The sequence below is a fragment of the Sceloporus undulatus genome, chromosome 1 (genome assembly GCF_019175285.1).
Source record: "Sceloporus undulatus isolate JIND9_A2432 ecotype Alabama chromosome 1, SceUnd_v1.1, whole genome shotgun sequence".
NCBI lineage: Eukaryota > Metazoa > Chordata > Lepidosauria > Squamata > Phrynosomatidae > Sceloporus > Sceloporus undulatus.
Window position 1 is genome coordinate 124,542,185 of NC_056522.1, and position 72,089 is coordinate 124,614,273.

The following is a 72,089-nucleotide window of genomic DNA, read 5'->3' on the forward strand; positions in this document are numbered from 1 at the left end:
TAAAAAACCCTACCTTTCTGCCATGTAGGCTCAAGGATTTGGACTTTTCTTGGTACATAATGAGCATCAAATATGTTTTAAAAGATGTCCTTGTTTAGCTGGTTATTGTTTATTAAAACCTTTTTGATGTTTAATGCGTAGGGCAGCTGAACTGAAAGCTTTGAATTTAAATTGGTCAGTAAGTTGTCCAGTCTTGGAATTTCTTTTGCTGAAATGAAGAACAAGGCCTGATACAGACTGGCGCAAAGCGCCATGCTGGGGCCAATTTTAGGGCTCAGTAGGGCTGGGCATCCATATGCGCCCAGCCCTACTAGCAGCACCCGTGCACCATCTTGCTGCAACCTGCCCACATGGGGTGCGTGATGATGATGTGCGGGCATCCACATGCCCAAATGGCACTTGCCAGAAGCGGCATCATCAAGGTGCGCAAGTGCCATTATGGTGGTCCTAAAAAGAGAGGGCGTCAGTGCTGTGGGGTGTGGTTGGTGCAGCACCGACGAGGGGTAAAGATGGGTGGCATGGAGCCACCTGTCTGTATCCCCCCCAAGTCTCCATTCTATGCTGCCATAACCTGTCCCCCCCCCTTTGGATCCATTGAAGTGAACAGCATTAAGGTTGTAGAAGTAAAATCAGCTCTCTGTATCCATAGATTCTACATCCACAGATTCAACCTTCCATGGTTTGAAGATATATTTTTCTAAAAATCCAAAAAGCAAACCTTGATTTTGCCATTTTATATAAGGGACACCACTGTACTATCCCACTCTATATAATGGGACTTGAGCATCTACACATTTTGGTATCCATGGAGGGTCCTGGAACCAAACCGCAACAGATACCAAGGGCCCACTGTATGAAATATAATACCCACTGAATTCAGGAGTGGTAACGTAACGTTGTTATTTAGACAACCTCATAAATATGTTTAGGCATTCAGAGTAAGTGTGGGGTCCAAAATGGCTTTAAAACTGCTACAGTCAGGGTAACTGAGAGGGGTACCTTATGTACTTTGAAAACTGTTCTGGACTGCTAGAAGCCCTCTGACCAGATTTTGGGTAATGTGGACAGCTGCAGTAGATAGAGGAAGTGAAGAAAGTCCTCCCAAGTGGGTACAACATTAGATTAAATCTACTTTCTCCAGCTCAGGATGACTGTGCATATGGTGCTGCAACTCAGTCCTGGCAAAATGCAATGCTTTGAATTATGACAAAATATTGGCACTCCTGGGTGAAACTGCTACACTAGTGTCTGGAAGTCATTTGTACACATAGTGCTGGAAATTTGCTCTATCACTCAGCCCTGATACGGCACGGAAGGTGAAAGGTGTCCTTGCTATTGTTGCAAACCAACTTGTAGTAGCAGTAGAATCTGTTGCATGAAAGTGCTTGAGTTTCAAGTTTCAAACACAAAATCTGTGATCATTCAAGTTGATACCAGAAGTTGGAAAAGTTACCTTTTTTGAACCGCAAGCCTAAAATGCTTGCTATGTATGTCTGGGAGCTTAATAGACCCTCATTTTCCACTGGTATTATGCAAAGGTTATATGAATAACTTCCAAGATGTGCTACAGAACTTCCAAGATGTTGTGCTGCAGAAGAAGTGGTTATTAGGATTAGATTAGCCTACTTTACTGCCACTATAAATGGGAGGGGGTTAGTGAGGGAATGATCACAAAGTTTGTTATGCCACCATATGCTTCAATACTCTTGAAAAAGTTGTTTTTTTCAAGGATTGATGTTATGTACATGTATTTGTGACTTATACCCTGGAAATAATATAGTTAAAATAAATTAATATGTGTACCAGCTCCAAACGTATAAAGCTTAAATGAACAAGGAGCTGGAAGCCCAAATCTCCCATATGTTCTGTAACTCAGGCCCGTTCCGGACGGGCATAAAGTATGCGCTCTGCGCATACTAGGGTTAGGAAGGGGCGTCACTTCCTGATGCCCCTAACCCTAGTACGCGCAGAGCGCACACAAAATGGCAGCGCCTGTTCCACATGGTGCTGCCATGTTGACGTCACGCCTGCATAGCGTCCAGACATCGCGCCCGCATAGCATCCGGACGTCGCGCCCCGGACGTGACGCCATGAGTGCACGACTAGCGCCTCGCGGCACCACTTCCAGGGCACAAAAAGAAGCACCATTTTGGCGCTTCTTTCTTGCTGCATCTGGGAACCGCGCGGTTTGGCCGCTGCGGTTCCTGGATGCAGCAACCGGCGGTGCCGGCAGACTGCCGCTTTCAGGCGGTCTGTAACGCGCCTCAATCTCTTTCTTTGGGTAGACAATTTAAGCCAGGTGTCAGTAATGGTACAACACAGAGTCAAAACCTGAGCCTGTAAGGAGGACTAGCTCCACACTCAGCTGTTTATCTAGAATCAAAGAGATGCTTGGAAAAAGTAGTATGTATGAAAATGGAACTTGGTGTGTATGTGTTTATATGGGGGGGGGATCATTTGGCACCACTGCCATCCTTCCAACCCCCAAAGTAGCCCTTTGTAAAACTAAATTAATATCCAGGTGATTAGGTATTTAAAGAGAAGGCATGGGGAAAGTCTATACAGTGTGGCAACTGAAGGTATTAGATGTAAGTAAGGATACAGTTCACTGTTTATCACCTAGGTGTCCTTAAAATGGGATACAACTGTACACTCAGTGGGTCACAAGGAGTCCAGTGAATCCCTAAGATCCCAGCTTATTAAGCCAAACCCCCACTCCCTTCTGCAGAAAAACAGCTTTCAAGAGGCTGCTTTTCAGGGGAGGGCAAAGCAGCCAGAAAACACACCAACAAAGGCCTTAGAGGCAACCAGGAATGAAATGATAACCAGTTGTCCATAATAAGGAACATTATATGATAATTTTATTATAAATCATGAACAATAACATTGATTTTGGGGAAATAATGCATTCCACATATGCTGTTTCTTTCTCTCAGAAAAAGGAATGGCCCTAAATTCTACTATTAGTCCAGACTAGAACAAAGCCACTTAGTCAACTGAATGTATCTACATGCTGACATCATTCAACAATTGATTCAATGAGTCTACTCTAGGTGGGACTCACCAACAGGATTCCAACCACTTTGTTTTAAAAGACACAAAGGGCTGATACAGACCAGCACAATACACCGGCTTCCTGGCAACGGTATGGACGACACATGCCCCGACAACGCCCCAAAGCTGGTCTTGTGCCACTCTGATGCCCACATGGGGGCAGCTTTTGGTGCTCTGGCAGCATGGTGTTTAAATGCCGCACACTGCAAGAGCACCAAAAAGCCACAGTGGAGGTGGCAGAAAGGGTGGCTTTTTCTGGCCCAAAAAGGTGTGGCTTCCTGCTGCTTCTTTTTAGGCCAGAAAAATGCTGGATTGGGGCTACGGCATGTGGTTGCCACTGTCCCAATCTGGCAATCAAAGGAGTGATGTCAAGTTGCCCCTTCAGAGCTGTCCGTTTCAGCCCAAAATCTTGATATCCTTATTACAAGATGGTGTAAAAACATTTGCTTATGTCTATTAGTTACCAAAATGAACTGCTGAAGTGAGCCAATCTTGCAGTCTGAGTGTCACAATTGTTTATTTCCTTACCCTACAGAACTGAAAATGCACTGGCTAATCTCAGACAATGCTGCTGGAAAAGACTGGTTTCTGAGGTCACAAGAGAGAAGGCAGAAGGTCAGTTGCTCTAAAGGTAGTACAGGTCAAGAATAGTGTGGTCTGTAATCAAAGAGAAGTCTCTTAAGGGAACTTGCATTAAAGTAACTGGGAGTGAAGCAGCAGACATGGCAAAGAACAGGCTGCAGGAAGAAGGGCTTTATTCAGAAGTCTGGAGGAAACTTTCACAGAAAAAGCAGTTGGCAAAATATTATTTTTTCTGCCATCCTCTCCCCATTTAATTTTTAATGTTTCAACAGGCAGAGAGCACACTAAACTACATCTTGAAATCTTGACTTTCAGCATTTGGCATAGTTAAGTAGGCTCAGCATTAATTTTTTGGGTCTGTGTGACATTTTTAGGAAACCACGGTGCATTTTATCAGCCTGATAACAAACAAAAATGAAAATGAAAATGAAGGACACCTTACCTAAGTGAAAATGTGCACTGGAGCATCATGTATTGATCTTTTTAACTGGCAAGTCCTCTCACAGTTTCAACCAAGAAAGAAGAGAGCATTCCTGTGTTATTTGCTTAGTCATCTGAATAGACCCCACAATATAACTGTCTTCATAAAACTTGATGAAACTGGATGCAAGCACTTTTAGTTATTTATCTTTATTCATATGCTAAATAACCTCTCCATTATACAATGTGAAATGCCAAATAACCTCTCAATCAGAATAAAACAACATTTTAGGACCTTCTGTAAAGCAAACCCTGAAGGTCACTTTCTTCCTTACTAAGAAGATTTTGCTGTAGTCCTTGCTCCAATCTGATGTATGAACATGCAATATAGGATTCATAAGGCTACACTTGTATTTCACTGGAACACTTTTCTAAACTTAGAGCAATTCTGCACATTACTCAAAATGCAATGCAAGACTGAAGTGAGAGAGGGCTATACAACATTATGTAGTAAACAGAGTTGGGTCATATTTTTAGGAGGCGTCGCAGATGTAGACTACTCACACATAGTTAGAAGGAGTGTGTGGCCTGTTACAGACTGCCAAAATAAAGCTGCTTCGGGTCTCTTTGGAGGTATGCTGTTTAAATGATGCACACATCCTAAGAATCCGGAAGCTGCACCAAAGCTGCACTCCAGTGCTTAGGAATGGAGTGTGGCTTTGGCGCGACCTCTGGACTCTTAGGACCCATGCATCATTTAAATAGCATACCTCCAAAGAGACCCAAAGCAGCTTTATTTTGGCAGTCTGTAACAGGCCTGTGAAACTTTTTGCCCAGATGTGTTAATTCACTATATACTAATGAGAATACTGACAGTCAGCATGGTTTAGTGGCTTAAGCATTGGACTAGGATGCTAGAAGACCTGGGTTCAAAACCCTGCTCAGACATGAAATCCCAGTTGGTTACATTCTCTCAGACTCAGAGGAAGGCCAAAGGAAACCTCCTCTGAAGAAAGCTTAACAAGAAAACTCTGTGGTAGGTTCACCTTAGGGTTGCCATAAGTTGTGAACTACTTGGAGGCATAGAACAACAAATAAAATACAGACTACAGCAAGGATATTTTGTTGTGTGTTGTTATTTTCACATAAAAAAAAATTCTGTTCACACCTGCAGTCTGGTCCAGTCTAGAATTCTACCTTCTTTGTGTATCCTGCACAACATGTAGAACAGTTTGGAGGGTTCCTTGACTTTAGGAGGAAAGAGTAGCCTGCAATTGGTCCACTCTGTCCTTGGACCTATATTACTTCTAGACTATGGCTCCTGAGTCTTACATCTGCAGCACAAAGAGATTAGTAGATAATGCCACCCAAATAATGTTTTCTCACCCTGTAGAAAAATTGAATATTATCTAATACAGTCATCCCAACCTGGTCTCCTTTGGCTGTATAGAACTACAATCCCATCATCTCCAACCAGCATAGACATGTTGGCTGAAGAAGATGGAATTTGGAGCCCAAGATATCTGGAAGGCAGCATTTTAAATACAGAATTAAAACATATATTGAAAGAAATCAAAATATCAGAAAGCTGCATTTATATCTGATTTTTTTTTTAAAAAAAAATCTATTTACAATATTTACAATATTTCAAAATCCCTGTTTAATAAAGTGGTGGTGGTGGTGAAATATGTATAAAATAAACCCAAGTAAAACAGTCCAAAGCAGTAATTTAGAAAAGTACACACACACAAAAATACAATTATCCAGCTTTCCTCGTTGAGGGAAGAAATCTTTACTTGTCTCCCAAAAAAGAGAGCACAAGAAAAAAAGAGCTTTTCCTATGTGACATGAACATATGCAGACAATAAATCTTTAAAGGTCACTTATATCCCATCATAGTGGAATAATGGACCGTGTGCTCTATGGATTAAATAAAACCTTTAGTTCTCTTTAGTCTGCTTTGCTCAGCAAAATCCTCACACTAAAAATCAAAATCGTTCCATGTCTTCCAGCAGCTAAAAAGGCCAATGCTATTTTAGGCTGCATCAATAGAAGTATAGTGTCTAGATCAAGAGAAGTAATAGTGCCACTGTATTCTGCTCTGGTCAGGCCCCACCTAGAATATTGTGTCCAGTTCTGGGCGCCACAATTCAGAAAGGACATTGAGAAACTGGAGCGTGTCCAAAGGAGGGCGACAAAAATGGTGAAGGGTCTGGAAACCATGCCCTATGAGGAACGACTTAGGGAGCTGGGGATGTTTAGCCTGGAGAAAAGAAGGTTAAGAGGTGATATGATAGCCCTGTTTAAATATTTGAAAGGATGTCATGTTGAAGAGGGAGCAAGCTTGTTTTCTGCTGCTCTAGAAAACAGGACCCGGAGCAATGGATGCAAGCTGCAGGAAAAGAGATTCCACCTGAACATTAGGAGGAACTTCCTGACAGTTAGGGCTGTTCGACAGTGGAATGCACTCCCTCGGAGGGTGATAGAGTCTCCTTCCTTGGAGGTCTTTAAACAGAGGCTGGATGGCCATCTGTCAGGGATGCTTTGATTTGGATTTCCTGCATGGCAGGGGGTTGGACTGGATGGCCCTAGTGGTCTCTTCCAACTCTACGATTCTATGATTCTATGATTCTATGATTAACAAGAGTTTGGGTGGAGAACTGAGAGCAAATAAAATGATTCTGCTGCTGCCATCATTTTAAATAACATAATCCTGTTCTTCTGAGAAAATTATCTCTTAATCCAAAAGTAAGAGTTGTACTCTTCTTACAGTTGATGAATCTGTTATATAGTTTAAATAAACTGCTATATTGTAAGCAATGCGGGGAAGAAAGATAAAGAACAAGTTGCGAATCTTGCAAAATGCTGTTATTCATCCTTATAATTAAAAGTCTGTGAAAGTAATGCATTTTTTATATTTAGAGCATAGTTAGAAATCTCCATTGTAACAGCAATTACTTTGTTCTTCCCAACACCTGTAATTATGAAATTGTGATTTTCACTGCTAAAAACAGCTGAACTTTGCACATGGAAGAAAAGTGAAACAATATGGAGCAAATGCATTGTACTGATCACTTACAATTTTTACTTCTGTGGTTTACAGTACCATCACAGGAGTATTTAGGAAGGAGGAAGCAATGTCACATCTGCAAACATGGCACTACATGCACATTGCAAAGAGGTCATGCCAGCCCTGCAAGCAAGCACCCCAGTGAAAATGTAAAATGAGTGATGTTTATCTCATTCAGGCATCTGGACAGGTGTCATGTACATCTTTCTAATGTCTTTATATTTGCTAAGTAGTACATGCCATGCACATATTTGCAGCATTTCAATACTTATCTGAAATCCCACTGAAATGGCTAGTTGCATTTTTAGTATGAAATATGCTGTGCTCCTGCACCTTGGGTCACTAGATATACATGGCTCCTTGTCCACAGCTATAGCTGGATGAGGAAGCCATTAACCTTTGGCGCTGGCCTTCAGTTCCTCCAGAGGCTGTCCATATTCACTTCTTAAGCACTGACCACCTTATGTCATGAAGGCTAAGGTCTGGATGCATTTAAGAGCTGAAGTAATGACAATGGGATGAAGAGTTGAACACTTTTCCCAGTATATAACAGCCTGAAAAGGGGGGCACTTTTAGGAGGAACCTGAATACCTTCCTAATCCACCTGAGAATTAAATCTAACTGGGGTATATGTGTGTTTGTGTGTGTGCTTGTATCCATGCATGCATATGACAGATGGGAGAGGGAACTATTGCTACTACTGCTACCACTACTCCTTCTTCTGTATTGTTTTGGGCTACTTATAGTCAAAGTCAAAACCACCCCCAGCTGTCCCAAATAATTAAATTTCAGTAACTCAGACTCGGTGTTTTTATGTTGACTGGTGACTTAAAATGCTGACATTTAAACAGCTTCAGCTTTATTTCAAAATTAGCATTAGCGAACTTCATATATACACTGGAGTTTTTCTTCTGGCAAACCCAACAAAATACCAGTGCATTGATTTACATAGTGAAAGTTATCCATGCGAACTTGGAATTTCATTACCAAGAATGCAAAAGTCACACTGGCACAAGGGCACATGATTCTTAAAACTAAGTTGGAACTTTGTAAACTTTATCTCATGGGAAAGTCTAGGGAAGCAGCTACTTCAGTATGACTCAGCATATGACCAAAAACTTGGTGGCATTTGCAAGACTAACAGATTTAATGTGGCATAAATTTTGATAGGCAAAAGCCAACCACAGCAGGCCTTATTGGGGAAGATGGACCAGGTGAGCTGAACTGATACTAGACCAGCTGAAGCTGTGCTGAATCCTAAACCATCCTAGCACATGGGTAGTGGGAATTATAGAGGAGTTCCCACAACCTAGACTAACTTTTTTAGCCACCAGACTCATTCTACCAGGAGATTGCTCCACCTAAACATTGGTGAAATCAAACAGCAGAAGAGGGATTTCCTGGGAGAAATACATTTCTGCTAGAAGAAGAAGTATAATCCTAAACATACCCCCTACCACCATCAGATCTTTGAGTTAAGATTGTATAAGGGGTGTATGTTTTCATACATTTAATTTTCATAGGCTAAAATATGTTTTAACATTTTTCTCCCCACTGTGACAAAATTTCCCCCAAATAAAATAAAAACAGTCTTCAAAAACAACACTTTTCAAGGACTATTTATGGTTAATGATTTAATATTCTATTCTGTCTTTTTACAAATAATGCTTGTTGTCTGGCACAAAATGCCATTTTTAATGCAATAGAACCATATAGATTTTTATTATTTCGGTCTGAAGAGTCAGAGCAGTCCAGGTTTCTCTTCATCAGATTGAAAAAATTTGGGGGGGGGGGGGGGATAATCAGAAAAAACATTTTTCAAAGCCAGTGTGGTGTAGTGGCTTGACTGTTGGACAACAACTCTGGAGACCGAGATTTGATTTCCTTTTAAGCCATGAACCTACTGTGCTTCCTTGAGCAAGTTACAGCTTCTCAGCCTGAAGGCAATGGCAAAACTACTCTGAACAAATCCTGCCAAGAAAACCCCATGATAGGTTCACTTTGGGGTTGCCACAAGTCAGAAATGTCTTGAAGGCACACAGCAGCAGCAACAACATTCAAATATTGATGAATATTTTTTCTCTCTCCACAGATTGCACTACATTTTATCTAATGCAATTTGGCACCACTTTAACTGTCATGGCTTTATTCTATGGAATTCTGGGATTTGTAGTTTTGTAAGTTATTTAGCCTTCTCTGTCAGAGAGCTCTGGTGCCACAACAAAGTACAGGTCCTAGGATTCCATAGGATGAAGCCATTTCAAACTGCATTAATTTTGAAATGTGGCAGTAGCCTAAGAATGAATTTAAGGCTTGAGAGGAGCAAAACCATAGACCAGAATAGGTTCAGTGAGATAGGATAAGGAGGCAGGATCTTGTATGGGCTCTTAGTTAAAACAATTAATGGATGCACTAGAAGATATATTTCCAACAGCCTCATGTAAAGATGAGGAGGGCAACTACCTGAGGTTTGGGGGATGCATATGCCTTTAACAGAACCTCAGAACGTGGCATCCCCTTCTTGCCTCTCAGTGTTCCCCTATATACCCCAGCAGTGCTGGGGATACTTTGTCATGCTTTACTTCCTTTTTTTTAAACACCAAAAATAGTTGTGGGTGGGGACAAAAACATGGTAAATTTGGGGCTGTGCAGACCGCCCCTAAGGGGCAGCTTGCAGCCGCCCTCAAGTGCACCAGATCGGGACCACAGTAACCACACGCCACGGACCCAATCTGGCCTTTCCAAAAAGCAGCTCTTTTTTGTGCCCTGGAAAGGGTGTGATAGCCAAGGCACGGTGGCTTGAAGGAGCTCCTTTGGCACTGCATCATGTGGATGCAGCACCGGAGGAGTGCCGTTATACTGTGTGCCATGTCAAACAGCGTGTGGCATCATGGCACCTTGGGGGCGGAGTCAGGGCTGTATCATGTGGATGTGACACCCCAACTCTGCCCCAGGCCAACTTTAATGGCCAGTCTGCACAGGGCCTCTGTCTCTCATGCCCTGTAGACAACAAAGAGGCACTTTAAGCAATATAAATTCTCTCTCTCTCTCTCTCTCTCTCTCTCTCTCTCTGTGTGTGTTTAGGAAAATGGGGATAGGCAGCCATTAGGGGCCTGAAACATGGGCTTGGGAGCAGGATGAGGTTCACAACCTCCACCTTCCCCAGCCCTGCATAAGGAGGTCACCTTAAGCAAGTGCTTCCTCATGATTCCCTATCAAGGCATCTGCCTGTTGTGCTCCCAGTCTCAGGCACAATTCACCCAGCCACTTGGATGACCACCTCCATCTTCAGCAATCACATGGACTTACAAAAAACAAACAACAGAACCTTGACCTCCACCAGCTTTTGACAGGATTCTGGCCCACATATGAAAGTACTGCAGACAAGTAATTTCCAAGAAATTCCAGGGGCTCCTTTGTCTTCTGTGAGTTGTTGTTTTTTTTTTAAAAAAATGTGGGTGTGTTCACAGGGTCACTAAAAGTCAATAAGTGACTTGAATGCACATACACACATACATATAAAGAAAGTCAGTGTAATGTAGTGGTTTGAGTGCAGGACTATGACTCTGGAGACCAGGGTTCAATCTCCAGCTTGGCCATGACACACACTGGGTGACCTTGGACAAATCCCATGCTCTCAGCCTCAGGGGAAGGCAAGGATAAACCTCCTCTGAACAACTCTTACCAAGAAAACTACATAATAGGTTCACCTTAGGGTTGCCACAAGTCAGAAATTACTTAAAGGCACACAACAAGAATAACAAACATTCATGCATACAGTTATGATTCCATATCTCAAGGTCGGATTCTGAATTTGTAGATTCAAAGAAACCTCCTGTTATGAACCCATATTCAAATAGGTAATCAAATCATATTCAAGGTATTTATTGTACAGTGATGTCCCCCCCCCCCCCGAGATATCTGCAGTGCTCTGTTTTCCAGATTATATTGTTTGAATGGCCAAATGAAAGCATATTGGTATCCCAGGGATGGAGGTAATTATGAGAAATTTATTAAACAATCTAATGCTCCAACCCAGTTCACAGCCTGTGGGTGGCACATAAACCAGATTTAAAAGAAGGAATAAAACATGACACAGCAAATGATTTGGAATAGACCTTGAAGAGGGATTCCATAAATCCAGCAACTAAACACTACCCTGCCATTGCACAAAAACACATTGTTCTGGGGATGCTCAGTGTGAAGGTCTTGCTTATATCCAAAAGCTTTACATAACTTCCTGGGCAAAATATGAGTTAGGCACCAATGGGTGATACTGTTGTGCTGAACTGAAAATATTGGGACAGTGTGAGAGAATCACTCTGAAAGAACCATTCCAGAAGGTAATAATGGGAAACTGCTCTTCAAGTATGCACAATGGTATCATTTAAAGCTTTATAGGTCAGAAACAGGCAGGCAGCACACTTTCTGTGGGATCAGCTAAATGTAGTCACACTTCCCATTTCCAATTAGGAGACAGAATCAGGTGTTTTTTTCTACTGAAGTTTCCATGCACTTTTTGGAAGTAGCCCTGAGCAGAGTGCACAGCAGTAATCCATTCTAGAGGTGACAGTGTAGCATAGGCAAATTTCCAAACCAGCCTTCCCAGAAGGCCCTTGAAGACAGAGACTGAAACATTTGACTGCTCACAACAGGCAGCATTTCCCACTGCTGCTTGTTCTCACATCATTCCCTTACCACTATGGTTGCTAAGACCTTTTTGTTTCTCCAACTGCCGCAGCCACACTGCTATCACCAGCACAATGCATAAACAACAGGATTCCAGCAAAACAAATCACCTCCCCCCATTCTGTCATGATTCCACCAGAGAGGTCAAGGTTTAATGCCCTTACCAGAGGCATTATTAAGGGGTATGGGAGTGTGGCCCACACTGGGTGAAACATCAGAAGGGGTGACACCCAGTTGGGCCCTCTTCCCAGTCCCCTAATGCGTACCATCCCCACACTCTCCCTTGCATGTTGTCCCATCCTTTTCCTCATCAGGACAATGATGGGGTGCCACAGAGGATGGAAAGTGTGTCCCCCCAAAAGCCCCATCCCCAGAATCCCTGCCTCCCACACCAAGTGCCATCTGGTACAGGGATGCCATTGTTCCTCTCCTTTATTCTTACTCTATCCCTATGGAATAAGTTAGGCTGAAGGGTAGGGGCCACAACTCATTCACTAGTGCTCACAGAAGGCATGGAGAAGGTCTCAAGCTCAATAGCCCGTAACTGTAGGCAGTACTATTGGTGTGTGTAGTAGGTGTGCTGTCTGGAATGCTATAGTGTTTTTGCCAGTTAGTGTAGAAGACACTGGGCTAGAAAATGTAATGGAGTAACTTGATGTAAGGCAATGTCAGGTGTTTCTAAATGGAAGATGTGAGCTTCATGGATGAGTGGAAATTTAAACCTCCCAGATCTAACATACTGTCTTCAGCAGGGAGGACACTCAATAGTGTTGTGCCTGCAACTGCATGGTCAGTGTTGAAGGCCAATGGGAATTGTAGTCCAGCAACAGCTGAAGAGAAACCCTAAGCCTGTCCCTGTTCTTTATGCTATTATATATTAACACACAACATGGGTGGTATCAGAGAGTGGAAAAATTATTTTGGACTATTAATTTCAGAATCCTCAGCCAACATGGTCAGGGCTGGGACTCCCAAAAGTAACTTTTCCAAGCTGTGGATGGCTCAGCAATAGTTTAGCAGCAAATTTACTAAATGTATATAACCAGCTAAAATGCCTTAAGATGTCTCACTAATTTCCAAAGCAAAAGGTAAATTTCTGAAATGGGGTGAATGCTGTTCTCAAAATTTCTTGTCCTCTGGTGTATTTAGAAATCTGTGCTTTTAAAAAACATATCCAAATTATCTATATTCATTGTTTGACAGTGTTATTTATTACGACTTGGGGGAATAATTACTGAGACCAAATAAATTCATCATGTGTTCCAGGAAGAGTTGGTGAAGATGTACCAGTTACAGTAACCCATCACTTACCCTTCCTGACTGTATTTTGCAATAAAAAAAAAAGGGGGGGGGAGGAGAAGTGTATTCCCCAAAGAGCTAAAATAGAAGGCAAATGCAAGATTGTTATTGATAGACAAGCTCCATAATTTTAGAGAGTTAAAGAGACTGCAGGAGAGAAAGAACATTTTGGATGCTATACGATTGCAGCAAAAAATTTGCTATGCAAAAAAATTCCAAGCGGAAGGAACCAGCTGCTGATGTTGCTGCTGCCTTATATAACCTAGGCTTGTTAGAGCAAGATGAGCACAATGCAAAGGTCTCTTTCAAAATCCAAAACAAAATTATTATTTCACTAAAGGCTTCCCAAGACAACAGAACAAACTGTATTTGTTTCTCATCTTTCCTCTCAACTCTCCCAAGCCAGTGTATGGAGGGTTATCCCTTTTCATCATACATAGCAACTCTGAGGTGAGTTAGCTCAAAGCATGCTAGCTCAAGGTCGCCAAGTGACACACCATTCTGGTTTCAGCCCTAGGAGCTCCATATCCTGTCCCCCACAAAACGATAGAGGAAGGAAACAAGCTTTGCTGCAAGGCCATATAATCATTGGGGGCAGCACGGCTATTCTCCTTGCAGCAAACTTTCTTTCTTTTTAAATTAAGCAGACAAGAGACATGCAGTGCAGTGTGGGAGAGAAAGAAGCAGCCAGGCGATAGATAGATAGATAGATAGATAGATAGATAGATAGATAGATAGATGGTGCCATTTTAAAAGGAATGTTGTGAGGTGGTGGGCTATTCTTTCAAAGAGAAAACAATAGTTCTGCAGGCAGTGGCTATATCTATCTATCTATCTATCTATCTATCTATCTATCTATCTATCTATCTATCTATCTATCTATCTATCTATCATCTATTCTACTCCATTCCAATCTATTCTGTTATATCTAGTGAGTCCACAGACTTCTGCATTTGAACTTGAATGGTACAGAATTTTGTGAAAGTGTATAAAATTGCATGATTTGGTTGCGGAGAGTCATGCTATTGTTATCATTCTGTGCCTGCAAGTCGTTTCTGATTTATGGCTATGCTAAGGCAACCCTAGCACAGAGGTTTCTTGGTAAGTGTCTTTGAGGGGGTTTGCCATTGCCATCCTCTGAGACTGAGAGAGTGTGACTTGCCCAAGATCATCCAGTGGGTTTACATGGCCAAGCTGGGATTCGAAACCTGTTTTCCAGAGTTGTAATCCAACACTCAAACCACCATGTCACAGTGGGTCTCCCATGTTATAGGTTCATTTATTATTATGTGAATAGTCTCCCCACATGATACTATTTGTGCATTTATTACCCCATGAAGTAGTCATTTAGCCAGACCCACAGATGGGGAAGCTACTATAAAGGGAAAGGAGTCTATCAAGTTAAATGTGAGGCACCTCTCCTACTGAGATCACTGTAAAATGCATTGGTATGAAGTAAAGATGTCTCTTTCTGCCTTCTTCCCTGAGCTGCGAAGAAATGACCATTGTTTACCTAAAGTGAATATGACTATTCAGTGAAAAAACTGTGACCTTTAGATCTGATAGTTTAAGGCTTTCTCATGATGGCTCATGCTCCATAAACTCATAGAATTGGGAGCTAGGAGTAATGCCTTTAGTGGCATAACCTGTGACTAGGAATGATATTGTACAATGGTACAGATAGTGCTTGTTTATAAATTCCCTTCCACACACTCACACTGTTTTGTTCTTTCAGGCCCAAATCCACATAGGAAGAATAGACCAGCAAGGATGTCTCATCTTTGCCCAGTGCCATGAGAGGGCTGGGATAACCTAACTGAGATGGAAGGTGGGGGGTTGTTATGGTGAGAAATGGGTAGGTCTGGGAGACAGTGTGATGCTGCAGCAAAAAAAGCCAATGCAATTCTAGGATTCAACAGAAGGTAAGTAATAGTGTCACTATCATGCTTTGGTCAGAATTCACCTGAAGTATAGTAAAGAATATTCACAAAATTCTTCCTAATAAAATAGCCAACTACTGTGAGGTTCCTGCCCCCCTCACAACACATGCACACAACACACACACACAGATTTCAGACCTTTTACTTGATGAACATCTTGTTTGTGCAAAAATATTATTAAGCAAAAATACAGTTTTTGTGCCGAAAACAGTTATGAGGGTTTTTTTTTAAAAAGAAAATATACTGGTTTTGAAGAAGCAATGCTTTTGTGAAAACCTTTTGAAATGTGAAAATTTAGCTTGTAATGAAAAATTGTGACAAACTCTTGTAATGTGATGGAAGAGTGAAAAACATTTTGAATCACAAGTCTGCGATAAAAACTTCCACATTTTTCCCAATATTAAAATGTAGTTTGGGGTGCTGAATTAAAAAAAAAACACAAAAAAGTATTGTACCACACAGTTCTTTCACAAGTTCAGTGTTTTTCTCAATTCAGTTGTTACTCAGCTTTGGATAAGTGCAGACAGGATGTTCCAGTGCAATATCTCTTTGTGCTTTCAAATTGATTTTTATGTTTCATATCAGTGAATCCAAGTGTTTTGAAAGTCTGTTAGAAGGCTTTAACCCCTTTCTTACTCTTTGCAGAATAATTCTTTGCAGGGTCATTTCATGAAAGAAGTTGGCAGCATGAGCTTTTGGAGACTTCAGTCTACTTCCTGAGATAAAATGCATCTGAGGAAGTAGACTGAAGTCTATGAAAGCTCATGCTGCCAACTTCTTTCTTTCACTTAGTCTCAAAGGTGCTACAAGATCTCTCTACTTACCAATTCCACAGACTAACATGGCTATGGCCCGGTACAGATTCACCCAAAAGGGCGGGCTGGGGCCATCTTTCCTTGCCGCATAGCATGCCACGTATCAGCGCTGCAGCAACCAAATTGCATGGTGCTGCTACGCGAAAAAGGACCACTAAAAAGCAGTTCCTTTTTGTGCCGTCATAAACAGCTGATGGCGGCGCAAGCACATTGCTGCTGTGTGGCTCCACCTGGGTGCTGTGCAGCAGTGACATCATAGCTGGATGGTGCCGCGCAGCTGTGGCATCATGGCGACGTGCTAGGGTTGCGGGCCATGTGCACACGCTGCCCCGAGGCAACCTTAGCGCATCACCATGATGCCACAAAGGGCCCGTTTGTACCGTGCCCCAATCTTTGAATTCTACCCCCGTCAATGTACTTATCTGTAGTTTGTGCCTCCAAATCCCATCCAGTTTTAGCAAGCAAAGAAAAAATATAGCTCTCATTGGTAGTCGATGGGAGGTAGAAATGTTTTTGAAAGCATTAGAGAAATGGCAGCATTCTAGCTACAGATGGAATTTAGACATGTCCAACTTTGCTAGCAGTTAGGACATGGAGTTTAATGGGACCAGGAAAACTTTGATATTTTTGCACTTCCCAAACAAATGAAAGACTTTATTTCCTGACAAGCCTGAATAAATTACCTCAGTAATCTTTTATCAGAACAAAATATATAAATTCCCCAAAGTGGAGAAAAGATGGTGTGTGTGTCAATTTTCAGGATTATTTAGCTTTTTGTATCCTTGGTAATGGTTATCATATCAGTTTGAAATCTGTTAATTTGTAAGCCTCATCCCGTAGATGAATGGATGCCAGGTTCCAGATTATTTCCTCAACAGATTTCATTTTATGTACAATACCATTTGGAGACTTACCTGAACTAGAGGGACTCTCCTGTGTCTCTTTCATGCTTTAAGAGCTAAATAATCCATGAGGAAATCCACTTAACAGAGAAACATGGTACCAATGATATGGGTGTTTATCACACAGAGGTTTTTGCAGCTTTTTGCAGCTCAGATCCGACGTGACTGTGGGTCCAACAATGCGAATTCATGCAATAACGTGATGTGTTATCCTTTCTATGGGTGCTCCTTCCATGGCGCTTCCGCAGTGAATCCAAAGTGACTCCTCATTTTGATGAATTCGGAAAAAAGTGAATTCACAGAATTTGCTTTCAAGCTCACTTTGATTTCACTCCGAATTGGTCTGGTGTGGAATGCAACTTTGCTTCTGCTCTGGTACACCACCGCAAACCCCCCAGGTTGCAAATTTCCCATGATGCGGCACTGCAATTTCCCCCCATTTCCTTTCAGTGGTCCTTTCACTTTCAGGGCAACTAATTTTTTTGGAATATATATATATATATATATGTGTGTGTGTGTGTGTGTGTGTGTGTGTGTGTGAATGTGAATATACAGATATGTTTGTCTGTCTGTCTGTCTATCTGTGTTTTGAAATTGCTGAAATGGAAGGGAAAATAAAAAAGGAGGATGAAGAAGACACAGAAATATTCACGAGGCAAATATTCACGCAATCACGTAATTATGCAAAACAGGGAAGAACTTGCACCCCCTTTCACCCCAGAAACGTACAAGGTCACGATGCATTTAGACCTCCATTGAGCATGCACAAGGTTGCCGATTTGAATCGTTGAATCCGCATGGTATGCACCAGTGTGGCAATACAATTTGCACTCACTCCACTTTGCGTGAATCCGCATCACGTGACTTGCCTTGGATTCAATTCCCCCTTGATTTGGAAGGGCAACGGAAGGGCAACCAGGTGTGATAAAACATTCATGTTATAACGTGAATTCGCATAGCTGAACCAGGAGTCACCCCGGATTTGAGCTGCAAAAACCTCCATGTGATAAACACCATAGTGTTCTAGTGTTTCAAGTGCTTCACTCAGATAACTATCTGTGATACTTACAACAACCTATGGAGTCTAGAGGGGCTGATACAGGTGATTGCAGTTCAGAGAGTAGTTTACTAAGTCTCCATTGTGTGTCCAGGGAAACCGTCCCCATTGTGTGTTCATGAGCTCTGAATTGGGGAACTGCTAGTGTGTTGCTCAGCTTGCTGCAGGAACTTTCCAAGCGTTAATTCTTACCTGTGACACATATGAACCCCACAACAGAACTGCTACACCATTCAGCTTTTAGAGTAAAAACTACACATGCTCATCCAGAGATTCATGGAGACATCACTATATCTTCAGTTTATTCTCTGTAGAGCAACTGATTGGACTGTAAGTGTGATAAATACAACAAAAATTATCTGTAGTACGTATGTATCGCTTCTCGGCCTTTTGGCTAAGATCAAGTATTCTCTAAATGTTTTTTTTTAAAAAAAACACTAAATAAAGTAACACTGAACAAGGTTTGTTCTTCTTCAGTTCTTCTTGGGCCTCAGTGCAGCAGCCTCATGTTACATCCTCTCTGAGTAAAATCCAAAAAACCAACTGAGGAAAGAGGTGAAGGTGGGAGAGAAAATGGCCCAAATGTAGACTAGTGGCTGACTTCAGCTACATAAGAAAAGGAGGGTGAGGTTCTCTTCAAACACAGCTCTAAGAGGCAAGGATCTCAACTTGTGGAAACTCTTCAACCAGTCATACTACATATATTAGTCAAATGTGCCAGTTAGTATGTGCATTCACCATATCTACTATCACCCACAATCAAGTGCTTCACTAATTCCATTTGCCTCTCCCCAACCCTTTTTGACAGTTAAGAAGAAGAGATGGAGATGGATCCCCCAAGATACCACATTTAACTCTATCTAGATTTCCACACTACAAGCTTATAGCACTGCTATTCCACTTTAACTGCTCTGGCTGCCTCCTGTTGCTTTCTGAGATTTGCAGTTTAAGGAGAGGCATTTAGAATCCTCAACCAGAGAGCTCTTAGGCCTCACTCAACTACAAGCCTCAGAATGCAAAAGGAGGCAGACAGAGCAGTAAAAGTGGAATAATTGACTCTGAAGTCCTTACATTCCATATTTACTCAATGTGCTGTATTTACTTGCTACACTTCCATTGTGCAGGGCTTCCGTGCCACAGGAGGAGTCTTTGCTCTTTTAGAACACCTGGACAGCAGCACTGGAGCAAGAGGATAAAGTACGTTCCCCAAGACCTGAACCTAAGCTTTGAACATGGAACTGGCTCTGATACCTAAACATACACCGGGTTGCCTTTTCTGTTTACCTCACTGTTCTTATTTATAGAGTGCAATCAAACAGCCTTCTCTGCTTCCTCATTATTAAGCTAATGAGGCAGAGGCTTTTTAGCACCTTCCTATGATTGCGCTAGCTTTTCGGTTATATATACAATTCCACATTTGGAGAATACATACACAACTGCAAAGGACTTTACTCACAATCTATGAGTCCAGAAACGCTGCTAGTATGTGGATGATTTCACTGAGTTACATAGGATGAAGATAGGTGCTTAAAATGATAACAGTACTCAAAGGCCTATTAAGTCAAAATTGTTTTACAGTGATCAGCAAGTCAATTCAGATCCTAGTACATGTGTGTATTACTGAAGCTTAAGCCATTATTATGTGCCCAGAAGCACGTCTAAAATATCAGTTTCTCTTTCATTTGGGATTTTTTTTTGGGGGGGGGGGGTCTTCCAATTAATATTGATCAGCTCTCCCTGCTCATGAATGTGCATATCTGTCCTTTTGGGCTTGATTTTTCACTATGCAAATGTCAGTTGAGAACTGCAATATCTAGTCAAATAAATGATCACTCTGACAATACAGAGTAACACACCAGAATGTATTTGATTCAAAGGAGGCAGTGAACATTTATTTCTCCATGGAAATTCTATCTTATTTTAACTGTATTGAAATATTTATTACAGATTAATAAACTGCTACCTATGAAAACTTTCTTCCTATGACAGATTTAGGAACATATTAAGCCTCTGCCAGAACTTCCAGGTAAAATATGGTTTGAAGCAACCACAGATTTCTAAACTGTGTACTGATGAAGGCTGCATATTTTAAAGTTTATTCATCTGGAGATTCAAGGAAATTTTAATTTTATACTTTAGGAAAATACATTATTTTAACTGAATTATTATTGGGCCCCAAAATAGGATGCAATTATAGCTCTCTGCAATATCTGCTATGTGGTGGTCACAAAACTAACTCACAAATAAAGAAATAAGCAAACTATTTTGAATCTCTGCTTGAAAAAGAGTATGTTTTACTAGAGTTTGGAGATTTTTCCTTGTTTGTGTCTTAATTAATATTATACAGCAGTCATAACAAAAGGATTGAATCTGAATGGGAAAATGTCTTATGTAGTCATCAAATCCTCATGGATCATTTTATTCTTACATTCAAAATTTCTAAAACTCCATTGTAAATGCCACACTGCAACCTTAAAACAAGTGACATTTTATTAAATAGAGTTCCCATGGACATGACCTTCCCCTACATCAACAACAACAACTCAAAGGGCCACCTGCATTTGAATGAGATAGGGAATTTCTAGATCACAAGGCAGAATGTCGAAAAGGACTTGAACTCATTGCAGACATTTTTCGTTGTGTTTATTAACACTAATCCTTTCTTTGAAGTAGGTAGTGCTTAACACATCTTTCTCGATTAACAGTGGTAAAGCAGGTCACTAAAGAACAGGCAAACATCAAAACAAACCAAAGGACTATCTGTTGTCCAGTTGTGTTTTCTCCTATAGTGGCCGGTTAAGTGTCTATAGAAAAAAAGAACATAAGCAATACTAGGAAGCAACAGTCCTTGCCTTGTTTGTATTCTGAACTGCTACTGTTTAAGAATGCAGTATGCAAAGGGATCTTTCAGAATGTTTGAGACTAACTCAAGGAGAGAAATGCATGAGCTTTCATAGACTTGAGCCTACTTCTTCAGATGCACGAGGTTGAGTTGAAAATCCAGACACAAACCTATATAGTCGTCTCTGTGTGAGAATGTCAATAGAACAGCAGAACTTTGTGGGTGTGGAGATGAAGTGACAAGTTCACATTTAACAATGGTCACTGGGGGACAAAGCAGGAGGAAGGATGTTGCTTAAAGCCAAGATTAGTAGAGAACCATATGAATGAGTGTTGGCATGTAAGGTGGGTGCCAAATAGAAAATGTGATTAACTGGCCAAGAGAGTCTGCATGAGGTTTGGGTTAGCTAGTGTTATAATGTGTGCAGCATACCAGGAAACCATTCTCTCTGTTTAACCCACTGTTGATGGACTGCAATTTGTTGATATATTCCAATTCTGCTATTTCTTGTTCCATTCTTCCTTTGCAGTTCTTTTGTTCAATGACTGCTATTCTTACGTTTGAGATGGAATGCCCAGGAAGATTCAAGTGTTCTGCAACTACTGTAGTTGTTATGTATTCCCATTCCTAATGTTTCATTTATGTCCACTTATCCATTGGTGGAGGGACTGGCCTGTTTGCCCAGTGTAGAGAGCTGACATATTATGACATAAATCACATTGGAGGATGAACAAGTGAAAGTTCTTTTAATATTGTGGGTGATGTTATTGGGTCCTGTGATGACATTTCCTGAATAAATGTGTGGGCAGTGCTGGCATCTGGCTCTGTGGCAAGGATTTGTACCCATGTCCTCATCTGTGGGGTCATTCCCACTTACATTTAAACCTGCATGCAATTCGCCTCTGCTCTGTTTCAGTGAATTGATTCCAAAAGGTCAGTTGTTCCCACTATGAAAATGGATCTTTTCATCCCCCCCACCCCGTAATCACTTCTTCTTTTTTTTTTTAGCAAGATTGTCATCTCCACTTGTTTGCACCACTTCAAAATGCATGCCGATCATTGGTGCATCATTAGTGATGTAAGCGACAGCCCAGGTAGCCAGGCTTGGGAACAATATTTTTTTAGAATATATATATATAAATTGATAGAAAATTTGATTTGTTGTTTTTGCAAGGAGTTGCAAAACCAATGAATTGAATTTTCTATGAATTTATTTTTTTTTAAAAAAATCACCCGATCCAAACATGGGGGGAGGGGAACCCATGGGCCCCATCCAGAGCCCTTGATCACTTGATCCAGGCATGGCAGGGGGAGTTTGAAAAAAAATCATAGAAAATCCGATTCATTGGTTTTGCAACTTGTTGCAACATCAATAAATCACATTTCCCATGAACTTTTTTTTTTTTAAAAGCACCCATCGGTCGCACCACAAGCACCAAGGCAGCACTCGGGGGGGGGGGGGATGGTGGATCAGCCAAAAACTCTGCCATTAGTCCCTCCTCTACAGAATGATGTGATTCAGATCCATCATTCGCACTTCTTGAACCTGCTGCAGAATTGATTTTTTTGACTGCCAAAGAACTACTCTCTGAAAAATGCAGGTTTTTTGCACTTGCCTCATTTCATCGTGACTGCAACTGATCACACCAGGATCAGAACTGGTTTCAAATGGGAAGGAGGGTCATATAAATCGATCAGTAATTCACTTTGTTTTGTAGTGGGAATGAGCCCTGTATTGTGTGTCCTCCTCTAGGTAAGTAACTGTTTGAGGTTTTGAGGCTGTATGTAGGCAAGTAAAGGCTTGCCACCAAGTCTTTGAGAGGACAGCATTATTGTCCAGAATAATCTGATTGGCCCCAGTTGGGAACTGTATGTCACCACTAGTGGCGTTCTGTCTTTTTGTGTTTTCAGTATGTTCTGTAATAGATGAGTCTTGGGTACAAGTCTTACCTTGTTTATTTGATTTTTTAAAAGAATGCAATAATGTTGTGCAGTTTTCCAAATTTACTTTTGAAACAAATTATACAGAAGCAAAGAAAAATAGCTGGAGTAGCCAAAGCAGGCAATGATGGTGGCCAGCATGGTGTAGAATGTTGGACTACGGTTCTGGGCTAACAGGGTTTGAATTCTGTTCAGCTATGGAAAGCCAGAGTGACCTTGGGCAAGCCACACTCTCTCATCCTTAAAGGAAGGTGATGGCAAACCTCCTTTGAATAAATATTCCCATGAAAACCCTAGGATAAGGTTACTATAAGTCACCATCAACTTGGTGGCACATAACAACAAAAATAACACTGATGGTGTCATACTACATGTGCAAAAAACAAGGTGAGAGGCACAAAGCATTCTCTGAAAGGGTCTCGAAAGCACTACATGTGGCAAATTTAATAGATGCACCTCTCATTCTGATACCATTTTAAAATTAGATTGCTCAGACTGTAAAGGGGCACATTAGAGCTCAAGACTAAAAAGGCATCAAGGAACCTATCAAAACCTGACAGCAATCTCTATAATTAGGAATAATCTCATTTTACATCTCAAATTTTAAACTTTTAAACTATTTTAAATTCACCTTGGGTCACATATTGGGAGAATTTAAATTAAATTTGATTTAAATAAATAAACAAACTAAACGTTGATACATAAGGTGAGAGAAAGGAGAGATTTGCTTCTCTCAAGGACAAAGCATATCCAAGGGAGGGGGCTGCTGAAGAAGTCCTATTGTTTTCCCAGTTCAATGAAGGCATTAAATTAATGAATGAAGTGTCTGATTCCCACCCCACCTTTCCACTTAAAGCAGTACTCAAAGTAGCTAATAACATCACTTAAAAAAACAACCCTGCCCAAACCCAGAAGAATAAAATCAAACAAATTAGACAATAAATCTATTAAAGTTAATGATCAATAAAAATTAATGTTAACAGACTGTTCCTTTCACAGACAGAGGTTTGCATCTTTCCTAGGAGAGGAAGACCAGCTCCCTCTGTTGCATTCAGCTCCTGTTCTCAAATTTCTTAAAAGCAAAGGGAGGAGGGGATCAAAAACAGGAATGATTTTTCAGGAGGTTGGTCTGCTGGACAGCTCCTTTTAGTGCAGAAAGGACCAAGCAGCAGACTACTGTACTGTACTGTGAAAAGAGCTTTACTTTTAGTCCCTCTGTTAAAATGTTTTTGTTGTTGTTGTGTGCCTTCAAGTCATTTCCAACTTATGGTAACCCTATCCTGGGGCTTTCATGGCAAGGTTTTCTTCAAAGGAAGCTTTGCCACTGCCTTGCCTTGAGGCTGAGAGAGAGTCACCCAGTGGGTTTCCATGGCCCAGTAGGAATTTGAATTTTGGTCTCCAGAGTCATCCTTTGACACTCAAACCACTAGACTACACTGCTCTCCCTCTTTTAAAACACAAGGAGGAATCCTCTTTGGTATCCAGATCTTTTTGCCAGTTGCCTTCCTGGAGCATATCATTCTTCCTCTGCCTTTCCTACAAATGGTTTTAGCTTTCTGAGGAAAAGAGCTGCGAATTCCAAATCAGCCTGCAATAAACTCAAGAAAGGATCTCTTGATCTTCCCTTAAAAGCGAGTTTCCCTGAAACTGGTATCACTCACTTCCCAATAATTAGAGATGAAGGGCCAGTTTCCATATGGGCACCCTCTCTGAAAACCAAGTCCCCGCAGGAACTCATTTGCAAGTCTTTGCAAAAGGAAGAAGGGGGGGGGAAGCTGGAAGGATAAGCGCTTCAAAAACGATCTGCATAGAAACACTGCCACTGACTGAAACTGAATCTGCCTCCATGTAGATGTAGTTGCAAACCCAAGAGTGTGTGTAAAAGATATGTCCATTTAGGATGCCTGTGGATTTCCCTTGAAAACAGATCGAGATCAGGAACTTTGTAAGTGCTGATTAATGATGCAACTCTATGATTCTATGATTTTGAGCATGACTAAGAAACAAGGATTTACCTTTATATGATTGCTAATAGTTTTGATGTGGTCACGCCCTCCATTTCCCCCCCTGGAAGGTCCTCCATTTGGCGGTGTTGTCCGCATGCCTCTGAGGAAGGAGGCTCAAGTCTAGTAGGAAAGCTCCTGTGCACCAGCTCCTGTCTCTCTTGTTATCTCCAAGGGAGCTACAAGATCCTTTCGCAACCTGGAGGAGAAGCAGCCTCAAGTCTCAAAGGGGTTGCAAGATCCCTTTGCATATGACATCTGGTACCAACTTCTTTCTTTCACTTAGCTACAAGACCCCTTTGCATCCACTCCATGTCAGGAAGCAGGCTCAAGTCTAGGAAAGCTCCTGCTACCAACTTTTTCTCTCTCAGTTATTCCCAAAGGGGCTACAAGATCCCCTTTGCATCCACATGCACCTGAGAAAGAAGGCTTCAATCTAGGAAAGCCCTTCTTTCTTTCTTTCAGTTAGTTCCAAAGGGGTTAGAAGATCCGTTTGCACACACTGCATCTGAGGAAATAGGCTCAAGTCTTTGAAAGCTCATGTTATAAAGGGCTACAAGGTCGCTTTGCACTCACTGCCTCTGAAGAAGGAGGCTCAAACTCCTGCTACCAGTTTCTTTCTTTTGCATATTAGTCTCCAAGAGGCTACAAGATCCCTTTGCATACACTGCATCTGAGGAATCAAGGAATCATAGAATTGTAGAGTTGGAAGAGACCACAAGGGCCATCCAGTCCAACCCCATTCTGCCATGCAGGAACTCTCAATCAAAGCATCCCCATTGACAGGTGGCCATCCAGCCTCTGCTTAAAAACCTCCAAGGAAGGAGGCTCCACAACACTGTTGAACAGCCCTTACTCTCAGGAGGTTCCTCCTAATGTTGAGGTGGAATTTCTTTTCCTGCAGCTTGCATCCATTGCTCCGGGTCCTAGTCTCTGGAGCAGCAGAAAACAAGCTAGCTCCCTCCTCAATATGACATCCCTTCAAGTATTTAAACAGGGCTATCATATCGCTTCGAAGCAGGCTCAAGTCCAGGGAAGCTCCTGCTACCACCTTCTTTCTCTCATCAGTCAAAGGAGCTGCAAGATCTTTTGCATCCGCATGCCCCTGAGGAAGGAGGCTCAAGTCTATAGGAAAGCTCCTGCGCACCAGCAGCTTCTTTCTTTCCATTCAGGGCTGAGACGGACTGCAGAAATAATCCATCTTGAAACCGCTTTAACTGCCCTGGCTCAGTGTTCGGGAACCCTGGGAATTGTAGTTTATTGTGGCCCCAGAGCTCTCTGACAGAGAAGGCTCAATGCCTCACAAAACTACAGTTCCTAGCATTCCCTAACACTGAGCCAGGGCAGTTCAAGCGGTCTCAAGTTGGATTATTTCTGCAGTCTGTTTCGGCTCTCGGTCTTCAAAAGAAGCTCCAAGATCCCCCTTGCAAAGCCTGCACCTGAGGAAGTAGAAAATAAGCCCATGCTACCAACGTCTCTCTTTCACTTTTAGGGTGCTCCAAGATCCCTTTGCATCCACTGTCCCTGAGGAAGGAGGCTCAGAAGTCTAAAGGAGAGCTCAGTCTACCAGCTTCTTTCTTTCTTTCTGCCAGGTCCCTTCCTTTGCCTGGTGCAGCCGAGGAAACAAGCTCGGGTCTGGAAGAAAGCACTTGCTGCTCCCAATATTTGTCTTAGGCTGCCAACTCTTTCCCTTTCAGTTTCAGCCTCAAAGGTGCTACATCAAGATCCTTCTGCATGATAGTCACATTGTTCTTAGGGTCTCCCAAAAGGCTGCTACAAGTGAGATACTACTCAAGGGATCCTCCCTCCTCGCCCTCCTCTCCCTTTTGCTCTGGACGCCCATCTTCAGCCAACTTACGCTGATGGTGATGATGATGATGGTGAGGAGGAGGAGGAGCCCTTCAAAAGGGAGCCGCCTGGACCTGGCTTGACACTCCGTTGTTGCTAGGACCCAGCGGACTCCTCCCTGGACGGAGCCAAAGCCAGAGAGAGAGCGAGTAGAGAGAGGAGAGGGAGCCGGAGCCCAGAGAGTGAGAGAGAGCGGCCACGAGGAGGAGGAGGAGGAGGAGGAGGAGGGCCTGGGAGAGCCTTCGGCCAGAGCAGAAGGCAGAGCCCCGGAGGAAGGCTGCTTCTGGCCGGAGGGAGTGGGGGACTTTGGCAGCCAGGGCTCGGCCCTTAGTCACACTCTCTCAGCCTCAAGGGAAAGCAGTGGCAGAACTGGAGAAACTTGCCCAGAGAAGCCCAGGAGCGATTCCCCTCCGTCGGAAAAGAGCAAGACTTGGGAAGAAGAGCCAGAGGAACCTATTCGGCGCCCGAAGAGAAAAAGTTGGGGGACTGGGGCTCCGGAGAGAGAGAGGCCGAAGGGGCTTCCCGCCCTCAGCCCAGGCAAAGGGAGCCGGCCTCCTCCTTTCCCCCTTCCTCCCGGACCTGTCCTCCATTTCAGACGGTCCTCCAAACGTTTGGAGCCAGGCTCAGAAAGCAGGGGCTGACCTCTTCTCTGCCCAGGAGGAGGAGGAGGAGGAGGAGGAGGGGGGGGGGCTCCGAAAGGAGCCCGAGGGGCCTTTCTCAGAGGAGCCTTTTCTCTCCAGGAGGAGGGAGTCCCCAGAGGGCCTCCGCTTTGGAGCCGGACTCTAGAAGCACGCCTTCCCGACGCCTCCAAGAGCGGGGCTGGCTGTGCCTTTTCTGCCCAGGAGGAGGAGGAGGAAGCCCCCCAAGACTTTTCCAAAGCCTGGCCCAGGAGCAGAGAGGGACTGGATCCACTTCCAGGAAGGGGCTCGGGCTCCAGTCGCCTTTTCCCCTGAAGCTCCTCCGTTTGGCGGCGCCTCCTTCTCCTCCTTGGCGGTGAGGAGAGGCCAGCCCTTGTCCCCGTTTCCCTCCTCCCGCCTGGAAAGTGGGGAGAAGCCCCTGACCTGTCCTGGCCTCTCCCGCTTGGAGCGGGGCTGGGAAGCGCCCAGGGGCAGAGGCTGGGCTTCTTTTGGGGGGGCTTCCTTGGTGGGAGCCATGGCTGGCCAGAGCGCGGGAGGCCTCCCCATTGGCTGAGCCCTGGTCACGTGCTCCCTCGCCCCCTCTCTTTCCTCACACCTCCCCCCTCCCTGCCCAAGACTACCTGCCTCCATTTCATTCCTTGCCTTGCCTTGCCTTTCTCCAAGCCGGCTTCTCCTGAGATGTGGCACTTGGAGAGGGCACTGGCGCCCTGCCTGGGTTGCTGAGGCATGGAACAGCCCGGCCGACTCTGCCAACCAGACCTGGAAGGGTTCCAGCCCTCAAACGGCTCACACCCGGCCCAGAACTGCAGCCCCCAAGAAAGCCCCGTCTACCAAGATGGCACCCCGCTCTCCTGGAAGGTGGTCCTGGCCGTCCTCTTGGCCCTCATCACCTTGGCCACCATGCTCTCCAATGCCTTTGTCATCGCCACCGTCTACCAGAGCCGCAAGCTCCACTCGCCGGCCAACTATCTCATCGCCTCTCTGGCGGTCACCGACCTCCTGGTGTCCATTTTGGTCATGCCCATCAGCACCATGTACACCGTGACCGGGAAGTGGACCTTGGGCCAGGTGGTCTGCGACATCTGGCTCTCTTCGGACATTACCTGTTGCACCGCTTCCATCCTCCACCTGTGCGTGATCGCCCTGGACAGGTATTGGGCCATCACGGACGCCGTCGAGTACTCCACCAAAAGAACTCCCAAGAGGGCGGCTGTCATGATCGCCCTGGTGTGGGTCTTCTCTATCTCCATCTCCATGCCCCCTTTCTTCTGGCGCCAGTCCAAAGCCGACGAGATGGCCGACTGCATGGTGAACACAGATCACATCTTGTACACCGTCTACTCCACGGTGGGCGCCTTCTACTTGCCAACCTTGCTGCTGATCATCCTTTACGGGAGGATCTACGTGGAAGCCAGGTCTAGAATCCTGAAGCAGACGCCAAAGAACACGGGGAAAAGGTTAACCCGAGCTCACTTGATAACAGATTCCCCTGGGTCGACCTCCTCGGTTACTTCCATAAACTGCAAGGCCTCCGAAGCTTCCAGTGAAACAGGGTCTCCGGTGTATATGAACCAGGTCAAAGTGAAGGTGTCGGATGCCTTGCTGGAAAAAAAGAAGTTGACAGCTGCCAGAGAACGGAAAGCCACCAAGACTTTAGGGATTATTTTAGGAGCCTTCATTGTGTGCTGGCTGCCCTTCTTCATCATCACCTTGGTGTTGCCTATTTGTAAAGATGCTTGCTGGTTCCACATGGCCATCTCTGACTTTTTCACATGGTTGGGATATCTTAACTCTTTGATCAACCCCATCATCTACACCATGTCCAATGAAGACTTCAAGCAGGCCTTTCACAAGTTGGTACGGTTTCGGTGCACAAGTTGAATTTTGAAGGCAGTTAAGTGTTAATTCTCCAGGGCAGGAGGCTTGAATGCATTTTGTATGTCTGGTTCTGCAGGTAGGTGGATCATTCTTACCTGTGTTACTGTCTCTGTGGAAAGAGATATCTGGAATGGCAAAATGGAGTTCATTGCAGGGGAGAAGCATGCAAACATAGTGTAGCTTCTCCTTCAGTGTGGAAGCAGTTATAAAACCTCTGAGCCTTGGTTAGAGATGCTGACACCACTTAAATATACTCCCACTTAACTACCATTGTTGAAGGAAATAGTTTGGGCCATAAAAAAGATTATTTCTTCTGGATTGGTAGAGCCATTGTGGTAGGAATTGGAGAGATTTTGGACAACGTCTTTGGAGACATCTCCACCACCCAGCGTGACCTGAACTAAAAGTTTGTCATCTGGTCTCCTCTGCCAGGAGATCCTTGCCTCTCAGCCATCTGTGTTTGAAAGCCCTTTGCCAATGTTTCACTTCTTTTTCCCCCCTGCTAGCTTGCTTATTTAAAGACTATGCAGAGTGGACTGTAAGCGAATTGCGCATGCTGCTCAAAACCTTAGTAGTCATACAGAACAGAGAGACCTGGAAGAATTGGCTCTAGTAGTGTGATAATGCTAAGCGCTCCCTGAATTGCTTATAGTTTAAAAGGCTAGAGAAACAGTGAGGAAGTGAATCAAATACAGAAGAGCCCAGCATGAGAAAAGCAACTCATTCTTATCTGTGGTTTTTGTACTGGTGTTGTCTTCCTTTCTGTTTAACAACTTGCCAAACTGTAACCAAGAAATCAAATAGTGTGTATGTGTATATGTTTGTACGAGTGCATGCATGTCAGCCTGCACATTTGGGTGTCAAAGCCTGCAAGCAGTTTTGTTTTTATTTTCTTTTTTTCCGTTAATGCCTATATGTTCCTAACATCTTGCGGATGACTCACACACAAAGCTTCTGTTAATTCACATATTAATATTAATACACAGAGATCGTTTAACACCAACTCTTTCTTTCTTAAAGCTGCCTTAGCTCACTAGCTCAACATTGTTAGTTTGTCTTAGAAAAAAAAAACATCTGGTGTTTATTCCTATAATGACTAAAATGACACATTAAGAGGCCTTCATTATTTCTTTTACAAAAAACCCACCTTCCCACCTCCACCCCAGTGCAAAGGAGTCTTCCATTACTCTGATTTCATAAGCATATTCTTTCCACTTCAGAGCTTCATGTCATATTAGGCACCTTAAGGGACCTGCTCTCTTTTCCAGAAATACTTCTGCAACACTTTAGTTAAGAACCCTTATGTACAGTTTAAAATTCCTTCATTATCGCTCCCTCTGCCCCAATCATTTCAGAAATCTTTGACACAACTGGAGGAAGGATTCTAAACCATATAGATTATTCACCCAAGTAAAGCAATAAGAAAAACTAGTTCCACCAGCATCAGTACTTAGAGACCTGTAAAGTTCCCCTTTGTATCTGCTGTGGTGCAAAAGATCAGATTTGCACAGTGCTTATTACTTGCCTTCAATGAACACGGTATTTAGAAAATCCTGTTAAATCTGTCCTGAATTATGTAATTCATGCAGGGGAGCCTGCTGACTTTACACAACCCCAGTCTGCAAGTTAGTGAACTTATAAAAGCAGCTTTTATTATGTAGCAGGGTTTGAACTGAAAGCCCTCCCAAATAAATGTGCCCTTTCTGCTCTCCCCTGGGCTTTGGCTCTACCCATAGCTAAAGAATGACCATACCTGCTTTTTATACATGGTTGGTCATAAAAACTTGAAAGATTTTGACTAGAACGTTATGGTTTGTCTGAGCACTGTGTTGTTTGTCTCCATCATGCACAAGACTAGAAATATCTTCCTTTGACTCTGTGTGAGGAATTGTCCAAAAATCCAAATAAGGCTCCCTGTGCCTCTGCTTTTACCATTACATGTGGGCACTATTTGGAAATAAACAACCACTATTTGGAAGTAATGCTGTCCTTTAATCATACTTCAAAATGAAATCCCTAATTGTAGAGCCTGTTTAGTGAAGAATTGTGTGTGTGTGGAAAGAAGACCTTTTATTCCCAAGATCTGGAGCGTTGTTCTAGCAATAAGGGATTCCACCTCTCTGAAAGCAGTCTTTATCCTGTCCCATCCAATGTTAATCCAGTGGTAGCTGGTGGAATCCATGTTAATAAATGGTGAATCTACTCAATATTTCCATCCAAACTTTAAGAAGCCATCTAAATTATTGAGTCTAGTGTTCTCCTTTGAAGTTGAGGCTGCAACCTGGAGCAAATTCACTTCCCCACTGACATGGAAATTACCAGACACCACTGTGTTGGAACAACCACCAAAAGAGGGGTTACTCTTGCATGAATACAAGAGTCTACAAGATTCTACAATACAATATTCCACAACCATAGAATATTCATGAAATTTCACTTCCATTTCCCTATTGAAACGTGTTTTACAGAGTATGGCAGTAACACTCCACCCAAATCAAACAAATTTCTGCCCCAAGGGTCTTAAAGTCTAAATGCTGTCAGAGAGGAGACAGAAGCAAGGATAGTAAAGGAAAGCAAGCAAGGGGTAGTGCAGAATAAACGTGAATAAATGCAATAACATGCACTTGCCCTTCATATTAAACCAAAATGTAGACGAAATTGGATTGGATTTTCAATGACATTTTCATTCAGTTCTTATAAAAAAGAAATACCATTCACCAGACTTGGAAAAGAAACAGAACAAATACTGTATTGATTTGGCAAGCTCTTTCCTGCACTTCTGATTTTCATGGGTATACACTCAAAGTTGAGGTGTCTGTCTGTGTATCACAATGTTTGGAGTTAATTCCCTTCCTTCTTTTTTAGTGGAAAGAGTTGCTAATCTCATTCTGAAGGGCCAGAGGAATAAAACTTTGCTTTTAATGAACCATGCATGAAACAGTGCAGCTACTCCAAGTTGGTTGTTTGAGAAAACCAGAAAGTTGTTCAAGAAATATATATATTTCTATTTTTAAAATAGAAGATCTGGATATTGTAACAATGAGATCTTGAATTCAGTCAAAATGCTTCACATGGCTGGGCCTGACACAGAGAATGAATTGCTTATCTCATAATAATTCATATTGTTTGCACTACTACAGTCTCCTTCGTAAGTGAAGCACCTTGCGCTTCTTGCTTTGGGAACACAGGAGGAAAAACATGGAAGTCTTATCCCTACATCTTCTTAATTAATTGGATATAAAAAGAAACAGCCCTTTAATGTCGTGACTATATAGATTAGTTCATATCTGTATCACTGTTACCTCATCAAACACTAAGGAATCTAAAATAATCTGAAACACTGACTGTTTGGTGTTGTGATCCCACAGGACACTGAAGGAGTGGGATTTTTCCTCCTACTATATTATCTGCAAAATAAATGCTTAATTTGAATCTGGAAAAAAAAAACAAACCTGCTGCTACTGAAGATTTATCCTATTTCATTATATATTTTTACTCATTATTTTTCTAAGATTAGATAGGTAATCTCTACATAATAAGCCCAGCAGTCAAAATTAAAAATTCAGAATATGGTATGTTTCATTTGCTTTGATAGGATTGCGTTGCGAGTGTCCATCCTAACTGTAACAGAAAATCAAACAATAAAAAAGCTTTACTGTGTTCTGAACAGCATTTGACAGAAATTGCTTTACTATTGATGTGACTATTTAATGGGTTACTGGAGACACCATGTTTTCTTTTACAGGTAAGACTTATTTGATGATGAGTCACTAGAAAAGAGTGGCTAATCACGACTGAAATTGCTGGCTGTAGTCTGCAACCAGATTGTTAAAACAACAGTCCCGTGGCACTTGAAAGACTAATAAATTTACTATAGCACAAGCTTTTGTGGACCTAGAAACCACCTTATCAGATGCATGGAATGAATGAGATGCTAGGATGACCCATGCATCTAATGAAGAAGGCTCAGGTCCATGGAAGTTTGCTGATATTAACTTTATTTTATATTTCTGCCTCAGAAATACATGGCACCAGAAACAAGGTTTCCCAGGTGATCGCCTATCCAGGCACTGTTCAGGCATAAATCTGCTTAGCTTCAACAATGTGGTTGTCTAGTTCCCTTGCCCCATACCTAATTTGCATCCCCCTTTGGAAACATCTAATTACAGTGCTTATTTTCTCTTCAGTTTGAACTATAGTTAGATAACTAAGACCAAATACGTAACAGAGTAATTTACTGCTGAGAATAAAAAGATTGACACTCCATTTGGCTTAAAATAGTTGGCTGTCTTTAGAGAGATTAACATTTATGGCCATTTAGCATCAATGTACACCAGTGCAGTTACAATGAATCCCACAATTGTGTAGCTGATTGTACAACAGAGACTATGGTCTAGAGCTCACCAATTGCACAAAGGTCAGTTAGCTCCCCACCCACCAAGTGAGAAAGTGGGCTCTGTATGTGTGTGCTTGTGAAATGATCACACAACCTTGGGAGAGCATAAGTTCATACACAACTATTAAGCTAGCCCCCCAAATATTCCATTCTGCGTGAATCATTTTCTGAAAGTTTCATCCATTGAAATAACAGGCTTTGCTTGGAAATGAGAATACTTTAAACAGTATTGATTGATGTGCTGTACTTGCCAGCCAAATGAGGAACTGAGCCCTCATTTCTTGTGCACTGAAGATTCTTGTTAGCTGCTTTTGGAGTAGTGTTTTAGCAGAAAAATTGGAAATCCTTTTGATGTGAATGGTGCCAACTGGTTCAGAGTTTTGAGTGCGGCATTCTAAGCATTTAAAGAGCACTTCCCACATTACAGTCCTTTTCAGCAGAAGGCAGTCATGCTTTAGTCCCATTGAAAGCATATTATTTTCAAAGAATGATTGAAAATCCTAATCTGGGGACTGTAAATACATAGAAAAGAAACAGCACCCATATCTATTTTCTCCATCCCAATCTCCACATGTTCCCTTTGGGAACAGTGTTCATATGGATATGGGTTGTACACTTGTAGGTTGTAACCTGTAACTTGAAATATCTGCAGATATAAAGAAGATCAGTTTACAAAGGAACTGTCTGTATGTGGACACCATGTGTGACACTGTGCAGTGTGTGAGCTTCCTGATCTATTTAACCCTGGATTTCTGCTGTGTAAAGTTTAATGTCTTCTGTATGGAAGCCTACAAATGCAAATTTGAGGGAATTGTTCTGTAAGTCATTATCAATTTGTAAAATTTTTTTAATGGCAAGGATTTATATATATATATATTCTATATTATAAGATTATTTCTTAATGCCAAAGATGCAAAAATAGTTAGAAGGCATTTATGTTGCTTTTGCAAAGGTCTTTCATCTTCAGTATTTGAGGTAACCAGTGTTGCTTTCTTAGAACTGCTGTTACTTTACTGTTATTCATGTAGAAGCTCTTGGTTAGTGTGACCCTGATACAGAAGTTTCCTCCTTATCCAAATGTATGGTTATTAACCCCATGGACGCTCCTCTATGTATATGTACGTTCCACTTGCTTGTGGACTTATGGTGACCCCATGAATTTCACAGGGTTTTCTTAGTCAAGGAATACTCAGAGGTGGTTTTGCTAGTTCCTTCTTCTGAAATATAGCATACAGCATCTGGTATTTGTTGGCAGTCTCCCATCCAAGTACTAACTAGGGCTGACTCTGCTTAGCTTCCAAAATCAGAAGGGATCTGGTGCCTTTAAGTAAATACCGTTAAAAAAGGGGCACCAGATCCCTTCTGATTTTGGAAGCTAAGCAGAGTCAGCCCTAGTGCTCACATGCTCCTCTATACTCATGTAAAGGATGCTGTACACCTACGAGGTAAATTACATGCTTCCTTCAAGCTAAACAGTAATATTTAAAGCCAATTTATAATGAATATTTTCAAAGTTTACGTTTTGGACTTTATTTAACAATTATTGAACATTTGTTCCAAAGTATGGCTTTTTCTAATAGGTATATACATTTTCTCATACATTTTCATTCATTAAGACAATAAAAGTGTATGGAGGATAAGCTGAAATTAACCATGTTAATTTCACTGCCAAACTTTTTTTTTGTCACCATTGGGCCAGGTTCTGTATTATTTGCTGAGACATGTAAAGTCATATTTTAAACTGGTGTCTGGTTGTATATCAAAACCCACCTTATTTATTTAGGTGAAACATAAATGATGAATATGGAAATGTTAAATATAATATATTTGCCACAACTGTAGCCTTTTTAAAGGGGGGGGGAGCTGTGCAGCTTGTGTCTTATCTCTTCATTGGGCAAACTGTCTTGTCCACAACTGAAGCTGATCTTAGGGTGGTAATGTTGGCCATGCAGAAATTCATACTAGCAGTGCTGTCTTGGAGTCATATAAATGCATGCAATCATTTTTCTGTTCATGTTTGGAAGAATATGGTTTCAGAGTATTTTAATGTATCCAGTAATTTCTCATCTGTTTTAAACCTCTCTGCCTCAGCGAAGGGAGGTAAAAGCTCCCAATCTTTTGCAAGGGCTAGCCCAAAGGTTGTCTAAGTGGTAAACTAGTCTGTCATGTGTTTTTGGTCTAGATGAATATATTGTGCTTATCATTCATTGTATTGGAGCATTGTGACTTATCTAAAGTAGTTAGATGCAACAAACAACAGGACTACTCTTGGGTAAAAGAATAATTTTGGCAGCTGAAGTTTTTCTGTTTTTTACAGCACAATAGCATGGCAAAATGCCTTCTTCAGTACAAGCTTGAAAGATGCATGAGCACAGTCTTCTGATGCATTGGGACCCCTTAGTAGTGCAACAAGTTTAGGAAATACTGCCTTCACTAGTTTCTGGGTGGAATAGCAGTAGGAAATTCTGCAGAGTGCTTTGCTCATCAGAATCCTACATGTACAGTTAGCCCCATAGATTGATACTCTGGATCTTCAGCTCTCTATACGTTGCTTTTTAAAAAAAATAAATAAATAAACATTTTGTTGAATTACGGCATACATTTGTCTTAGATAAGCATTTTTTTAATTAAAAAAATCACAGTTTGCAAGATCATGCAAACAGATCTCTGATAGTTTTTGATGTTGGTTATGGAAATAAAAATAAGTATATTCATGATATGAGATAGTGTAACATGCATTATTAGCTGCAATAGAGATATACTATCAGGGAACAATGTTCCCCACTGAACTCTGAAACAGATGTTTGGAAGAATTATTGACTACATTATTTGGCAAAAAATATTACACTCTGTATGCAGTAATCACAGCTGGAGGAGACAAAAATTAAAAATAAGTGAAACTTAACTAGTGGTTATAATCTGGATATTGGAGACATTGCAGACACAAACTATAAACCACTGCAGTGCAGTGAATAGAGATTTTGAATATGAAAGCCTCAACTTCTTGCTGGTGCTCAGCCTAGAAATATAGGAAGCTTCCACTTATCATGTTGGACTGTTGGTCCATGATCAGGAGGACCATGACAGTCTTGACTGGCAGTATTGGGAACTGAAACTATGATCCTGGGCAGGTGGACTATGTATGTTGCCACTGAGCTATGCAGCCCCTCTCCAGTCTTGCATAAGTGACTTTTTCTATTGAGGAGTGGAAAAAGCAGAAGTAGGAGCCCATTTCACCTCCAAATCCAAATTTATGTGGATTTTGTTCTGTACTTTTCCTGTGCGTAATTTCCCTCCAATGACTAAGGGTGCATCTACAGTGTAGAAATAATGTACATCGACACCACTTTAAGTTCTATAGTTCCAGCCTATGGAATCCCACAATTTGTAGTTTTGAAAGGTTTTTAACCTTTTTGCCAAAGAGTGCCGGTGCCTCACAAAACTACAAATACAAGATTCTCTGAGGTGGAGCCATGGCAGATAAAATGGTGTCAAATTGCATTATTTTTACAGGTGCACCCTAAGGCATGTTCGTATAGTGTCCCCCCCGCCACACAAACTCAAATATTAATTTAACATTTGTGCACACTTACCTGCTGTGAATTTGAAATGAAAAATGAATCTGAGGCTTGTGTCCCTCAGGAGAATAGGAAACCAAAAGATATAATAGTGCTTTTGTTAACAGCCTCACAAACCACAAATTGGATAAATTCATTAAACAAACATTTCAAGAAATACAAATTTGTTTACCACCTATTTGCTTCAACATTCTTCGCATCCTGAAAAGTCAGATTAAAACCCAAATAATAATTGCTGCTACTGCCCACCGTCTGTTCATTTCAATGGGAGTACCACTCATTTCAGTGGGTGCTCATTTTAATGAGAGTACCACTTCCGTTTTCCTTGTCAAAATTAAAGGAAGCTGCAAGCACTTCATTTCAATTTTTGGTTAAAGGTAAGTTGCAGTTACAACCAGTTTATGGAGTTTATCACACTGGGACTAATGTTGGTATTAAAGAGAGATTAAAGTGCATTTAAAGCATCCCACAAATAAAGCAAAAATGGCAAGTAATTGTGTGAATGATTATCAAACGCAATTACACAAATAAATTGATATCAGAAATGCATTGTCGCTGAAATCCTGAAAGTAAAAAGATGTGCACTAATACTTCTTTGTGATCACTTTAATGGTGGGTTTTGTGTGACGTGTGAAACCGTTTCATGTAATTATGCAATTTTTTTAGGATTCCTGATCTCCTTCATGTGATAAACTCCTATGTTATAGATTTTCAGGATACCTCATCTAACATGCTCAAACACACAAACAGAGAGACTAGGGCCCGTTACAGACCTCCCAAAAGGGGTGGTCTCGGGCCGCTGCCGGTTGCAGCGTGGAGGAGTCACAGCAGCCAAACTGCATGACTCCTCTGTGCTGCAAAGAAGGAGTGCGAAAATTGCGCTCCTTCCGGCAACCCAGAAGAGACGCTGCAAATGCCAAAGCGCGCACTCGCGGCATCACTTCTGGGCCATGACGTGCGGACGCAGAGCGTCCGCTATGTCAAAATGGTGGTGGCCGTGTGGAACGGCCGCCGCCATTTGTTACGGACTCTGTCCGTAATAGGGTAAGGGGTGTCTGGAAGAGTTGCCCCTTTTTCAAAATGGGATGTCCTAAGGATGTTCCTTATGGCGGTGTGTAACGCACCAAAGAGATCATTCTAGTCTATGTTTTATCGGAGAAACAACTGCAGAAACAGCAAATGTCTAATAAGAATTTCCTCATCTTTCATCAGGGTGTGATTAAATGAATCTAAGTGGGTAAGCCCAGCCTGTTCTTGTATTAGGGGTATGCTTTGTAAGACAGGGTGGGTTACATTCAGGTTTGTGGAGTCTTCATGGTTTATTATTATTTTTCACAGTAGAACATAGTACAACCAACTGGAAGCAAGTGTTGCATTAATGTCATGAAGGGGCAGACAAACACTAAATATTAAGGAATTATTTTTCCATACCAAAACAAACTCACCTTTTTCATGTAAAAAACGACCTTCTGGTTTCCATCCAAGTTTTATGTATTTAAGTTTTTTTTACTTTGAGAGAGACAGTGAGTTTTTGGCATAGCTTAATTAAACAGATGGATGTCACAAACATTTACCAAACTACTTGATGGTATTGATGCTGAGATACCTTTTACATTGATGTTGTTAACTGCCCTTGAGTTAGCCTCAACATGGCAAATTTATGAATGTCCTCAGATCCTGCAGGTTCAGGACCATGGCCTCCTTGACTGAGTCTGTTCATCTCGTATGTGGTTTTCCTCTCTTACTACTGCCCTCCTCTTTTCCTAGCATCATTGTCTTTCTAGTGAGTCATCTCCTCTCATAATGTGGCTTTTGTAGGCCAGTCTCAATTTGGTTATCTTGACTCCCAGGGGAGAGCTCAGGCTTGATCTGTTCTAAGACCCATTTTTTGATCTTTTTGGCTAGCTACAGTAACTGTAGCACTTTCCTCCAGCACCACATCTCAAATGAGTTGATTTTCTTTCTGTCAGCTTTCTTCAGTGTCCAGCTCTCACATTCAGACGTTGTGATGGGAAATACGATGGCTTGGATGTTCCTAACTTTGGTATTCAATTTAATATCTTTGCACTTGAAGATTTTGTCTAGTTATTTCATAGCTACCCTTCCCAGTCCTAGTCTTTTTCTGATTTTGTGGCTGCAATCCCCATTCTGATCAATGATTGATCCAAGGTATAGGAAGTATTTAACTGTTTCAATTTCTTCCTCATCTGTATTTAATTCCTGTAGCAAATCTGTGGTTATTATTATTTTTATTTAATGTTCAAGTAGTCTGCCTTAGCACTTTCCTCTCTGACTTTTTTTAGTAATTGTTTCAAGTCTTTCTGCTAGTAGTATGGTGTCATCTGCATATGATAATTGATATTCCTTCCTCTGATCTTCACTTCACTTCTTCCATGTCGAGACCTGCTCTGCATATGATATTTTCTCCATACACTGAATAGATAGGGTGATAGAATGAGCCTTGCCTGACCCACTTTCTGATTGGGAGCCATTCTATTTCTCCATATTCCGTTCTGACAGTAGCCTCCTGTTCTGAGTACAGGTAATGCATCAGGATAATCAAGTGTAATGGTACACCCATTTCTTTAAGATCAGTCTATAGTTTTTCATGGTCTATGCAAAGGTTTTGCTGTAGTCTTATATTTGCAGTGTGATCCCTCTTTCTTTCCTGAACCCATCTTGCACCTCTTGAATTTCTCACTCCACATATAGGACGCGCCTTTACTGCAGAATTTTAAGCTTGCATGGGAAATAAATGAATTGGTCCTGTAGTTGCTGCACTCTTTTGTGTCTCCTTTTTTTTTTAGAAATGGAAATATATATTGATCATTTCCAACTTTAGGCCATTGTTTTATTTTCCATATTTGTTGGCATATTTTTGTTGGAACTAAAGTAAATTCTGTCTTTGTAGATTTACATAGCTCAGTTTAAAAGCAAGGTGATTGTCACATTAATTTTTCAACCCTACATCAGTTTGATCTACACAGCCTGAGTCTCTGTGCCCATATGTAGAGAACATTGGTCAACTAGGCGGACCACAGAGAAGTGTTAGGAAAGTAGATACAATTACTTTATGGTACTGTTAGGATATGCAGTCATTATACTTATAAAGAGAGGTAAATACATCTATTAGTATAATATACCACTGAAATAATATAAACGAGCAGCAATTTATTAGCTTAATTGGGCTGAAAACAGAACAAAGAAGGACCAGATAATTTGGGCTGGATAAACCAACTCAATAACATGCTCTGGGCTACAATGAGGGTGGCTCCATGGCTAATTTGTCATGGGGGCAGGCTTTCAAATGGTTGCTACTGTGTCCCCAATAGGTTGCAAATGCATACCACTCACCAGATTGCCCATGTTTGTAGCACTATTAAAGAAAAAGAGAGGGGATGTTTCTTGAGATTATGAATGAGATTAAAATAATACTTTGGCACCATTGGGTGACAATGCCAACTTGGTATAGTGGTTTGACTAGGATTCTGTGAGACTAGGGTTTGAATCCCTGCTAGGCCATGGAAACCCACTGAGCACCTTGGAGTCCCTGCTAGGCCCTGAAAACCCACCTTGAACAAGGCACACTCTCTCACCTCAGAGGAAGGCAACAGCAAACCCCTTATGAACTAATTTTTCTGAGAAAACCTCATGATAGAGGATCACTGTAAATGAGAAAAGACTTGAAGGCGCACAACATCAGCAGTAGTTGCAATAACAACGTATCTACATTTATCTTAATATCTGTTCTTAATATCTAATAAATATTGAATTAATAATTTAGATAGCAGTAGTGGGGGTGACACTGCCAGAGGATCTCTCAGAGACAACATCAGTACTGAAGCCTTCTACCCTGGAAGCCCTATGATGAGGCAATCCAAAATGAAACAAGAGACAGTGGCAGAAGATGAACCTCCCAAGCTGGATGGCATTCAGCAAGATACTGCGGAAGAGCAGAGGACAACTATAAGTAGCAATATGGCTGACTCAGCTGCACTCAAGCCAAAAGAATGTTAAGCTGTTAACCTGCTCCAAGCTGAAAGAAAAGTCAGAAGCTGCATAACACATAGGAACATGGCATGTGAAAAGCACAAGTCAGGGAAAGCTAGATATTGTAAAACAAGAAATGGAATGTATAAACATTGCAATACTTGAGGTGAGCAAATTCAAGTGAATAGGAATGGCACATTTTGAGTCAGATAATTACACAGTGTTTTACTCAGGAAATGAAACTAAGAAGAAATGGGGTAGCATTAACTATGCGGAGAGATGTAGCAAAATCAGTCAATTAATATAATGCAGAGTCTGACCAAATACCATCAGTAAGACCTCAGGGAAAATCTATCAGTATAACTGTAATCCAAGTTTATGTTCCAAATACAGGGGTAAAGAAATTCAAAGATTCCATGGCTATGTAGAAGGCTTCAGGAAATTGATCATGCACCAAAACAGGACATGTTGTGAATCATAGACAATTGGAACGCAAAAGTGAGAAACAAAGCAGAACCAAACACTGTTGGAAAAATTGGCCTAGGTTCAAAAAATGAAGCAGGAGAGCAATTGACTGAATTTTTTTAAATGTAGCCAACAGTTTGTTCATTACAGACATATTCTTCAGGCAACCAAAGAGGTAGTTATATACAGAAATATAGAAATAAGAGAGATTATGTAATTGGAAACAGAAGCTAGAGAAGCTCCATTCCCTGTAAAAATAATACTGGGAGCAGATTTTAACACAGACCAAGAGCTGCTAATACAAAAAATTAGAGTAAGGCTAAAGGAGAACACTTAATCATTGTGCCAAAATACAACCTCAAGATCATCCCTATAGAAATAATGTTAAAAAGTAGATTTGCACTGTTAAACATAATTGACTGGGAGCCGGAAGAACTCCAGACTAAAGCCAAGGACATTGTGAGGGAAGAATGCAAAAAGACAATACGTATCTCTAGTCAAAAAGAAAGAAAAGCTTTACTGGATGACTAAAAAGACAAATACATGGATCCTAGAGCAAATCAAGGCTGAACTCTCCCAAGAAGCCAAGATGACTAAACTGAAACTGTTCATACTGTGACCATATGACATGACTCACTAGAAAAGACAATAATGCTGGGGAAGGTAGAAGGCAGTAGAAAGAGAGGAAGACTGCTTTACATACGGATAAAACCAGTCAAGGAAGCCATGGCCCTAAGTCTGCAAAACATGAGCAGGGCTACTGAGGATTTTAAGGTAATTGGGATTTATAAAATGGGATCTTTTATAAACTGCTTCTACCAATAAGATGCCTGTTTACTTTGTCTTGACCCTTTAATTGCCTATGCTACTACTGTTCATTGTAATCCTCAGACAAGCTGTTTCTCATAATGATACTTCAGTCATATAATCCATCTATGTTTAGTCTGCTAATGTCCGTTGAAATATATTATGGTGCCACTCTATGATTACAACCACATTTCGGAAGCTCTATAGATTTAATAGGTCTTATCGGTATGCCAAATGGTAATATATATACTATCATCAGTTTTTGCCCTGGAGCAGATACTACATAGGGTAGTCATGCAAATCCTGCATGATAAAATAATGTAATTAAAATTAAATTCAATTTAACACAGAAACATTTTAAATTTGACAGGCAATTCTAGTGGCTGGATATTAAACATGCTTTCCAAGCAGATATGTTCCACAGATGTTTACTTACAAGTGGTTAAATTCAAGATGTGAATGCCAGTATACATCCCACTTACTTCAGACATGCCAAATAAAGAGATCGATTCTTCAGAGACAAGCACTTTGAAGCCCCATTGATTTCAGTGGGAGAGCTAAGGGCATGCTTCATTTTCAGTTGAAATCAATGGGACTTAAAAGTAGTTGGAAGAAACATTTAACTTTTCCTTCTTCATAAAGTCTATGAATCAAACTTTATTACAGAAGTCAAGTCATGAGGTTACCAGCATATGTACCAGAGTTTCCAGTGCCCCGGTTCCAGGAAAGGATGCAGCTGGCGTATCAGCCAAAGCTGATAACGAGCACTCCTGCCCGTCACATTTATTTGATTTGACATTTGAAGCAATGAGTCCAGGACCACTCCCAAGCTGCTAACACTGTCCTTTTGGGCAAGTGTGACCCTGTCTAAGACTGGTTGGCATATCTCTATATCTGGATTAGGGTCCCAACAACAAGTACCTCCATCTTGTCTAGATTCAATTTCAGTCTGTTTTTCCTCATCCAGTCCATTACTGCCTTAGATTGTATAGATCAACAGTAAATAGCCAAAACAAAAAAAATGAACACACATACTGCCCCAAAACACTGCAAGACCTTAAAATCCAAAAATCTAGGCAACGTTGGCAAGGGCACAGTGCAGACATAATGGAAAATAATGGTTTTCTGAAACAAGAGCAAATCATGGTAAAGCTCATCTCTTGTCATTTTTCAGTCTTTTATACACACAAGGAAGAAATCAGAAACTCACTTCTGAATTTAAACAAACATAGTTCCCCCCACTGAATCAGAACCCAGGAAATTATATTTGTTTAAACTCAAGTAAAGACAAGCCAGGATCAAACCGTGGTTTCATAAGTTTAAATGAATGACTCCCCCCTCTCCCAAATTTGAATGTCACAGGATATGTGATTTGTTCAAAACTGGAAATATAAGCTTCCAGACCATTGGAAATCCATGGTTTTGTGTTATGTCCCAAGCAGGCCTAATAATACAATCCTGAAAATATTTATTCAGCAGACAGATCTAATATTTGGAAAATTGAAAGTTCCCTCTTTTTCACCTGTCAGCACACCAAATTGCATGCCTCTAAATTTTTATGCTGGTATTATCCTTAATGGAACTTCCAGTGAAACTATGCAGACAAAATTCTTGATATGGCATAGTTTCTGAGTTCCCACACTTAATTAAAGTAGGAGTATAGAGATTATTTTTTAAAAAGAGCAATGCTGTGACTCAGTAGTACCTGAGAGCCATATTATATATCTTGGAAACTGTATTCCTTAATTCAATATGTAGGAAGTGCAGAGCATACTTAGAGATGTTTTATTAGTTCACACAGTGCTGTGCTAATCCTTGTCTGTGTGGAATAGGTCTTAGATCTTGAAACACCTGGTTGAAATTAAGCAAACAAGGACTGGGCCCAGACTAGATATATTTAAACCAAGTAGACTTAATTAGATTGTGAATGCACAGCAGCCCAGGCTTGGGATTGTTTGCCATATCAGGCCTTCAGCCAAATAATGTTTTTGAGAGATCAGCTGAGATTTAAGGAGCTTTCTGCCTTGCTCCATCCATTCCTCACATGACTGAATGAGTCCCTTCTATATTTTTCTTCTTTTTTAAAAGCTATAATTTCCGCCAGCCATTCCATAAAATCTTCAAGAAGTGCAAATGTTTTACTGTCTTTAAAAAATCTAGTTTTGAGAGATGCAAAAGTCACATGTTGCAACTAAATATAGACAGTAATACTTTTCTTCTTGAATAAGAGCTCTTAGAAGCATCAGGGAAAAAATTGTACCTCATATGTATCTGTAAAACAATCTGTTCTTTGTTATTGTTTCAAGAACTAGCTGAAGGGATTGTTTTATTCCCCCAATTATTTTTACTGAGTAAAAAGTACAAAGAATAAAGGAAAACCCCCCACAAATGATACAAATAACAACTAAAGACTACAAATTATAGATAAAACAAACTACTAACAACAAAAACTACAACTAACACAACAATATTTTTTTTAAAATATGACTTCCAGCTATTTCCTTTGCAGGTATGATTCATTACAAGCCACCCTTCTTTATTGTTCCAATTCATTACACTTCATCTATATATTTAACTCCTATTAACTAATAAAACCAACGATCAGCAAATCAGCTTTGTTATTTCTCAAAAAGTCAATTAACAATTTCCAAACTTTCCAAAATCTTGTTAATGAATTTTCTTTAATCAAAACAGACAATTTGTCCATCTACGCTAAATCCTTCAGTTTAGATAGCCAATTTTAGATGCTGTTTAGGTAAAACATCCAAATGCAGTCCCAATTTATATTTTTAAAAGATGTTACCTTTATTGGAGGTAAAAACCTCAAAGACTTAAGTCACAGTTGCTTGGCTCCACCACTCCAAGAAATATATTAAATCTAATCTCTTTCCCCCTAATTTACTACACAGAAGCCAGACAAATTTTCTGGCTAGGAAAGTAGTGTCCATTGCAGGAATGTCCAGTGCCCTTGGGATATTACTGACAGAACCACTAGCACCTTAGTTATTGGAGTTTCTGATGTATTGATTCCCAATTTCACCTGTTAAGACAGTAATTAGATCTTCTACGGTATCTGCAATATTACTGGCATCTCTTCACATCCTCTCACCTCTTACATATTTAGGTGACTTTAAAACAGTAATTCCCAAACTTGAGCCCTCCAGGTGTTTTGGCCATCAACTCCCAGAAGCCCCAGCCAACTTGGCCAACAGTCAGGAATTCTGGGAATCCAAAATCTCTGGACAACCAAAGTTTGGGAACCACTGCCTTAGAACAACAGAGGTCTTACTATAGTTAGACAAATTTTAGTTGATTAACAAAAGGGGAAGGGGGTTTGAGAGTCAACTGGGTCTGCATCTGTAGAAGTAATGCAGCGTGGCACTGCTTTAACTGACATGGCTCAATGTTATGGAACCCTGGGATTTGTAGTTTGTTATGACACCAGAGCTCTCTGATAGAGTAGACTAAAGAGCTCACAAAACTGCCAACCCTTCAATTCCATAGTATAGAGTCATGGCAGTTAAAGCAAGGTCAAACTGCATTGTTTCTCCAGTGCAAATGCAGCCTTAGTTCCTCTATGACAGACTTCAGTGTGTGGTTTCCATTTTGTTACATATGAGATTAATTCCAGGTTATGAGGCGGACTAATGATTATGAGGTTAAACATATAGAGAATCTGTTATGTGTCATATATTTGCTTGGACCTTTGACTGACCATTAATTTTGTCTGTCAGCATTTGCTAAGTCCTTACAAACTAAATTTCATCTCAGGGATCTAGTCCTGAGGGGAGATTGGAGGTTAAGTCACTTGTAACATCTGCTAAACTGTCTGTGACAACTCCTCAGTGTTATTGCTGTCCATTTATTTACTTCATCAACAGCTTGACTGGGATTCATTAAGCATTTCAATGCAGAACAGTACTCTACTCCAAAGCATACATTTTGCATACAGAATGTCTCATGTAAACACCAGCATCTTCAAACAGGGATGGGAAAGAATGGGCAGTCATTTGACTCAATATAAGTCATCTTCTGATGCTTCTGTTCCAATTTTGTGTGCATTACTCAGGCATAGGATTGCAGTGTGACTGAAGGCTGCTAATGCTGTAGGAAACAAATTTCCTTTCTTCATACTCTTGCAATAAAATAATTCAAGTAGATGCAGATTCAGAAAGCAAGTATTGGATCAGAGATGTTCTGGAACGTCTGACCACCGGAATCCAGTTGCTACTCCCAGTTACACTAGGCCAATTGAATTAACTGCAAAGTTGTAAGTCATCACCTATTTAAATCCCATTGATTCAGTAGGTCTGCTCAATGGGATTTACATAAGTGTTGACTTAATGTACCATTCAGCAGTTAATAGGTGTAATCGAGTTAGGACTATCAACTGGATTTTGACCTCTGTGTCCTAATAGTGCAGTTGACATGATTACTGAAGATTCTGGTCATCCTGGCATTAAACTGATTCAGTGTTACCAATATGCTCATAAGTGTTTATGTATTATTATACTGTTCCTGTTCATTTCTTGTTTCTTTTCCATTTATGTTTAGAGGGAGGGAGAGAGAAAGAAGAGAAAGTACTTTGTTTTCTTCTCCATGTGCTTTTGGTGAGATCTAACCTTATACTTTGAGCTAGTGCATTCTGGGAGTCACTGCTGGGAGGAGTCTGAACCCTAATTCTACAGAAGGCTGGCAGAGGGATTCTAGTTCATTTCCTTCAAGGAGTAAAAGGCTGGTTTTCTTCTCCATGTGCTTTTGGTGAGATCTAACCTTAGACTTTGAGCTATTGCATTTTGGGAGTCACTGCTGGGAGGAGTCTGAACCCTAATTCTACAGAAGGTTGGCAGAGGCGCGTGCCTAACGGCGCATGAATTTTAATTTTTCTTTATAGTCAGGGAGGTTTTGGAGAATAGAGGAGAAGCTGACCTGAAAACATTGTTGGAGGGGGGGGGGGGCTCTTTAAATTTTTCACTTTTCTTTTCCCTTTTTTTTTCCCTTAAGGGGCTTGTGGGGACTTTTCCTCAGAGGAAGTGAGTCAGAGACTTGCCTCTGGAAGGAGCTAGTAGCCAGGAGCTCTACATAACTATTGGCCCAGTGACTTCAACTCAGTGACAGAGCTTGGGGACAAAGGCCAAGTTTAGCAGGGGAAGCCGACAGTCTTGTTTCAGTGTCTCCTTAAGACTTCTCAATATGGACACTGAAGGTCCTGCTGCAGTCACCTGCAACACTTGTGGGATGTTTGTCTTCTTGCTTAGGGATATGGGGAACTTCACCTGCACTAAGTGCAGGTGCATGTTGGTAGCCCTCTTAGAAGAGAAAGTACAGCAGCTGGAGGCCCAGGTCACTACACTTCAGCGTCATAGGGAGCAAGAGGTTTTCCTGACCAGAACAGACCAGATGATCCTGGATGGGAAACACACAAAGGAAGTTGCTGGGGAGGAGGAGGTCACTTCACACGCAAAAGAAGTAGATAGTTGGTGGAGTGTCACACACAGAAGTAGGGAAACCAAGGAACATTCTGTGAGCTTGCAGCTACAAAATCGATTTCCATCTCTCTCTCCTATCAAGAATGATGAGGAACAGCAGCAAGGACAGATTTCAGGGACAGCGCAGGGGACCCAGAGAGCTCCACCAAAGAGAATAGCCACTGCTAAGCCTCGGAGGAGGCGTGCGGTGGTCATGGGGGACTCCTTGCTGAGAGGCACTGAACCAGTGGTTTGTGGGCCTGACAAGATGCCTCGGGAGGTGTGCTGTCTCCCTGGGGCAAAGATCCGTGATGTGACAGAGAGGCTGACAAGACTTGTCAAGCCTACTGACCATTACCCCTTTCTTTTGGTTCATGTGGGAACCAATGATACTGCAAGGCACAGCCTTCAGAAGGGATTATGAGGCTTTGGTTAGGAAGTTGAAAGAGATGGATGCACAGGTTGTCATCTCATCTCTTCTCCTAGTTGAAGGGCATGGTCCAGGAAGGGAGAAGAAAATAGCGGATGTAAATAACTGGCTCCGTAGATGGTGCTGCCAAGAACGTAGATGGTGCCGCCATGGTCCAAGATTCTTGGACCATGGGCTGTGGTTCCATGAGGAGGGGCTTCTAGCAAGGGATGGGTTGCATCTCACACCAGTTGGCAGAAACATTTTTGCCAATAGTCTCAAGAATTTGATCAGGAGGGCTTTAAACTGAGTTATGTGGGAGAGGGAGACAGTATTCTGGAAGGCAAAAGGGCTGGAGAAAATAGTCAAATTGACACAGAGGGAACAAGGCAAACAGTGCAAGGACCCAAAAGTGGGAGGCAAAAGAACTTTCACAGGCAACAAGTAAAGGGAACACATGGTCTTAGATGTCTCTACACTAATGTACAGAGCATGGGGAATAAGCAAGATGAACTTCAACTCCTAGCACAACAAAGCAAATATGATATAATTGGCCTCACTGGAACCTGGTGGGATGAGTCTCATGATTGGAATGTAGAAATAGAGGGGTATAACCTTTTCAAGAGAAACAGGCCAAACAGGAAAGGAAGAGGAATAGCCTTATATGTCAGGGACATTTACACCAGTGAAGAGATCCAGGACATCAATCATGGAAGCCAGGTGTAGAGCATCTGGATAAAAATTAAAGGGGAGAGAAACAACAGGGATGTTATTGTGGGAGTCTACTACAGACCCCCCAAGTCAGACTGAGGAATTGGATGATGTCTTTCTAGAACAGATGACCACACATTCAGAAAAGAGAGATGTAGTAGTGATGGGTGATTTCAACTATCCTGATATTTGCTGGAAGTCAAATTCAGCCAAATCCTCAAGGTCTAGCAAATTACTCACTTGCCTTGGAGACAGTTTCATTGTCCAAAAGGTGGAAGAGGCAACAAGGGGATCAGCTATTTTGGAACTGATCCTAACCAACAGGGATGATCTAGTTAATGGAGTGCAAGTGGTAGGATCCTTAGGTGGGAGTGATCATGCACTCCTGGAGTTTGTAATACAATGGAAAGGAGAAGGCAGGCATAGTCAGACACACATCCTAGACTTTAGGAAAGCTGATTTTAGTAAACTTAAAGAAATACTGGGGGTGATCCCATGGTCAGCAATACCAAAAGAGAAGGGAGTTCCAGACAGATGGGAGTTTCTTAAAAGGGGGAGGCACAATTTCAAACAATTCCAGTGAGGAAGAAAAATGGGAGATGTCTCAAGAAGCCAGGATGGATGACTAAAGAACTTTCAACTGAGCTAAGTTTTAAACGGGACATGTATAAGAAATGGGAAAATGGGGAAATCACCAAAGAGGAATTCAAACAAATAGTGAGCCTGTGTAGGGGTAAAGTCAGAAAAGCCAAAGCACAGAATGAACTCAGGCTTGCTAGAGAGGTTAAGAACAACAAAAAGGGCTTTTTTGGATATGTCTGCAGCAAAAGGAAGAAGGAAACGGTAGGGTCACTGTGTGCAGAAGATGGCAAAATGCTAACAGAGGACAGAGAAAAGGCAGAATTACTCGACACCTTTTTTGCTCCAGTCTTCTTAAAAAAGGCAAAGGGTGCTCAACCTGAGGATAATGGAGCAGAGGACAGAATAGGGGAATTTCAGCACAGAATAAGTAAAGAGATAGCACAGGAATACCTGTTTAACCTAAACAAATATAATTCTCCAGGACCAGATGAATTACATCCAAAAGAACTGGCAAATATAATATCGGAACCATTGGCAATAGTCTTTGAGAACTCCTGGAGAACAGGAGAAGTCCCAGCAGACTGGAGGAGGGCAAACGTTGTCCCTGTCTTCAAAAAAAAAGGGGGGGGGAATAAGATCCAAACAATTATCATCCAGTTAGTCTGACATCTATACCAGGAAAGATTCTAGAGCAGATCATTAAACAGAGAATCTGTGAACATCTAGAAAGCAATGCTATAATCACAAAAAGTCAACACCGGTTTCAGAGAAAGAAGTCATGGCAGACAAACCTGATCTCTTTTTTTGATAAAATTACCAGCTTGTTAGATGAAGGGAATGCTGTGGATATAATATATCTTGATTTCAGTAAATCTTTTGACAAAGTTCCTCATGATATTCTTGCAAACAAGCTTGTAAACTGTAGGCTACACAAGACAACTGTTACAGAGTCTGTTGGGAATGCTTTGATTGAGATTCCCTGCATGGCAGGGGGTTGGACTGGATGGCCCTTGCGGTCTCTTCCAACTCTACGATTCTATGATTCTATAGGAAATAGTACACTTATCAGAAAGTAAACCAAATGTAGATTGTGACATTTTCAACCCCTGCAAAAAACATAGTTTATTATTTTTTAAAATCATAAAATTATGCAGAGATAAGTAAATTATGGGGAAATTAGGTTGGGTGAGAAGTGGGCAGAAACACCATTCTTCCTAGTGAAGGGAAGAAGAAATGTTGCTCCAAGCTATCTGAAAACTTTACAAAGGCAAAGAAGAAAGATGACAGAAGGCTGAACTCCTAGGAAATGGTAGTTCTTCTTTCAGTGACAAAGAGGCAAATAATTAAATCCTGACAGGGGAGCTGACAAAAACTTATTTGTAGTTGTGATAGATCATATTAAATGCCATCTCAATATGTGATTGCTAAAGTATCATGGCCACACAAGGATTTTATTTCTGGGGAAAGAATAGAAAGACAATAACAATAAAGGAGGCAGTGGGAGGCAGCTAGAGTCCTTCAGTGGACCTTATCACACGTTGGGGGGGGGGTTTGCAGCTCAGATCCACAGTCACTCCTGTTCTAGCTATCATAGAATCATGGAATCATAGTATCATAGAGTTGGAAGAGACCGCATGGGTCATCCAGTCCAACCCCCTGTCATGCAGGAAATCCAAATCAAAGCATTCCCAACAGATGGCCATCTAGTCTCTGTTTAAAGACCTTCAAGGAAGGAGACTCCACTACACTCCAAGGGAGTGTGTTCCACTGTCGAACAGATCTGTCAGGAGGTTCTTCCTAATGTTGAGGTAGAATCTCTTTTCCTGTAGCTTGCATCCATTGTTCCGGGTCCTGTTCTCTGGAGCAGCAAAAACAAGCTTGCTCCCTCCTCAATATGACATCCTTTCAAATATTTAAACAGGGCTATCATATCACCTCTTAACCGTCTTTTCTCCAGGCTAAACATCCCCAGCTCCCTGAGTCGTTCCTCATAGGGCATGGTTTCCAGACCTTTCACCATTTTAGTCGCCCTCTTCTGGACACGCTCCAGTTTCTCAATGTCCTTTTTGAATTGTGGTGCCCAGAACTGGACACAATATTCCAGGTGGGGCCTGACCAAAGCAGAATAGAGTGGCACTATTACTTCTCTTGATCTAGACACTATACTTTTATTGATGCAGCCTAAAATTGCATTGGCCTTTTTAGCTGCCGCATCGCACTGTTCACTCATGTTCAACTTGTGGTCTACTTGGACTCCCAGAGCCCTTTCACATGTAGTTTCATTCAGCCAGGTTTCCCCCATCCTATATCTGTGCATTTTATTTTTCTGCCCTAAGTGCAGTACCTTACATGTCTCTGTGCTGAGTTTCATTTTGTTAGTTTTGGCCCAGCTTTCTAGTCTATTCAGGTCATTTTGAATGTTGATCCTGTCCTCTGGAGTATTAGCTATTCCTCCTAATTTGGTGTCATCTGCAAATTTTATAAGTATGCTCCCAATTCTGTCATCCAGGCCATTGATAAAGTTGTTGAATAACACTGGGCCCAGGACAGAGCCCTGTGGGACCCCACTGCTCACTTCCCTCCAGGATGAAAAGGAGCCATTGTTGAACACCCTTTGGGTTCGGCCAGTCAACCAGTTACAAATCCATGTAACAGTTACTTTGTCTAGCCCACATTTTACAAGCTTGTTTGCAAGAATGTCATGGGAAACCTTGTCAAAGACCTTACTGAAATAGCTCGCTGGGGGTCCCTGGGGCCAGGATCGGGATGCAGGAGAAGGCAGGGCATGATGGGATAGCTCACTGGGGGTCACTGGGACCAGGATTGGGATGCAGGAGAAGGCAGGGGATGATGGGATAGCTTGCTGGGGGTCCCTGGGGCCAGGATTGGGATGCAGGAGAAGGCAGGGCATGATGGGATAGCTCACTGGGGGTCGCTGGGACCAGGATCGGGATGCAGGAGAAGGCAGGGGATGATGGGATAGCTCGCTGGGGGTCCCTGGGGCCAGGATCGGGATGCAGGAGAAGGCAGGGGATGATGGGATAGCTCACTGGGGGTCCCTGGGGCCAGGATCAGGATGCAGGAGAAGGCAGGTGATGATGGGATAGCTCACTGGAGGTCACTGGGGCCAGGATTGGGATGCAGTAGAAGGCAGGGGATGATGGGAATGATGGGATGGGTTGCAGGGTGGCAGAGGGGGTGAGATGGGGTGAAGGAGGAGGAGGAGGAGAATGACAGAGCAGGACGCAGGGGGCCAAGGGGGGTGATATCGGAGTGGTTTTCCACACCAGACCAATTGAAGTGACCCTGGAAGCGAATTCTGTGAAGTCATTCCCCCCCCCCCCCCCTTTACTAAAATGTGGGGTCACTTTGGAATCACTGCGGAAGCACCTCGCAAGGAGCTCCCATAGAAAGGAATGGCATCTGATAACACATTCACATTCTGACGTGAATGCGCATCATTGGAAGGGCAGTCACGTCAGAACTGACCTGCAAAAGCTCTAAAAATCTCCTTGTGATAAACCTCAGTGATAACACAAATGCAGGAAAGTTAAACAGATCACTGTAGTGAAATGATGACACTGTACTTGTTTAGAGTGCTGCAGCACTTTGATGGCAAAAAACAGCCTTGAATTAATGGGAAAACAAGGACTTGGTACAGCAGTAGATACAAAGAGTGAATGGAGCACATGCAGTGTTATTCTGACCATGCTGTCTATTAGAACAGAATTTCAGGATATTAGGATTTGTAGGTTTGGGGTAAATATGTGCAAACACTATCCATTTTATAAAGCAAAGGGCCTGGCTTTATTTGAGAGTGGTGTGTGTGAGAGAGAGAATGTTCAGTCCTTGGCACCTTCCTTTGAAGGTAAAATTCAAGACATCAGTACTGTTTGTTTCCCACTTCTTATCACAAAGTAACCATAGCTGGCACAGCTAGTAGGTAAGTTTTGTAGATTCGAGAAGATTGCTCCTAGGTGAGTTCAAGATATTCCTTCCAAGAAATTATTCCCTGGAAAGGGAAGATGATTCAGTGTAAACTCATTGCATGTTAGCAGCAGATGTGATTCAAACAGTTCTCTCGTCTTTAGTCGCTTGAGTGTAGGAGACATAAGAAACATACTTACAGGGGCAAAAGAAAAACAGTCAATGAGAATCTCTTTAAAAGGACAGCAATTTTGCTTCTGTCCCAGAAGGCATTTGTCTGGTAGCAACCACTGGATGTGTCTCTGTAGGAAAAAGCTACTCAAAGCCCCTCCCAAGTAGAGGAATCTTCCAAGAAGAGGAAGGCTGGAGAGTGGAGGAAGTTGCTACAGGAACCATCTTTCTTGTCCTGTCTCTCCTGGGGGCGGTGTGTGCTGAAGACTTCATTCACTGAGGCTGCATCTACACTGCAGAATTAATGCAATTTGACACCGCTTTAAGTGCCGTAATTCTGGGATCTATAGTTTTGTGAGCTATTTAGTCTTCTCTCTGTTGGAGAGCTCTGGTGTTATAACCTACAAATTCCAGGATTCCATAGGATGGAGTCATGACAATTTAAGTGGTGTCAAACTGCATTAATTCTGCAGTTTGGCAGCAGCCTAAGTCTTTTAAGGCAAGACATTTTAGGAACAGTATAACCATTTAATGATGAAGGTATTTCAAAATGAAAATTTACAGCTACATTCCTTTCAGCATCAGAGCTACCCTTTTTGCTCCTTCTAAAACAAATAATTCATTGCCTTGGAGTGGAGGCGCTGCAACAATAACCACCAGCATCAACACTGGAAATAAAAGTTCACAACTTTATTAACAAGAACAGCTGAAAGTAGGGTTGGCCTAAAAATGCATGAAGTCTGGATTTGTCATCAATCCACGATTGATCAGTGAACCCATTTGCTTGGTTACGGCCAAGCTTCGGGATGACCAAAGTGGATAACTGGTTAATTGCCCATCTGCCTCTCTGTTAATCGGTTGGTTGCATCTTCACATCTTCGCCCATTGTCACCAGGGGATGCTGCCCCCAAAATGACAGCACTGCAAACTCCAGCACCCCCTGGTCCCCGTAGGATTCCCGATCCAGTGCTATGCAGCTCTGGAAACCACGCCCACCAGATCCAAGGCCTATGCTACCACCCCAAGAAGTACCTATTTTATCAACTATCCAGATCAAGGTATTACAGTGAAACATTTGAAAATTCCCAAAGATGTTTTCTTATGTTCAAGAGAATACTCAAAGAGTTTCTAGATACCTGCTGGGTCAGCCATGATTGGCCCCAAAGTACATTACTGTTATTGTACAGGATATTAAATAATAAAAAAGGGAGTCTTTCTGTTTCATGTTTTGCAGAACGAGTGTCTACACATATATTTGATAAATAATTTTTATCTTTTCCAACCTGACACTTCACAATTCTAATATCACACCAAGGGGCACAGGTGAATTTCAGGGTTCAAAAGGAGTTCTCCATCTGGCATGTACCAATGTCAGTAAGAATAAAGACTCCCACCCTTCATTGACCTGTTTTTATGGTGGGAAGCTGGCTGTGCATGTCACATAGTCCAAACTGTTGTTTCATATCTCACAGAAACAGATGAGTTCATAGTGGACTAAAGTGTAGACAGACTAGATCTCAATATATTTGGCCTGTGGTATTGTCTTACTCTGATGGAGAATGCACAGTGCAAAAAGTACAATAGCCAAATGAACAAGCAGTGTCCCATAAAATACAGTCTAGGTATGAGGAGCCATAAACCAAAGCAGAGCCCAAGTAGGAGTAGCAAGATATAAGAGTCAAGAAACAGTCCAAGGTCATAAATCACAGGGGTTGAATCTCACGCTAAACACAGCCTGAGAGAGCAAACCAAATGGGGAAAGGCCCTGCCCTGACATAAAGCCAGCCAATTCAGCCTCACCTAGTTTGTGAACTGCATTTCAAGAAGGCGTTTCCCAGCTGTGTGCACATAGACTCTCACTTCACCTGTAGGGGAGGGACTGATTTAGTTACAAAAGCCAAAGCCTTCACCTTTTCTGAGGACTTCTATCTATCTTTCCCACCTCCTCCTCCAGCTGTTTTTGGACTACATCTCCATTTGATGTAGTCAGCATAACTAGTGGTGAGGGTTGATGGAAGTTACAGTCTGAAAACATTGGTAGCCCTACATTTTCCTCATCCCAGCGTATAGCATTCTGATTGTATACATGCAGGTGTTCTTCCTTCCAGTGAAGCCATGCTTCAATAGCTGCTGGTTTCTTCTATGTTGGTGGGGGGCAATGGATTTTAGTCTTAATTTTAAAACACGTCTAAAAGCTGCTGAAGCCGTCTGAGGATTGGGTTCTGCATGTCTGATAACTCCTATAAAGTTCAGGCTAACCTCAGAGCAGATTCAGCTGATTTGAAAGCTACTGGTCACTGCTGACATACTGACACTAGCAGAAAAGAGCAATAACTCGTTGGTTGTCCTTTAAACAGTATAGGTCTGAGTTTGCTGCCATATTTTTAGTGATGCACAAGACTGGGAAAATATTGGGCAAGACTGGAAAGTGAGGAATAGCCAAGGGGTTGTTTCTTTTGCTCCCTGCTGGTACAAGGAACATTTCTCTCTCTGTCTCCTAGGGGAACTTTTAGGCATTGATTCAAACATTCCATACTCCATTTATGCCAGAGATAAGGAAATGCCAGTCACTCTGTCCTTATCTGACACATTGTCCAAGATGGATTCTAGCCTTTGCCAGAAGAACTCTGTTTTTTACCATTTTGCTTTCACAAAGAATGTGCACAAAGGCAGCCAAAAGCATCAGCACAAACAGAAAAGTGCAGTGTAGCATCATTCTAAATGAAAACCGAGAGACAAAAGAACTTGAGAAGCAATATGGGGTAGCTGATAATGCTTCAGCTGGGTTCAGCCATAAAACCTGCAGGGAAGTGAATACCTCAGAAATGTAGCCTACCTCACTGAGTTGTTATGAAGGTAAAATGACATATTATTGTTGTGGTGTGCCTCAAGTCATTTCCAGTTTATGGTGACTTTAATCTGAACCAATAGCAGGGGTTTTCTGGTGAGATTTGTTCCAAGGTGGGATGGAGATTACCATTGCATTCCTCTGGGACTGAGAGAGTGTACTTGCCCAGGGTCACCCAGTGGGTTTCCATGGCCAATCAGGGAGTCAAGCCCTGGTCCCCAGAGTCCTAGTCCAACAATGGAATCACTACACGATACTCGCTCTCAAAATGAGATACCCACCTTGAATTCTTTGAAAATGTGAGTGGTAAAAAATCTCAGGGGAGCAGTGCTTACTGGAGTTTGGTTTCCTTAAGAAGGTAACAACACAAAGGCTGCCATCACAGGAATGCACACCTATAGATTCATACATGCATGCGTACTCACAAAGTCGGAAGTAACTGCTACTGAGTTCACTGAGTTCACACTACCTGATGGCAGCCTCAGATGTAGACAAGGCTTTACTGTGTAACTTGTTCTAACAGGCTGGATTTTGAAGCCAACTCCAACATATTTCTGAATACTGGAAGAGGAGGAACAATGCAGAAATAGAATCAGGTATGCCTCCCATCTGCACTTCTATTTTTTTGATGGGCTTTGGCAGAACTATGTAGGAAAGGGCTTCAGTCTATGCCTATTTGAAATTCATTTATGACACTGCAGAAGAAGACACAAGGGGAAAGCAATTGGCCCACAGACCTTTTGTCTGGCAGCCCTGGCTTTGGTGGATTGAGCCAACTAACACCACATGTACAGTACAATTTATAATGTGGTCTTGGCATTAGATTCAGCTCCCATAATAGATGTTTGGCCATTAAATATATTTTGAAAAGTCTACCTTTGCAGTTGCCTGCACTAGATGCTTCTCACTCTGTACAAAGAAAGGCTTCTCCAAATAGGTTAACCTTACCAGGAGCAAATTAGAAACCTGGACCCCAGGTCACCATCTTTTTATGGCTTAGTTCTGGATGACTCACAGTAATCATTCTATTCTGCAAATTATGTGAAAGGAGTCTCTTATTGCACAATATTATACATGGGGGCTTACTTTCAAGTAAGAGTGCACAGGTCTGCAGCCTTAGCCTATGATGAATGGCTTGTGATGTGCTGGTTTTAGAAAATTAAAATAGTGCCATTGTCACATAAAATATACTTTTGAATCAAAATTGGGTTTTCATCTGGATTACAGGCATACTGGTAGTAAATTTTTAGTCTTTACCATTAAATTGTTTCTTTAAAATTCTGCCGCTGGCTTTTAAAAAATACATGAACATGTAATTTGTTGTTCTTTAGGTTTCACCCTCATGTCTTGGGTATCTATAACTTAAGTAGCTGAGCATGGGATACAAGCATCAATTACAGGCTAGGCAACATGCATACAAATGCTGTCACATGGACACCCTCTTTCCCAAATTATAACCTGGACCAAGGAACATTTTGAACTGTCAAAGAACAAACGATATCTGACAGATTTAATGTTGTGTTAGCATTACTTTTAATGACATTTGCTCTGATTTCTTAGAGCTCCATCGATCCTGCTTTTTAAATACCTCTTGTAGCTTTCCTCCCCTTTTAAAAAAGAATCTTAAAGTTGGAAGGGACTGCAAGGGCCATCGTACAGCCTGCTGTCATCTAGGAATACCCAGTTAAAGCACTCCTGAATCCATATTTTGTTTAAAGACCTCCAAAGAAGGAGACTCAATTCCAGGCAGCCTATTCCACTGTTAAATGCCTTGTATAATAAAGAAGTTCTTCCTAATGTCTAGATGGACTCTCTTCCTTGTCCTTTGAATCCAACGGTTCATGTTCTAGTCAGCAGGAAGCAATCCTGCTACATGATCTCCATGACGTCCCTTCAGATATTTAAAGATGGCTATCATGTCATCCCTTAGTCTTCTCTTCCCTAAGTTAAACATACTCAACTCCTTAAGTCATTCTTCATAAGGCTTGGCTTCCATATCTTTCATCATCTTGGTTACTTTTTGCACACTTTTCAGCTTGTCATACAGACAGGCCAAACTAAAGCTGCTTTGGGTCACTTTGGAGGTATGCTGTTTATTTGACACAACCATCTTAAGAAGCCAGAAGCTGCGCCAAAGCTGCGCTCCAGTCTTTAGGACTGGACCATGGCTTTGGCATGCCTTCTGGACTCTTAGGATGCATGCAACATTTAAACAGCATACCTCCAAAGTTACCCAAAGCAGTTTTATTTTGGCCTGTCTGTACGGGCTCAATATCTTTTGTGAACTGTGGTACGTAGAACTGGACACGGTATTCCAGAATAGGTCTGACCAAACCAGAATAGAGTGACACTACTTCTTCCCTTGATCTGGACGGTATGCTCCTGTTTGTGCATCCTAGAACTGCATTGGCTTTTTTGGCCACTGAGTCACACTTTTAACTCGTTTAGCTTGTAATCTGCTAAAATCACTAGATCCTTTTCACATGTGTTTTCAAGCCATTTTGTGCATTTCATTTTTCTTGCCTAGATGTAGTATATTTATCCTTGCTGAAATTCGTTTTCTTTGTTTTGGCCCAGTTCTCCAATCTGTCAAGGTCATTTTAAATTTTAATCCTGTCCTGTGGAGTATTCACTAAACCCTAATTTGATATCCTCTGCAAATTGGTTAAGATTGCCTTCTATTCCATCATCTAAGTCACTTTTAAAGATTTTGAACACCACTGGACCTCTCTTTTTTTCTTTCAGTTGTACTTTCCCTCCTTTACTTCATGCCTGCTTGTTTTGGATTCTTCAGAAGGAGGGCTTGAAGGTGAGTCAACACATGATCTGATGACAAGAGGTTTGAGTGGTAGGGTTTGGGCAGAAGTGAGAAGGTAGAACTGTAGAAAGAAAACTCAATGGGGCTTGATACTATCTAGCCATGCATAGAAGGGATGGAGAACATGCAGTTTTCCAGATTTATTTGTCTGTAATATCCAGCAGCCCTAGCCAGCTAACAGTGAAGTATCATAGTGGTATCATGTGAGTTATAGTCCAACTACATCTGGAAGGCCACCCATTCCCTCTCTCTGATATGTTATACTGATACTTTGTATCAGACAGATGGGAGGAGATGTATCAGAAGTATGTACCCTGTGTGCCTTCAACCCAGGCTATCTGAAAAACTTGATCCTTCCATGAAAGCCTGCTTGAGGAGATTCATATAAATATCTTTGGGGGGAGGCCTATATTTTAGTCCTGCCACCCTCCGAGGCACCTCTGATGGGAAATATAGGAAAGGATCTTGCCAGTGGTTGTTTTCTAGCTCTGTAACTCCTTTCCTAGGGAGAGCAGATTTATCTCTTTACTGTTCTTGCAGCAACTAGGTAAACTTTTTTTTTCTTCCTAGTAGCCTTGGAGAACTGTCTGTTTTTGAGGATTAAGCTTTTAATAGTTTACAATACTATTCTTGCCTTTGTAATGGATATGTTTTCTTTAATTCTATGGGTAATTCACTTACATTGTAACAATATTTTTGCATGTTTTTTCCTAGATGTATCTTAAAAAACCTATATCTGTTTTAATTTTTATAAGCCACCTTGAGCCCCAGCTTCAGGATAAAGATGGGAAATAAAATAAAATAATATATAGATTAAACCTAGGAAGACCTGACTAGCCTCCCCAAGTATCCTATAGGGTTGCCTGCTGGGAGGATTTGTGGGAGGGTACTGCAAATACAATGCAGTACTCAGAATGCTACCACCACTGAATTTAGGGAGGTTTAATTATAGGTAAATAGGTAGAGCAGTGGTGGGAAATATGAATTGATCTATCTTCGGTTGTGCTCTTGAGCTTTTCCCCATAGCGAGCCAGCAAGATCTCATTATGTTGTCACAGATCTCCTTATGTGGCATGGCTAGTTTCTTGCATTGGGAGTATCATCTCAGCTACATGCCTAAAACCAGAGGGCTTTTTTCATCTGCCACTCCCAAACTATGGATTGGCTTGTCAGAAGAGATCTGTAACATCACCAATCTTGACAGCTTTAAAAAGACAGATCTCGTCTGACAAGTCTTCCCTGACTAGTTTACTTGGCCCCCACAATAAGGACCCCCATATAGAATACCCAGGATCCCCATCGTCTTGGTGTTTTTTTGTTATTTTTATTATTTTATTATTGGATAAAATAAAAAAAATATTATTGTGACTGTTAATTGGGAATTTTAAGAGTTATGTGGGAGAGAGGGATAATGGATTTTATTCTGTATTATATATTTTTACCTATGCTGTAAACTGCCTCAATCAAACTGGAGAGGTGGGATATAAATAAAATTATTATTATTATTATTATTATTATTATCTCTTTTGATATCAACTTGATATTGAAAAAGAGGAGGGGTACGGAGGGAAGCTAGACTTTGGGGTAAAAATGCAACAAAGATTCCTCTTAAAATCAATATAATAAATAAAGAACACAGTTAACTTTTTTTGGTGCAATGAGTTTCTAGTTATTTTAAAAAGTTACTTTTGAGAAGCATTTTGGCAGGAAGCTTCCAGGTTTTTAAGCCATTTTCTTATCAATCCCAAGGTATTTTTCCCTTCAAAAAAGTAACAGAACAAGTAAATCAACATGTTAACTTTTCATAATTGTAATAAGCAACATGAACTCATCCCTTTTTAATCACTGTAATGTGTAACAGAATGAAAGGGGATGTCCTTTGTTGCTATCTTCATCACTGTCATCATCTAATGCTATTCTCAGAAGTCCTTAGCATAGCGTAAGTGAAGGCTGCCCTTACACTTTCAATATCTTTTGCTACACAAATTTCCATTGCCAGGAAAGAAATGATTAGTGTGATCAGAGGTAATGGTGCTGATAATCTTTTTATAATATCATGCAGCCAGTGCTAAAGCAGATCACAAAAATAGGTGCTGCCAGAAGCCCCCCCACCTCACCCTACCCCTGAAGCACCTTTTGTGATGAAAATCTTAAAATGTGCCTAATTTAAAGCTTAGTGATTATGTAAGAAGAATGAGTTCAGTGAAACTGAATTCTTGAAATTTGCCTTAGAACTCCAGTCCTGAACATGTATAAATTGGAGCAGTTCTGAATGTATATATGTTTTATTAACTAGTTGTTGGATTCAGTGAGGACTTTAATAGATATTGCTCCAAGTGTGACGTTACAGCTTCATTTAGAGATCTTGAGGGAATACATTATTCTCCCTGAGTATACTTTTATTTTGTAGAAAGCAAAGGTAATTTTATTGCCCATAAGGGGGGAAAGTCCCCAAATCCACACTCACATAATATCTTTGTTAGGTCAAGTGAAAGAGCATGAAAATTCCAGCTAGTTTCCAAGATCGCAGCAAGGTATAACAAAACATGACTTGATTTTGAATGTAAGATAATATCTGCATGATATCCAGAGACAGAATAGGGCAGGAAGGAAGGGCCGGAAGCAAGGCAAATGAGGTTCCAGCCAGCCTCTGAGGCACCTCTGGTGGGAAATATAGGAAAGGATCTTGCCAGTGGCTGTGTTCTAGCTCTGTAACTCCTGTGATAGTTTTATCTTTCAGGGCATCTGGAGGGATCATTTTTCTCCAAAGTACAGAAATTGTTCTGATACATCCATAACAATTGCAATGCTATTCTTTGTTTGTCACTTTTGTGTGTTATGTAAGTGAAGATCTTGGTTTGGTGAGTAAAAGTGGAATTATCTGGGGTTCTTTAACTGCGTATGCAAGTTAAGCTGTCAATAGAATATTATTTTGCTCTCTGAAATGAGTCCCGTTCCCTAATATGAAATGATAGAACTTGTGCTGTGAATGAGACAATATTTTTCCCAGCCAATAGGGCAAGATCATTTATCTAAGCATATTTTAGCGTGCATAGTTAAAACACAAGAGAACTGATTGCAGCATTTTTATCTCTCTGAATCTCAGCAGGAGGGATTCCATCTTAACAGAATGGAAAAGAATGGAGGAGAATGGGGGAAAATTACCCTTGGCTTGTTTCTGACTGGGCTCCTGAGGCCAAATCAATTAGTGACAGCCAGGGTAGCGCATAATGACAGTATCGTGGTGTCACTAGCAAGCATCAATATGCAGATTAAAGCAGAGGAGCAATACAGAAATACCAATACAGAAAAACAAGGAAATTAACAAGGATAAGGAGGTTGAGGAATATGCCACAGCTGTAAACACTTCTCCAAACTGGAGCCATACATAGGCATCTTTATCCCAGTCTTGGCCAAGGTGATGTGACCTACTAAGTTACAAGCTTCACTTTGACCCTGGAAGGTAGTTGGCATCTGACAATTGTAGACCACCCACTCCTTTCTGCAAAACCTGGATTTTTTTTTAAAAAAATAATCAAGTCCTGCTAGGCAATATTTGACTTGGTGACTTGCACACTGTTTGGGACATGTCCCATGTTTTAATTTTTGTATGGCATCAAGATACTGTGGAAGGGGATTGGATATTTCAGATGGATTCCAGTGCAGTGATCTATGGAACTGAGCATCATGAAAGGTCTTTTAAGGAAAGATGCATAATGGGCAAATCATGCATCACAAACATAAAATATTCATATATAAAGCATCAAGAAAATTACACATTTTAGAACCAACTTTGTGCTGTATCTGCAAACTGCAAAGAGAATCAAACAAGGAGATATGAAGGAGACATGATATTTTCAACTTTTAAAAATTGGTAGAATATGGTAGGATGAGCACATCAGTCAGTACAGCTTCTCCTATTTTGCAGCCTGTACTATTTCAGTGCATGAGTCTTTTCATCCCATGAGATGATCCTAATGAAAATTTACTTCCTCTTCCAAGCTGCAATTTGACAATACCCATTTGGTGTCAGTGGGCAGCTCTCATGCCAGATAGCAGCTTCAAGGGAGACTTTAAACAAAAGCGGTTAACTTCCAGGGAGCCACAATAACCCCCATGGATCTCAGAGGACTATGCCTTCTTTTCATCCCCACATACCCCCACCACCATTTTTTTTTTTAAAAAAGGTTGCTACATTAAAAACAACAATCCTAAATGGCCAATAGTACTCTTGGAAACCTGAAGTGATGTGATTGGACATTCAACCCCATTTTTGCCCTTATCTCATCCGATTCACATCTATTTGGGTCCTTTTTCAAAACCAGGAGTAGCTGGATACATACTTTTGGCTTTTTAAAAAAGGCATGTAAGGGCCCTTAACAGACCTGAAGAGAAATGACCAGGATTGGGTGGTGTAATTGGTCCGCTTTTGGTGAATATGTTTTCCCCAATAGTGAAAAAAAATTGGAGAACAAGTGCAGTACAGGAACTCTTAGGGTGGGCCATGAAAATGGCCTTGGGGTCTGCAAACGGTCAACAGGCCCCATGTTGCCCACCTTGTATTCAGAATATGGCAGAGGGAAATTTTAACTCCCTCATTCATGGTCCTGGAATTGGCCTTCTAGTCTTGTCTTTAAAAAAATAAAAAATCAAAAATCACACAGCTCTGATACATTGAATATCATGTGTTGTCTTCTTATTTTTTAAAAAACAGAAAATGTAAATAGATGTAAATTTAAATTATCATCATTTTTAAGTTTGGAGACAAAAGCCAACTCTATTGAAGAATACTCTAATGTCCTTAAATTTATTTAATTTAGAGCTGAATGCTGTTCACTGATACAGTACAAAGTTGGTTCTAAAACGTTTTAGTCTCTTTTTGGCATTAAAAAGACTGCCGTTGTGGACATGGATAATGCTGTAGTTGGGTTCTGAGATGTTGTCCACCCTCCCTCCAATGTCCACAGGGCTCACTTCTTGATAAAATATTATATAACATAATGATTATTGATACTGTCACTGGTGATGCAAAACATATGCTGTCAAAAATTAGACATGGCATAAATAAAACTTGGTGAGATATTAAACAAAAAATAGGCAAAGCTGTTGCTGTTTGCTCATCCCTATAATGATAGGAAATGGCTGAGAGCAAGAAGATGTTAATCTCAGTAGGCTATAGGGCCACTATAGGAACAACACCTCTTGTTTAATACAGAAGACAATTTGGGGGGAAAGGCCCACTTTTTAAGAAATGTCACTAACCATAACATAAATTTCAATCAAATTTTAGGATATTAGTAGCATATTGATTGTGCCAAATGAGTGATTTTATATATTCAGGCACATGCACACAATTCATTGAACAAATTAATCAAGAAATCACAACGTTAAATAATTTGCTATGTTATTCAATAGGCCTGCCCTCCAGTGAGTTCCTTTTCAGTTACTGCTAAATTTCTCAGCTATGACTATATTAAATTTCTATCTCAAGTTTATATTTGTTTCTTTCAAGTTCTGCTTACATTTTGCTTGGAGTTACATAATACTTAAGAACTCATTGTAAAAGACAATAATCCTGGGAAAGCTGGAGGAAAGTAGGAAGAGAGAAAGGCTACATTCCACATGGATGGACTCCATTAAGGAGATCACGGGTATGGGGTTGCAGGAATTAAGCAGTGCAGTGAAGGACAGAGGGTCTTGGAGATGTCTCATCCATAGGGCCACCATGAGTCGAGATTGACTTGAGGGCAGTTAACAACAAGAGAAACATTTAGGGCCATATCTGAAACATATTCACAAACATATATAACCATGCACTTAAAGAAGATTAAAGACATAGTGTGTGTGTGTGTGTGTGTGTGTGTGTGTGTGTGTGTGTTACAATAGTCAAATTTTGTTTGATGTGGATGTGCATAGAACAGAAAAGTACAAAATTCATTAGGGAACCAGACACAGAAATAATTATACTTACAAATCACAAAACATTCTTAAAGCTCACACTTTTTACAAATCTGCTTGTATATCCTGAAAAAATGTAAGCACTAGTTAGGATTAACATAAAATAAGGGAAAGATTTTCCTGGAGTTAAACACCCTCAAAATAATAAGAACTTACTGAAATCACTATGCCAATTTTCAGCGGTACCCATGTGCAAAGCACTTTCAGGGTTATGCTAGGTGCTCATGCATTATAACTATTTGTTTTTACATTGTATAGGTCCTTGGAGACAAGTACCCTGGCTTACTGGCTCCCTAAATGGAGCTAGTAATTCTTTTTCAATATGAAGCACAATGCTATAATGTTTTCACAATGTGACTATTTCACCTCTTGAGTTAAGTGCTCAAGCTTGATGTTCCATCCATCTTGTTGAGCACACACAATCCGGTGACAGCATGTTGTCTTCCAAATTGATGTTCTTGAATTTTTATGGTGAGTGACACATAATGTAGACCAACTTAGGATTTATTCATCTTTCTAAAACAGGCCCTTTGCCAATTTTTTTCAAGTGTCCGTTCTATGTGTGAGTATCCACAAATAGCATGAAAATGCCCTTTTTTATTCTTCTCTTTCAGTGGTACCTTCCTCTTCTATATCTCAAATCCTCCAGGCATAATATTTCTTTTGCCTATCTCCCTTCTCATGATCGGTGGTGCTTCCATTATGCCACAGAATTTATTAATTATAAAAATAAGAAGTGGACATCTGATAGAAGATTAACAGATGATGGCATAGAAAAAGTTTTATAGAGAATGGGGGGGGGGTTCAAGGAAAATTTCAGTGGCAAAATGGAGGCAATGTCATCGACAAGATATATATTGCAAGAGAGTATTTTAAAAGATTTGTACTCTGTGTCTGTGCCAGTTGTGCTCTAAATAATATCAGCTTCTACTGGCATAGTAAGACTATCTTGTGGACCCTCACAAGGCTACCTGATCTGATGTTCCTCTGAAGCCAAATCTGAGTTCAGAAACCTAAATCTTCATGCTTCCCATATTTAGAAATCATGAAAACAACTATAACTCTCTCTCTGTCACATACATACACACACACACTTGTTTGAACTAGGTGAAATTTGCAGATATAGGACCATCTTAATAGGGGATTATGCTTGCCAGTTTTCAAGCAAACAGATGCATAGCATTTCATGGTATGTGCTTTTGTTGTTGCTGTTGTTGTTATTTGCCCTTGAATCTATCTTGACCCATGGCGACCTTGTAGATGAGATATCTCCAAGACTCCCTATCCTCCACTTCTCTACTCAGGTCCTGCAAATCCATATCCATGAGTCCATCCATCTAGCATGTGGCCTTCCTCTCTTTCTGCTTCCCTCCATCTTTCCTGACATTATTGTTTTTACCAGTGAGTCGTACCTTCTCATAATGTGGCCAAAGTACAATAGTCTCAGTCTAATCATCTTGGCTTCCAGAGAGAATTCTGGTTTGATCTGTTCTAGGACCCATTTGTCTGACTTCTTGGCTGTGCATAGTAACCTCAGCACTCTTCTCCAGCACTACATCTCAAATGAATGGATTTTCTTCCTTTCTTAACTCTCACATAGTATACATGGTCATAGGGATCAGCAAACAATTGCATCCAGTGGTAGCTTGTACCTGGGAAGGGCTTCAGATTTGGGAAGTAAGGCATTGGTGGTTCGTTCACACTATGTACACAATTACAGTTGGCCCTTGCCTTATGCGGGGGATCCGTTCTGGACCCCCCCCCCCCCCGGTGTAAGGCGAATTCCGCCTATGCTCAAGCCCTGGTATCAAGTTTCTAAAAGGGGGGGGGGACAGTGCACCCATTTTCCCTCTGTAGTGGACCCTTGGTATCCACTGGACTTTAGTTACAGGATCCCCTGTGGATCCCAAAATTTGTGGATGCCCAAGTCCCATTATATACAATGGGGGAGGGATAAAATGGTGTTCCTTATCTATAATGGCAAAATCAAGGTTTGCTTTTTGAATTGTTTTTTAAAAAATATTTTCAAGCTGTGGATGCTTGAATTCATGAATACAGTACAGAATCTGTGAAAATGGGGAAGTATCATTAGATACTTAGTGGGAAAGAATTTGGGTTTTCTGGTTCTTAGAGAAATTGTCAGGTAATATGAGAACAAATAAGGGACAGATTAGCTATGACATGTTTGTAGAAAAATAGTATCTTTTATTGAATTTGTGAACACAAGATCACAGACAGTGAGGCCACCGCTGTCTTGGTGGGATATTCTGCCTGGATTGTGATAACATGACTGATTAGTTTTCTGGAGCTTACTTGATGCCTCAGCTCCTTCATAAAAGGACATGATAAATAGTCCTATTTATGACATATTGACTAAATTTTCCTGTTGACTGTATCCTCATTATTTTGTGTTTTTATCTTTTCTGTTAATTAATTTCATCTTTCCATGTTAATAAAAAGTTTGAAAAACATTCTCCTCTCAGGTTTCAGAATTGCATTCCTCACTCTTGGGGCTTACCTCCCATTTAAGAAGCAGCAAACTGGTGGCAGCAGGATACAGTTAACATGCTGGAATGTGATAAAATGTAAAGCAAAGGGAGTGGAAGACATCATTCCTCTTCTGAAATCTGAAAGCAGTTTGTCAGCTGTGTTGATCTCAGGAGTACTCAGACATAATGAAAAGGAGGAGGAAAAGAAGCCAGAGCAAGAGCAGGAACAGCAATAGTTGCTACTGATAATGGCACCACATGTTGTGTTTCTCTTCTTCTCCTTACAACTTTGCAGGCATCAGAGTAGATACTGGGTGCCGACATTGGATTTTTAACTCATAATAACTAAATGTCTTATATACCAGTTATTTCTTTGTAAAGATAAGAGTCTGGTTAAAAACAGGTGGGAGAAATTCTGAAATACTTCAGCTATTCCTGAGGTTTAATATCAGAAAAAAGAAAAGAAAAGAAGACTGTAGTGGATTCTCACCTCCTCCCTCCACTCTTTCTCTGTCTCTCACTGAGGATGGTTAGATTGTTTTAGTTTGCATATGTTACTGTGGGTAAAGGATAGAACTTAGGGAAAGGAATTTTTGAGGGGGTATGTCTAGCCATACCAGGAGTGGGATTCTGGGAGTGACAATACAAAAAATACCACCCAACACAAAACTCTTTCCTCAAGCTTTGACACTGGTACAGAAGATTCAATTTAAGATGAAATCATCCAGAGCAAGAGACTGAACACTTGTCATTAAGGTTTTAAGAGGCAAAGGACTGCTGATTCCAAATGGTTTCCTACAAAGCAACAGCTGGGAGAGAGACTCTGCCTTGATATCAACCAACACGTTGCCATTGATGCCATTACATGTGGAAAGAGGAGCTAACATGATTTATTGTCAGAGAGCAGACTTTAAACGCTAAAAATCCAAATCATCCCATTGTTCTTGTTTTTTCAACCTTATGTCTTTGTTAAAGCAAGGGCTGCTTTATTTTTTACATCATTTCCTGTCTTTTGCAGATTAAACTATGATAGGTACTCCCCAAAAAAAGAGCTTGGCAACTTTATGCACTGATTGAGTCAAATGAGCCTTGTTTCTCATCAGGGAATCCTTGATTACAGCATGATTTGCAGAGGAAAACATTCCTTTGCTTGTTGTCTTGTATCCCTCCTTGAGTTCACAAGGCTCATACAGACAGGTCTTCAATAAAGCTATTCCCTTGAAAATGATGGTGTTTCTAAGCCGATCTAATTTTGAGAGGCATGTTTTCTCCTGTTAATAAAATGCCACCTGCTTCTGCATTGTCTCCACTGTTTCTTTTGCAAAGAGAACACAGAAGAAAATCTGTTTGTTCTCAAGGATGTTTCCTTAGAGACTCCCTTAAAACCCTTCCCTCCTCTCCCTCACAAGTTTAAAAAAGCAAGCTTGAAATTGTCAGATAGTATCATGCTGAATTCATGCATAAAGCTCAATTGGCCCACAACTATATTGAACCATATTCATTAGTAACTGAATATCCTAATGGTTTTTTTGTGTGTGTTTGTGTGTGAGACTCTCTTATCCATGGGCATTCCTATCAGAGAATATCTCAGTAACCCAAGTTTATGACTGATGGTGTTATTATTATTGGTTTCACAGTCTTCCAGGTGTTTCTGACTCGTTTTGAAGTCAGTGTATTCAATGGAGTCTGTCTAAGAATCTAGGAACCAAGGAGGTATCACTGGATAATGTAGCACATTCCAAGCTGTGTCACTTTTGTAATTGTGCTATTGCACTCCCATACCTTCCAACATTTCACAGATAAAAATTGAGAAACGAATGGGCAAGCAATGCCAGAGTGTGGTCATGATGGTAAACCTTATTAATGAAGAAGAACAGACAAGTTAGGGGAGGCTGCAGCAATTTGCTTTTGCCTGACCTAATGGGAAGGGAAAGATTGTAAATCCTTTCCCCCTCTGCTGAGTCAATTCAGTGCAAATTATATTGGTACTTTGAACTCAGGGGATTAGCACATCATTGAAAAATGGATCTTACTGCTGCTGAATTGAAGCTTTATTTGGGCTGTACCCTGGTGTTATCGCATTGCTTTTCTCCCCCAAAACAGCATCCAGGACCCAATGTGGGTCCCTGAACTCACTTCAGCAGCCATTTTTTAAAGTTGGGAATTTAGGCCATAGTTGCAAGTGCAACTAAGGCCTAATTACCATTTGTAGTCCCTTCTAGAATTGAATCAATGGGATTTGCATAGGTTTTGATTTCTCTTCAGCAGCTGCTTCAATCAATTTGTTCTAGTAGACTTAGCAGCTTAAGGCAGGCCTATGCTAGGAATAGGTGGACCTCTGAAAATGCCAGTCAGAATTTTGTGTTAGTATGACCACTGAGGATTTACATTGAACCTAGATAATGAGGAAATCAAAATAGTTAAAGATTTCCCATACCTTCCATCAAACATTGGAGACTTCAGAAGATTAGAAATCGGAAGGACAGCCATGAAAGAACTACACAGGATCCTAAAGTATAAAGATATAAAACTGAGCACTAAATTTAGACTCATCCAAGCCATTGTATTCTCCATCACCATATATAGATGTAAGAACTGGACAGTGAAGGAAGCAGATAGAAAGAAAATCAATTCATTTTGTAATAGATTTCTGTAATTATTGAGAAATCTTCCTGTATCTCACCAACCAACTTAAGCAAATACAACAAGACGAGGGGACACAGCAGCTGTGGTGCTTTCTGCACCAGCATTTGGGACGTCCGGAGGACGTCCTATTTTAAAAAAGGGGCGTCTCTTATAGACGCCCCTGTGCCTAATACGGACTCTGTCCGTACAAGATGGCGCCGGCCCTTCTACATGGCCGGTGCCATCTTTGCGTATCGGACGCTGAGCGTCCGTACGCGTCGCGTCCCTTGTGACGTAGCGAGTGCGCCCCTGGCGCCTCGCTACGTCGCAAACGCGACTGAAAAAGAAGCTCCATTTTGGAGCTTCTTTTTCTGTCTGCACGGGAGCCGCGCCGTGTGGAGGCTCCGGCTCCCCTGCAGACTAACCAGCGGCGGCGGCAGACCGCCGCAAAGCGGCGGTTTGTATCCCGCCTTAGATTTCTCTGTGCTGAAATTCATTTTGTTAGCTTTGGCCCAGCTTTCTAAGGTCATTCTGAAGTTTGATCCTGTCCTCAGGGCCATTAGCTGCTCCCCCTAATTTGGTGTCATCTGCAAATTTGATAAGTATGCTCCCAATTCTGTCATCCAAGTCATTGATAAAGATGTTGAACAGCATGGTCCTGGGACAGAACCCAGTGGGACTCCACTAGTCATTTCTCTCCAGGACCAAAAGGAGCCATTATTGAGCATCCTTTGGGTTCGGCCAGTCAACCAGTTACAAATCCATGTAACAGTTATGTTGGCTAGCCCAGATTTCACTAGCTTGTTTGCAAGAATGTCATGGGGAACCCTGTCAAAAGTGCTGAGGATACCATGGACAGCCAAAAAGACAAACAAATATCTCCTAGAACAGATCAAGCCAGAAATTTCCCTGGAAGCCAAGACGATGAAACGGAGGTTAGTGTGTTTTGCTCACATCATAAGAAGGCATGACTCATTAGAAAAAACAATAATGCTAGAAAAGTAGAAGGTGGTAGAATGAGAGGAAGACCATAGGCCAGATGGATGGACTCAATCAGGGAGGTCAGAGGCCTGAATTTACAGGACCTGAGAAGAGAGGTAGAGGATAGGGGTTCTTAGAGATGTCTCATCCACAGGGCCACCATGAATCAGGGGTTGACTTAAAGACAGTTAAAAACAACCAACAACAATAAAAATACACAATTTCCCCCCAGAATTCCTTAGCATTGATCCAGGGCAGTTGAAGCAGTCTCAAACTGGATTATTTTTGATTCTGGCAATCAGAAATCCTTGTCCATCTACTTCAGAATGTCCAAGGAAATACCAGTAGAGCCAGAGCTTCCTTCTGCCTATTCCAATCCAGATAGTTTCAAGTCAGTTTTACTGAACATATCTTCTAACATATGGCACTTAGTAATATTCTTTCCCTTCTTCTCTGTAGGCAAATAGCATAATAAAAGAAGAACCTGTAAAGACCAACAGTTTTTCTTTTTCTTTTGCAGGCTTACCGGTTTCCACACATTTACACATGGAACACATTTACATCTCAGACAGTCTTAAAAATGGATGACATATTTTCCCAGTACTCTAAGATAAAAGATCTTAGTATGAGCATTTTGCTAGGATTCTAAATGTTTTGACAGCATTTCTTTCTTGTCCAATGTCTACTGGGTCATGTACAGCTAAAGAAATCGGCTTACGAAGAAAAGATATGTATCTTCAGATACTGATAAGTAAGTTTCCTTAATTAAATAGATATAAACTACCATCCTGTTAGTGAATTACAATAATACAACCTGTTGTTGTTGTTGTTGTTAAGAACATTATTCTGTTCTAGCTGCATAATGGCCAAATATCCTACCTACCCACA

General features: G+C 41.3%; 1 protein-coding gene across 1 annotated transcript; it reads left to right on the forward strand.

The window, feature by feature from the left end:
• The first annotated feature begins 27,112 nt into the window (after nt 1-27,112).
• HTR1B (5-hydroxytryptamine receptor 1B) lies at nt 27,113-32,719 on the forward strand. The gene has a single exon (XM_042446950.1). The coding sequence runs from the start codon at nt 27,827-27,829 to the stop codon at nt 28,979-28,981; it is 1,155 nt and encodes a 384-aa protein (XP_042302884.1). The 5' UTR covers nt 27,113-27,826; the 3' UTR covers nt 28,982-32,719.
• Nucleotides 32,720-72,089: the final 39,370 nt, after the last annotated feature.

Coding starts and splice junctions, on each gene's coding strand:
- HTR1B (XM_042446950.1), top strand. CDS start 27,827: ATGGAACAGCCCGGCCGACTCTGCCAACCAGACCTGGAAGGGTTCCAG.